Raw genomic sequence first — 69,506 nt, forward strand, 5'->3', positions numbered from 1 at the left:
TACAGCCCACCAGAACTACTGTCAGGTATCACCTCTGCGATGGAGTCCTCAGGCTCATGTGAGCTCTCAATCATATCTTCCTGATTTAGTTTTTGAAGTGGTTTTTCTCCCTTTTAAAACAGGAAAAATGGTCAGAGCACGTAGAGAAACAGTGAACTTGTCTGGGGAACTATGAGGGAACAGAGAGAGATGCACAGCAGGGTTTAGTCATTTATAACTCCTTGTTTACTAATTTGTAACTGCAGTGTCATCTCCCCAGTGTCCCTCTTTGCTGTCCAGCCTTGGAGACCCCTGAAACCTCTACACACATCACTCGTTTCTCTCCATGCCTTGTGTTCTGCAGGTCATGCTAAAGGTACCTCAGTCATGATAGACCTGAGCTGCTAGCCATCTAGTTTACTAAGCTTCCTAAGTTTACTACTAAGCTTACTTTACTAGCTTACTAAGGTTTATAACGCATCCACGAGCATGGGCCCTTCCCAGAAGACACGCGTAGCCATCAGGCCAGGAGAAAGGCTTCATCTGACTTTCTCCACCAGCGTGGGTGTCTCACAGCTGTTCCACAAGACTGTTGGATTAAGGTGTGCGCCAGTTTAACCTGATCTGTTTTGCTGTCCGACTCGTTCATGGGTGCTAGAGTTATAATCCAGCGGTTTATGGAGCCAAACCTTTCTAATAAATTAAAACAGGTGATGGCTTGCACAAAGTTGTAGAAAACTGCTCAGGGCTGGAAGAGAAATATCACCCACCCACTCCCTCCATCCAAACCTGCACTGATCCATGTGCACGAAGTGATCTAAAGCAGCAGCCCCCTCCCATTCCCGAGCACTGCAGCTCTCCTAACCTAGACACACGGACAAGAGGAAAACAAAAAGGAACATGATTTGGGAAGGCCCCCCCAGCTACTGAGTGCGAGGGGAATCTCTTCTAATGTGCTGTGAATTTTGACAGACCCAGTCTCACAGCATTTCTTGGGGAAATGCTGTGAAGAAGAAAAGCCATTGCTCTGCGGTGCTGCTGTGCAGAACAGACAGCTCTCATCTTTCTCGTGGGTAGGTGGAAAGCAAACACCGCGCACTGAAATCCTGTGGTTGGGTGCCCGGTGTACACAACATAATCTAAACCCTTCCAACAGAGACACCCCCACTCACATTGCGGTGTCCAGGCATGCAGATGACTAACACGAATGGGCTGGATTCTGGGGAAAATTATTAATTCACCTTTTGCCTGTTCATCGAAATGGACACATCACCTGTGTGAAATGGGTCATAGCCTAGCTCTGGTGTCTAAACTTGGATAGTGCTTTCAGCTGAACGGCATGTTTCACATGAATTAATCCACCCTTTAGAACATTTAACCAATCAATTAGATTACTATCTCAATCTAAGCATTTTTTAAATTATAGCTTAGTGATTATGCAAGGAGAAAAGTTTTAATCTAATTTATCACACAGCGTACAGTTAAACAAGAGGTACGGCAGGAGCAGTCGGCACGCTCGGTTATTAGATGGCATTCTTCTCTTCTTTTGTGCTGCTCTCCAGGTCCTCTGTTTTTCGCCAGCCTTTCAGAATTTGCTCATTTCCTGATAACTCTCTTAAAGTCCATTTCCTGTGTTCCTGCAGATACCAATTTTCTTCTCAAAATTAGAGGTCTGCCTCTGTAAACTGAGTCCTTTTCTTTTCCGTGTATTTTTTCAGGGAAAATGGCTCAGTGATGTTTTTTGGAGCCTCCAGCTAGCCCTGCTCAGAGTTAGTCTTGCGATTTGAAAAACCAGGTTCACGCCTCTGGATCCTCATGAACACTAGCTTTCAGAGCAACGCAGTTTGCATTTATGAAAGGGAGGCAATAAAGACTCCTGTATCATCTCCACTTTTAGAAGCACTGCTCATGCCATACTCCCTCTGTTAAAATTCTTGTAAATTATTGACTCCTATGTATTCTGTATGCATCTTGTGAAAATAACACAAGTCTTGCTTTTAACTGTCCTGTTAATCTGGGGTATAATGAGATTCTTGTGACTTCAGGACAGAAATAAGACATTGAAAGCTTTCACGTCCTGTGAGCTCTCTGGTTTACAAAACAAGTGAAGTAGCCAGGAGCCCTCCCGGAAGACATGCCCCGTCATACCAGTCTGTATCTGCATCACTAGGTACTTATTTTGTACCAGTTAATGTTAGGGAAAGTAAAAACGGCCACAGCAAGTACATTTCAATTTGTCTTCTCTAAGCTGTTATCCAGGACTAAATTTAAAACCAACTTACATTTTTAAGAGAAGCAACTTCTTTTGTTTTTCCTCAACAGAAATTTTTAAGCAAACATACAAAGTACAAGGGCTGGAGAATATTTATTTCCACTGTATCATGACATCACTCTCTTTAGCTGTTTTGTTTAAATACAAAAATAATTCACAAGCAAATTAGTCAAATAAGGTTTTGTACACCATAGGTGCTGGTGCTTTGGAATTCCAGATGTAGTAATCAGAAGAAATCAGTTCCCGGGCTAAAAACAAAAAGAAAAGCAAGAAAAATAAGCATTACAGGATGCCTTACAATCAGACATTCCTTCATCCAAGTTAAGAGACTACTAATCCATCCTTACTAGTTTACAGAAAAGGTATAATGGCCTCTTTAAACTGTAAGGCTCTTATTATTTGAAAATCGTTTCTGATAATGAGACATTTAAAGTCTCAGCTTCAATTACCTTTACTAATGTATCAGTCATGAGCTTAAAATTCAAACAGAGGTTAAGTCAAAAGCAGGTGGATGGCTTGGATTTTGTTCAATGAATATAAATTGCATACTCGATATAAAACATACAGTATGAAAACGTTGCTTTTTTGTGTTACAATTTAGGACTGAACGTGACCTGTCACAAAATTAACAGTGTAAATCACAGTTTTCAAAAGGCATTTACAGACCTCTGCTAGCATGACTGACAGAAGTTGTAACAGATAGCAACAAATAAAAATGCTTCCATTAGACAGCACTGCTCAGATTTAATGAGTGCCTACTGTGTTCCCAATTAATGTATTTTTGGTGCAGACTTGGAAATAGTCACGCATTAACTCAAAAATAAGCAGATTTGGTTTCTGCTCCACAGATTCAATGTAGAGCCACATCCACCAAGGGAAGCTGATGACACTGACAACAGCAGTCTCACCTTGCAGGCAGGAGCCAAGGTCTGTACCTGGGTGTTGCCGATCCATGTATCACGCCTCTGACAAAAGTGTCCTAAACAAGAGGCCAGACTACGGAGAGGCACTCTCTGCCCCCCCAGTAAAAGTTCTGCCGTTATGCAGATGTAAAACAGCACAGGGCAAAGGGGAGAGAGCCCAAGAGAGAGAGCCTGACTTTGTAACTGAGTAATTAGAGCTTTCATCTGAAAAGGAGGTGCCAGCCCCTCTCCAGAGACACTTTAAGCATCCCCAAAGAAAAAAAAAATACAAAGCACAGAACAAAATTTCTGGGACGTCCCAAGCAAACCAAGAAAAAGCTTTGTCCAACTTTAGCCATGTAATTTTAGTCACTGACATCCAGTTCGTAACTTCAATACACACTTTCAGTTAAATAAATGACGTTGTTAACAACTCACATGCAGTAATTTTGGGTTTTCCTGGTGCAAAGATCTGAATAGAATGCTGGTCTACATAACATCCAGTAAGGGTGAAATCTGGGATCCTAAAATACAGCTATAAAAAGTGGGAAAACACGATCAGATGCATATTGTAATGCTTGCTGCGCAAATACTGCCAATCTGTGTTACATACTCTTGGTGTGCAAGCATACTCCAAAATGACAGGATGTCAAATCCTGTAAGCAAGAGAACAGAAAACTCCGTGCTAAGAACAATTATGTCTGATTTAAAATCAACGTATTTTCATAGCAAATTTAAGATAATAAAAAAATGACTACTAAGGCCTCTCTTCACAGAGCCTGCGACTTACTTTTACATAAGCAGTGTTCCCAGTGCAAACATAATCAGTTGGGTGCTCTTTGCCTGCAGTGCCAAAAGACACGGTTCCAGTCAGAGAAACTTCCAAAGATTTAGGGAACTTCTGTCCTACAGCCAGAAACAGCATCTATAAGAAATTATACAGCTGTGCCTACACTATACAAAACTGACTGGGGGAGGAAGGAGGAGTGCGCAGGGGTATGCTGCTTACCGATGACCCAAACCAGTAGGCTCTTCTCTCGTGACAAATCCAGTTGGCCGTAACTAACTTTGTACTCTAATTGAGAGATTGGGCCCCTACAGTACGACAGAGGGAAAATAAAACCATTGGAATTAGTATCATTCAGTATTTGTAAACACCCATTTTGTTAAAGAAAGCAATAAAATGCTGACATTATTTATGTGCATACAGACAAATCATACCTATCTGAGCACACTGCTGATTTATGAAAAGAAATTACAGAGCAGGAGGAAATCACCATGGTCTCAACCTAGTAATCATAAAAGAGCTGTTGATATTTTACTGTCTTTAGTTCACTGATAGTGTTTTACTAACACTATGATCGGCAACTTTGTATCATTTCATCTTTAAATTTTCATGATAATTATGTGATGGCGTAGTCATGGCAGTTGTCAGAGAGGCTTAAATGGAAACTATCGTTTTAATTTTAAATAACTATATTTTTGATAAGCTGATCTGTAGCTAGGATTAGCAGTCTTAAGGAACAGGTAACCCTGGGTTGGAAGAGATCTCAAGACTTAATCCACCTGGAGGATTGTGACAGGGTTTCACATCAAAAAATACCACAGTGAAACAGGATGCTCAGCAGAAGAATTCAGAACGTTACCAAGTATTCTGGAAATTACAAGAATTACAAGGGGACTTCCCAACATTTGCAAGGTCGGTGTCCACTGGTGGTACTTTGATGGAGCATAATCTGTTACATTGACTCCTGACAGGTTAATTTCAGGAAGATCACAGAGAAATGGAAGAAATTTATTTAGGATTTCTTTATTATTACCTGTTGAAAAAAGGTATACGGGCTTCACAGTACTCAAAAGAATTCTTTATGCTTTCATGAAGCTTTAAATTAACTGTTATTTTTAACTGTGATCCCTCTTCAATGAGTTGATAACATCCCAAAATTGGTGGAACAGGAACCTGGAAAAAACTATATTCATTCTCAAGATAAATTAACACCATCATCATAAGATCAGTTATATACTGTTTTAATTGCTAAAGTACTTTAAAAAATAACAAACACGTTAATTGCTGACTGCTTTTGAACAGTATATGCCAAACTCTACAGGCTGCTTGTGATACACAGATTTGTGCTATATGCACTTGGATTCATTTTGTCTAATTCAGGCATCGTATAAAGTAAGAGCAGCCATGCCAGGCAGGCAAAGGTACTGGCACCTCCTTAACGTGACTCAGATGGCTCAAGTCCTGAAGTGCCTTCCAGGCGATTTATTATATAAAAAGCATTTTACCTGCCTGAATTGCACTGAAACTCATTCAGACACATTCAACAACACAGGTATTTTTATTCCCGTTGGAAGACTGGAAAATAACGAGGGTCAGGGATGTTATTACCTGGGAAGTGTAGTAACACAAGTTGAATGAATCTGAAGGAGGAACAAAAGGAAATTTGTAAGGTCCGTTATACACAGAATCATCCAGTGGCTCGACACTACTGGACATCAGCATGGCAGGGTCAACAGAAGTCACACAATGATGGACCACGATATCTTGGAGCGGAGGACCGTTAGTCGGGAGATTCAAACTGAGGGTTACGTTTGGTGCAGATCCCTCTATGTCACACTTGAAAAAACGAAGTCAACAAGTTATTCTAAAATATCTCCCTCGAGTCAGAATTAGATATTCAAAAATCAAATGCAAGCATTCAAAAAAATAATGCTAAAAATTTTCAGCTGGCTTCAAACAAATGTACTGACAAATACTTTCAGAACAAAGTCCCTTTCCCACTTCTGTGGCCTTTCCCACAGTAGGGCTAGTGATGCAGTCTTAGCTAAATGTCTCCTAAGTGACAAGTACTCTTTAGCAAGAAAACAGCAGATGAGCAAGCCAAGGACTTACCGTATAGCTACACCATTACGAATGTTACATAAACACACTTGGTGATAGTCTAATTAATTCAGTTACTTTTACAACATCCGCTTAATGGATTCAAGCATGCTATTAATGGCTACTGTGGTCCCATGTCAGCTTTCTCACGGCAACCACGTGCTGCGCATCCATTGTCTCATCCCTCCATGTGCCAGCTCAGCAGTGCACGATTACACCAGGGCTTTCTTCTTATGTAAGGCCATCCACTCCGCAAGATGACCTAGAAACTTGTCCCTCTGAGAGCAGGAAGCTGTTCACTCACATAATCCCTACCAGCATGGCTGGTGGGATATAACCTAGTCTTTGGAAGCGCAGTACTTAGGTTGGCTTCCTTCAGAGATGAGTATCCCACCTCTTGCAAATAATTAAATTACCATCATCCTCCTTATTAGGTCTTTCTCCTTTTAAAACGCTGGCAGTTACAAATATAGTGTACTGTGATAACATAGCGTACTTCCCAAGCATAATTCAGGACAAAGAATGTTAAATACATCAATTATAGAGAACACAAACGTATTTCGTAATTATTATTGATCTACTTTGTCAATATTCCACAATTTTTAGTATTAAACAATGAAAAACCATTGTCACATTAAAAAAACATTCAAAATAATTATACAACCAGATTCTGTATCAAAAGCTCTTATGTCAGCCAAACAAACAGCGTTTGTGGATTCAAAATGTTGTTGCAATAGAATAAAGTAGGATAGAAGATTAAACTTTCATTTGGTAGGAAAATTAATTAAAAACACTTACATAAAGACACTTGTAGAAGACTCATTCAGAAATTCTGTTTCTAATCATTATTTATCACATTGCTTACTAGACTGCTGGAAATAAACCACTACTACTAGATAGCTGGAAATAAATTATGTTAGGCTCTATACGCAAAAACTGTATGAAATTATTTCTCCCTATCTAATTTAAAATAAGAAAAATTTGGGAAAATACATGCAATGTGCCTACTGCTGGAAATTTAAGTGTGATAAATAGTATGCAGGGGAAAAAACAGTAAAGATCAAAATAAAAAACATTGGTAACACATCAGTCGAACATGTAATAGTTTGTTACACTTTGAAATATTACAGTATTAGAAATTCACTGATCACATACCAAAGTAAAATGACATGTGTATTTACTTTCCCAGTGTGCTTGCATGAGAAATACCTTGGTCAGACTTGCACAAAAAATGCTCTCACCTTGCAATTTACAGCTCCATAAACTTGCCACGTGTCCACAACATCTCTTTTGTCATACTGCTTACACTTGACTTTTTCAGTGATACAGACATTAACCTGAGGTTTGCCTTTATATGTGTTGGATCTCCAAGCCGGTTGATTCTCATCTGTAGGCATTTCCTGAATGTCATCAAACGAGCTGTTTAAGCTGCGTATGTTTGTGTTTAAGGGGGTGCCAAGCGGACAGGCCTGTATAAGCAAATTTCGAAGCTGGCCTATTTTCGCACTCATCTCGGCTTCATTTTTCCGACTTGGAGAGATGTAGTCCACAATGCCTAACAAAAGAGCCAGTCCTTGCGAGAGCCCACTAACGGTGAGGAGGGGTGGCCGTGGCTCCAAGGTCTCCTCAACTAGTGGAAGACACGCATATATCAGACCACTCTTCTGAAAAGCAAGCACGGGCCAGAGATCCCCTCCTTCGGTGCGAACTGAATATACTGATGAATGATTGATTCGAGTGCAAGTATCTCGATGCTCCACAAAAATATGGTCATCTACGAGTCTCAGTTCAAAAAGCAAGGCTTTCAGAAAAGCACTGTCAGATGGCACAGGCACATGTGTTGACCCATTGAAGGTCTCAGCGCGTATTTCAACGGTGGGGTAACGTCTGTGACATGGAAATAAGAGCGTCTTAGTGCTACTCATCTTTTCCCATCCAAAATATCATACCAACAGAGTTCCTAGAAGCAGATCCACATAATCTCTTTTCTGGCGGTCAGAGAATGCAAAAGCATTATAAAGATCTTTAGAATATTGATATAATCAAGGATGGGTTTCTCTTAGGTATTCAAATAAGTCCCACAGGCCCCCTGGTCCTAAAAGTAACCTTGTGTAAGCGGAAGCCAGCAGCATCTTGATAGAGACAGTGATGGGAACAGAATCTAAATCACTGTCAATAAAACTATTTCACGAGTAATTAGGATTCATTCTAGCAGGTGGATTTTTACTGAAAACTTTCAGCAAATACATTCACTCTTTTTTTTAATAAAACATGAATTTGTCTGTCTACCCTTCCTGTTGCACAAACGTATAGGATGTTTAAATGTCGCTAATGAACCCAAGCATGACTCACACCACTTAGCGAAACTTCAACAGCAAAGTATTTCTAAGAGGTGAGATCACGCTGAAAACAAATTTTCAGACATTTAAGAAAACATCATAAAATTCGACTATAACAGCTTTTTGCCTAGATATAGTATCCTACTGCTACAGCTTTGCTACTGTACTAAATACTATATTTACAAGACAGTATCATGGAAGTTACTTATATAAAGGTTTTTCATTGCTGTTCTGAGCTTTCACAATTGATATGAAGCAGTTGCTTTAATTATTTAACAAGATTACCAGAAAATCTTTACAATATTATAAATCCAAAAGATTTCATTGTACCTAAGTCCAATTTTTCCAGCAAGGGCTGCATGGTTTGGGGGGAGGGGCAAAATGGATTCCACATTGCATTTGCATATATGTGACTTAAAGCTTTTATGACTATTTCATAATTTCTTTTTTTTTCAACTATTTAAGTTGAAAAATGATTTAACTGTCATAATGTCACAAAGACACAATGTTTTGTATATTTTCAAATTGCTATGTTGCATCAACGTATATATTTCATTGCAAATTTCCTAGAGATAATATTTGAGAAAAATCATACTAGCTGTTTAACGCTATGTCTGGGATTTTTTCTTCTGAAGCAGTGTTATTTTTTAAAGGAGAGAGAGACTAATTTCTTCCCAAGCTAACCTAAATCTATCAACAGGAACTGAAGAGTCATCTTTTAATAAATAGCCAAAAAAGAAAAATTATTACTTCCACTAACACATTGATTCTCATCCTTTTTTTGGAACTGCAGACTCCCCTGAGTCTCACTTACATGAAGTTTGATAACAGGCTAGCTTTTCTACGTTCTCTTTTGTGGACTCCCTTAGTAGTTATCCACAGACCCTCAAAGTGCATATCACAGGTTGCACTCCAGGCAACTAATTAAATCACTTTATGAATCACCTTGTAGCGGATCTGTTCTCAGGCTGCATGGTTGCACTCAGAGCCATGCTTACAAACAAATATGGGAGGAAAAAAATGCACGGATACATAAATGCCTTCATTTATTCCCCTTTTTGTACCATCTTTTTAAAGACACATTGATGGTCTGTTTCTTAAATTGCCATGGAACTTGTAATCGCAGCAATGTAGCACTTTGTTTTATCTGTGACCTACCTGCACATGTACCGTTCTCCTTCTGCCCCTGAACACTTGCATGGTTCTTATCCTGCTGCCTCCAAGTCCCACCTACACCATCTTTTCTTAAGTGAGTAGCAGAGTCTCTTGCTGGAGGCAGCTACACTTCCTCAGGCTTATTTTCAGCGACTGTGCTTTTTTGTTTGATTCTTAATCAGGCATTTAGAGCTTTTTTTATTCAGTAAGGAAAAAGCAAGCATAGGCAGAGAGAAGCCAGAGCTACGAGACCCGTAAACAGGATACAGATGACAGTGAAAGGCCTCCCTGCAGTCTCACATCTATTTTTGAAGAGCAAAGAAACAGGGGTGGTTTTGCAGCTCGAAAATTTCTGAGGACTTCCAGGGCAAAGATGTTGATAAGAGGCTACACGTAACCTTGGTGAGCATCTCTTATTTTTGGCTGATGTTTCCAAAACAAAGATGTGGTATTTCAGTCTAGTTTTGTCTTACTTATGTCCCAATCTGCCTGCTCCATTTGCCGAAGCTGTCCCCATGCCACAGCAATCTTCTCCTCCTCCCACTGAATCTTCCCAGCTTTAGCTGAGTCATTAGATGATTAGTTAGCCCTTCAGATCTCAAGTTTTTCAGTATTCCTTTCTAGAAAGTGATGAAAACTTAAAAAGATGAAAGTTTCCAGGGATGAATGAGCTTTGGTGATTCAAGAGAGACCATACTTGTTGCCTGAATTAAGTTATGATCAGCTCAAAAAAAGTGGAATGCTTTGATGTCCCAGATGTCTTCTCTGAGGTTAAAGATCAGGGCTCACCTATCTCCAGCTGAGTGCGTAAGTCCCGAAACCAACAGTTTCCATGTGATCCGGCATTCTTTATATTGTCTGTGTGCTTTGTTGAATTTAAGGTCAGTTAGGAGGATAAACTTGGGGTTTCCACAGCCCTATTATTTCCTCTGGGAACTTGAAAGATCTAAGTCTGGAAATCACTTGAAGTATCAAGTATAGTTTGCCCTTTTCAAACGAGCGCTATTCCTTGTCTCTGCCGCTTACTGTGTGACAAGTTACTTCACATACCCCTGTCACTAGCCCCCCCCTTCCTCCATGGTGATTACACTCTCAGTTTTTGGGACAAGGCTTTCTCTTTCTCTGTGTTTGTAGAGGGGAGGCCTCATCTCTGGTCTTGTAGGTAATACAAGGACTATAATACTAATCCTAAAACAATCAGAGGAATGTCCAATGTAGAGATCTGTCTGCACCTGAAGATGGAAGATAGTCTTGCTTGCTCTTTTTTCCTTTTTTTCCTCCTCCTTCTAGGTTCTCTCTTCAGCTTTACTGAATTCAGACTAGGACTGTAAGTCACATCTCTTTATCCAGTCTCAGCATTCTTCCTTTCTCTAGCCCCAGTTATTTTTCCTCTCATTCTTTGGAATTGAGTCCTCTGAAATCACGGAGAGGACGCGGAAATGGCAACACCATTTGCCAGACCAACAAAAGTGGCCTGCCTAGCTCCAAGTCTTACTTCAAACTCTGTAAGACCTCTGAATAAAAAGTTCTCCTTTGGTTCACTAACTTAAAAAACCCCTGTCTTTGCATGTAAAAATTAAAATCCAATTGAAAGTTCACTTTCTGCCTGAAAATACTGTACTTTTGTACAGTTACAAAAATACAAAGAGAATATAAGCAAAATATATGCTTTCTACTTTGCCCATTTTGTCCATCTGACAGTATTTCATATTCACTACCTTGTCCTTTTCCATGTTAGGACAGAGAAGAGCTCGGTAAAATCTTTACAGCAACTAACAGATAGAGGAACAGAGAAAGGAAAGTCATGTGCAAAATGCAGAAGTTGTAAAAAAACTAGATTTAGCTAAAATCACTTTATCTGAACCCAGAAATTTTCAAAATCGGGTTCGGAAACGTACAGTGGCCAGCGGCGCTTTGAAGAGCGAAGGGATTTATGAGGCATCAGGCTATTTCGGTATTTTTCCATCTCTTTCGGGACCCCGAGGCAGCCCCGGCCGCTCAGAAAACACCGCCGCCTCCGACGCGAACCCGCGAGCTTTTCTCTCCTTCCCCCCTTACAGGGGCCCGACGAGCAGCACACAGCCCGGGGAGAGGCGGCCGCCTGCCAGCACGGCTACAAAACCCCCGCCGCGGGCCGCCCCGCCGAGCCCCGGCCCCCCTGAGGGCGCTCGGCCTGGCCTGACCCGCGGGTCTGCCCAAGCCGCCGGGCCCGCGCCCATCCCCGCCTCCCCGGTCTCCACAGACCCCTGCGCCGCCGTTACCTGGAGAAGAGCACGGTGCCGCCGGCCCCGGGGTCGTGCCTGAGGAGCCAGAGCGCCCGCAGGGCCATGTCGGCGGCGGCAGCAGCGCTGAGAGCGGCCGGGCCGCTGCGGAGGGGCGGCCGCGGCCGCGCGCAGCTCCCGGCCCCTCCCCGGCCGTGGCCGCCCGGCGCAGGCCCATTTCCGGCGGGCGGAGGCGGCGCCGCGGCGGCTGTTGCTGCTGCCGGGGCGGCGGGACACAATGGGCGGCAGCGGTGGGGCGGCGGTGGGCCGCTGAACAGTCCCGCCGCCCTCCCTGCGGCCATGGCGACCACGGCCGAGCTCTTCGAGGTGGGTGCGGGCGGCGCTGGCGTTCCTTGCGGGCTTCCCCGGGCGGAGGGGGCCGCGCTGGGTTTGGGGGTGGGAGGCGGTGGCGGGGCCGGTCGGCTGTCTGAGGCGATGCGGCGGCCTCCCCGGCGCAGCACCCCGGGCGAGCTCCTGCTCGGGCGGCGAGGCCGCGGGGAGGGAAACGGGCGCTCCCGCCTGGGGTGAAGGGTTGTGCGGGGGGCGAGCGGCGCCGTGCCGGAGCCTGAGGAAACGGGGTGTCGGTGTTGGTGTTGGGAGGCTGAGGAAATGAGGGGGGAGCGTGGGTGATGCCTCGGGAGGATGCAGTCCCTCACCTTCCCTCAGGCCAGGGCTTGCGGTGCTTCTTACGCCTGGGCCTCCTTCCCCTGGGCTCCCAGGTCTTTGCAGCAGAAGGGGTGCCGCTTTCAGGAGGGTCACTGGCCATGCCAGGCCCGACCACGCAGATAACATGACTCTTCTTCTCCCGAAGGCACATACTCAGTTGAGCTCAGCACCGTGGTATCTCAGCACAGCCTCTGCTTTTCTGAAATAAGGAAATAACTTTGCCCTCCCTTTAGCTGCTGTGGAACTGAGGCACAAGAAGCCGAATAGCTTGCCCAAGGCCGTGCACAAGCAGGGCAGGAATATAGCAGGAGCCTGACAAATTCTTCTTTCCTGGCCTGGCCCACAGGCTGTCGTGATGTGAGCTGTGATTAACACAAAGTGTTTGTCCCCGCTTGCTAGTGCATGGGGATGTGGTATCGTTACCAGGTATCCTGTGTTTGCTCTGAGTCACTCAAGAGCTGGTTGTTCATTTTGCGTCTTAACACTGGGACACGCTTTGCCCAGCCTTCAGGAAAGGTCTTCCTGTTTCTCTGAAAGGTCCTGTATCTGTGGTTTATATGAATGCATTGTGTGCACTTGTATTTATGAATCACTGTTATGACACACAAGTGTTATGACTCACATCTTTTGGCTTGCATGGTTTAAAAAAGTGGCAAGACTAATATACCATGTTCTAAGTAGCTAGATGCCAGGTTTCATACCCCCTCTGCACCTCTCTAGCTGTCCTAGGAGTTTGTTGATTACTCAATGTGATGATGCTGCGGTTCTGTTCTTTGTGGGATGTCAAATGTGAGATAATTTGAATGTGGAAAGAAAACTATGTTTTGGCTGCTTTGGATCGTGCAATAATTTGTTCCATTTTGCAATAGCAATAAAGATGAAATTACAAAGTTGGTGATACTTTTGCCTAGAGATAGAGCTTGAAATCATGTTTTCCAATATGGAAACCAGTATTTCTTTCTCTCCTGCTTTTGCTTCTCTTTCAGTCCAAAGGCAGGAGAGGTTTTATTGGCGTTCACTAAATTAATGTTGCCTACTATGTTAGTTTGAAGTCACTGCCATGAAGGTTAGAACATGAAAACATATGCTTACTATGGGAGTAACCCTTAGCTGCATACTGAGGGCAGTATTTGCCTGCCATGTTTGCATGAAAGTGTATTTGAGAGTCATTTTCAGGATAGATATGTGACACTGTGTAGAAGGACCTGTGCTGAAAATGGACATGTGGTCTCAATTCTCCTACGTATAACTCATAGCGTAACTTAACGATTATTTCTAAACTGGATTTTAATGTGGCTAGGTCCAGTTTAGTTTCACTTATACAGACCAGATCAAACCAGGTTATCATCCACTTCAGGCATATCTCTTATTAAATCAGTAGTATTGGCTGAATAGCTAGCATCACCTTAATTCATCTAGAGCTAGAGGGAAGTTCAGAGCTGAAGAAATTGACTGTTGGGGCTCATCTGATAACAGGCAAAGGACTTGCAAATGACATTTGTAATAGCTGATTTTCAGCAATTTCTGCAGAACTGGATAGGAGACTTAAAATAGGAATTAGGCTGTCAGCTATAGGTAACCCTGTTATCAAGATAGCATTAAAGAGAGCAAATGTATATGGAAGATATGATATACAAACAAAACTAAACTTTTGGATTTGCAGTGGAACCTGTGAAATCACGTCTTAAAATGACACCGTTGGACTGCATTTATTCTTTATAAATAAAGTAGATTATTTTTAGCACACCATTTGTGAAACTTTTGATGAAAAAGATTCACATAAAGGAAACTTAACATTGTGTATCAGGAAGAACTGGGTTAGAGAGATGAGCGTCTTGTAGAGAAATTGTATGCCTGTGGTATCATCCAGATATTTTTGAAGCTTAACCAGGGAGGCTGAGCAAAACAGTTACTTTAGTCAGTCTTTAAATGAGGAGTTGCTGGGTGATCTGTTAAAAGGGTGAAACTTCTGTCTAGCTGGATTCAGCATGTTGCAAAGTATATTTAAAAAACTTTTATATTTAATAGCTGGGCCTAGCCAGATAGGGCATAGTGCGATTTTTGAAGAATGGCAAATGTTGAACTGGCAATGTTTGCTTTCCAACCCTTATTTTTAGTTATTGAAATAATACTATAATGCTAGTTTTTTTCCCTCCCTATTATTTCTGACAAGGTTTTAGACCTATTGGTACAAGAACCAACTTGATACCTGTGGACATCTGTTTCTTTTTTATTATTTTTATTTTTTGAAACCAAGCTTTATCAAAAGCAGTGGTGGCATGTCCATGTTTCATTATCAGAAATGAGCCATGGCAACTGCCACTATTACCCAGAGCCACTCCTGGCTCTGTGTTGGGTTGCGTTTCATGGTTTTAGAACCATTGCTGCATGTAATTTAAAAGCTTTCCATGAAATCCTGGTGGTTGTGAGAATACTTTGCTTACTGATCTTAGATGTGCTGATGTTAGCACCTAAACAGTGCTGCTAGATTGCCAGTGAAACTGAAGTGATAAATACTAGGTTTTTTATAGGATAGGTGTTGGACGATGTTTTGGGTATTTAATATTAACTGTGTGCAGAAATGTTTGAACTGGCTTAAGTATTAGGCCAACTAAAATAGGGGCTTTTGGTTTTATAATGAGGTCTCTGGCTTCAGAAAGCATTGTTGGGTAGAAAAATAATCTTAACTGTTCACCATTGTGTGCTTTTTTTTTTATGGAAGATCCAGCAAATATTATGGAATAAACTTGAGTAACCTTGTGTTTTTAGCATCGCTCATGCCCTGGTTTTCCTTCTTGGGAAAGTCAAGTCCATCATCTGGTTTTTATGCTTGCTTTGTTTTGTGGGTTTTTTTTTTTCCTTTTTATCTGCTTTGTTTCTGCAGCTGCAGTTTGATGTTGTGTAGTGTCCAGTGGCAATCTCGTACTGTTTTTGCCATGGGATAGTGCCTTGGTCAGTTCTGCTTTTGGTGCCATTGTTGTGAACTGCATCAGAGATTTGAGCAACTGCAAAGAAAACTTACTTTGCCACGTAATTTTTTAGACAGATCAACTCTCTTACCTGATTTGCTGCACAGCTGATGGCTGGGACTTGTGATGTAATATCTCAAATCAGTGTAGCTGCTGCATGGTTCAGACACTTGTAATGACAAGCCCTATGCTCAGCTGGAAATAAGGACAGGTGATTTAGAGCCAACTCTTCACAGACCTGCAGCAAATTCTTTGCTAGCAGTCTGACAATGTCTAGACTAGATGTTCAAACCCACCATATTAAGAACAGTTTTCTCTATATTAAGTATGTAAACATAAGAAGTGATGGGGTAATTGTCAACACTGTACTTGCTCTTGATTGTAGTAAAGCTTCTAAACACTTTGAAAATGATGTGTAAGCAGCTGCTTAAGGAACAACCTGCTGTGGCACATTGTAAGGAGTTTTTATTCTGTGGCTAGGAGCCTTTTGTGGCAGATGAATACATTGAACGCCTGGCATGGAGAACACCTGGAGGAGGTTCCAGAGGTGGAGAAGCTTTTGATCCGAAAAGGTAAAATAAAATTGCATAATGGTCAAAGCGAATGTATCTCTAACTGTACTGTTTTATTACACATATAACAAAAAGCCTGTACGTAGTGTTGGTGTGTGTCCAAGGAGGTTTTCATTTGGGAGAATTGCTAGAATTTGTGACCATGAGCCAATTATTCAGAACCAATTATTCAGTAACAAGAGTAGGGAAAGTCACTTTCTCATTTAGACCTTTTGAATGAAGGAGAATTGATGTTGTTTGTCCATGTCAGACATGAATGTTCCAAAGCACTAGAGTTGCGGATTAAAGCATAATATGAGGCTTCACTGCTATGATAGTTAAGTCAATTTAATGAGTTTCTTGATAGTTTAGCTCCCTGAGTTGCCCTGTTGTAAGACTCCATGCTTTACAGTCCTGGTGCAAACAAAGGGAAAAAACAGGTAGGATGGCAAGAAAGGCAGGAACCTGGCAAAGTTGACTTAAATTGTTTTAAACTGAATTGGTGTGAGTTTGTATAGTCTGAATCAAATGAACAGCTTGTGGCTGCTGAATGGAGATGGGCTTGTGCTCCTCTTCCTTGCTTTTGGCTCCACACTGTGATGTCTCATCTTGAGCTAGCTCTAGGCACATGATGTCACGATAAACTAATCTAACTCACTAAAATGGTGGAAAACTAACCTGACATGAAAAATAGTTTGTTTGGGTTTTTTTCTAGTTGGGTTAACAATTTTGGGGACTGCAAGAGCCTGGGAGCGGGTGCAAAGGGAGGAGGTTGTGTGTCTGTGAGTGGGTGGTGGGAAGGAGTATGGGTGTGGAAAGGAGGAAGGCTAGGGGAGGGAAAGTGGGGGAGGAGGGAGTGCAGGACCTTCTCTTGTCTGCAGTGAGCTGCCATGGCTCTGTTGAGAAACCTCACCCTGCAAAGCCAGCTCTCTGGTTACTGGGCCAGCATCGGGTGGTGCATTGGTAACTCAGAGGCACAATTTTATACATCAGTGTTCCACATCTAAGCTTCTCTACTCCAAACCTCTGGATCTTCTGTTTTGAAATATGCTACTTTTTAGCTTTTGTACCCATAGTGGTATTCTTTCTGGAGATGTAATTAACTTTAGTGTTTTCATTTTTCACATGATTATAACTTGGGAGATGAGCTTGACCTTCTTCCTGTTACAGTTACTGGAATGCTGTTGAGCTAGCAGGCTCAACAAAAAGTTTAGCTGCCTGAGTGTTAATTTAGATTATGGTGATACGAATTCAAAAGTGCAATAATTGCTCCTTAGTGACTTATCGCCTACAGGATCTTATTCCAGATTGAGATTGTTTGTAGTAACCTGAGCTGGAACTCTTAAGAAGTTTAGGAATTACTAACTTCATAGACAAGGTTTTTCTGTTATCCAAAAGCAGATAGAAAAAGCTTCATTAGCATGGTCAAAGGACATTCCTTCTGGAGCAATCTGGCTCTTTGGAGGCTATGAGAAGAGGAAGGATATTGTTGGAGTTCTAGCAAGATGCTTGAACCCTTGACATTCAGTCTGGGGCCTGTATCCTATGCAGAGCTTTACCTGTGACTTAAGCAGAAAGAAGCCTGGAAATCCACAACATTGCTCTGTCCCCACAGTTGTGCCTAGCATGTATTTTAGGGTAGTTAATGATTTGTAACAACACCAACTCAGTTTAACCCATCTTCTATATTTCAGCTGGTTTGATTGTGTTAACTTCTGTGAAGTGCTTTCATATTTTTCAGGACAAGTGGGAGAATCCTGCAAGAGTAAATATTTTTTCTTGTGTGATCTTCTAGTATTGGGCAGGGAGTCAAAATTAATATCAAAAAGAAACAGACCTTTTGGTGTGTGGGTTTTTTTTCTTTTCTATTTTGAGATGATGCTTTTGTTTGGTAGAAAGAATGTTGGATTCTTTATTTTTGTTCTAAGAAACCTGACCAGCAGCTACCTTTCCTACTTGAGCATTCTTTCCTCTCTCACTATATTGAATACTTTTGCTGAATAAATGCTGAGTTGGTACAATACCTGTTTAAAAAACAAACCCCAAACTGAACTGAATCAGCTTGTTAAAATGAATAGAAACTCTCTGCACTTCTCTAGGCTTTTGTTTGAAAGCATGTTTAGTGTCACGATTGTTTAAATTTTATTTTAAAAATATTTCTGTAAGCTTAAGTTGTGACTTCTAGTTTTCTGTGGAATCTAATGCAACATACTTACTCTTGGGCTTCTGGCAAGCAGGAAGTGGAGGAAAGAAGTCATAAACATCTGTCCCAATCCAGTTTTCTTTAATAAATTGTGCCTTTAAGTCACTTACTGTTGTAAAGATGGCACTTGGAAGAGGTTTTCAGACCACTACAGTGGGCAGAAAGGCAGTTCACATGCTCCAAGCAGCAGTGTAAAAGCCAGTCATTTTAGCAGCAGAAGTTAAAACTGAAAGTGCAGTGACCCTCCCAGCTAAAGAGAATCACATTAGTATCATGTAGGTGTTGCTTGGGGAAAGCTCTAGATGTTGGCCAATAGAGGTGCTGTAGTTGTTACTGGGAAGGAGTCATGTGAGGGTGGAATAATTATGTTCTGCTTCTCCCTTCTGGTTACTGAGTCTCTGGTCTGTGTGTGGGGAGCCGGGAGAGAAACAGTGTGCTCATTCTGCCTTTCAGCACCACTGCAGCTTGGAAGGGCGTCGTCACATTCCCAGTATACCTGCCGAACAGAGTATTTGTGAAAAATGCCGATTCCTGAATAGTCTAGAAATAGCTCCCTGGAAGGGATTCCTGTTTCCTCTCCTCTCCTGCTTTGACATTAAACCTGCACAGCAGAGTTCTCAAATCTTTCATGTTTTCAGTTATTAGCATGAGTTTTATGGCTGTGGAGGATCTGGGCATAATCCACTCCTTGAGTATCAGTGACTGGGATGTTTAGAAAAGTACAAGCTGAAAAGCTGACTGGACAAAAACAGGAATGAGAAAGAAAAAGACATTGAGAATGGAATGAAAAAGAGTAGAGGATATCGAAGAATGCATTCAGTTGTACTGTGTTTGAGAAGAGTAAACTGTGAGTCTGAAAGAAAAATCTAAAGTGATTGTAAAGGGCAGGAAAACCCCCTCAAAATGGTATATGTTATAGGAAGAAAAGAAGTGAAGTCAGGAAGCAATGTGGTTATAACCAAAACATTAAAAGACTATATGATTGTATTGTTTGCCTGTTAATAAGATGCTGATTTACAAGTTTACAGTAATATGTACAGTAGAAAATATTTTCCCGTTATAGTCCTTACATTGAAGGGATGTAGTGGCCTAAACTCTTTGAGACTTACGTAGGGAAGATGGGGATATAGGGATTTTTGTACCTGTGGCAGAGTCACGTTCTTGAGTGATTGGTATTTAGGTATTCCCCTCTCCCCTGGCTTACCTTTTATGTGATCATATAGCTTTTATGTAGGGATAGACTTCTACACAACCAGGGCGATGTAATTTTAAAACAAAATAGCATTTGTAAGTTAGACTTGATTATACCACCCTTGCAGGCAAGTTCCTCTCTTTGATTTTTTTTTTTTTTAGCTCTCTGCAGAAGACAATGTCTTTCAAACTAAAGTCTGCTTTCCTGTATTTTGTTTTATTTTAAATCAGATTATTGGAAGAATTTGTAAATCATATCCAAGAATTACAGGTAATGGATGAAAGGATTCAGAGAAAGGTGGAGAAACTAGAACAGCAATGCCAGAAGGAAGCAAAGGAATTTGCCAAGAAAGTACAAGAGCTGCAAAAAAGCAACCAGGTAAAATCTAAAAAGTGTAGTCAGTGCTAAGCTGTGCAAGTTTTAAAAATGTCACATGCTCTATTAAAATTTCTTCGTACAGCATGCTACTCTTTGAGATAAGAATAAAGAGGGTTTGATGGAAAACAATTTCCCCTGTCAAAGGGGGCTTATCTGCATGTTCCATTAATGAGTGTTAGCTATTCTGAAAGTAGCGAGTCTTCACAATAGTTTAAAGGAAGACACTCAACTTTAAGCAGTTGTGTGTGCTTGCTTATTGGTGCCAAGTAGTTTTGAGATACAACACCTGGAAAGCTGATGCCTGCATTCACGATGCTTCTTACTGAAGTAAATATAGTGTTGCCTAAAGTACAGTAAATGGAAATTGTGACTTTTGTGTCTGTGTCTACGTTCTCCCAGGTTGCCTTCCAGCATTTCCAAGAACTAGATGAGCACATCAGCTATGTAGCAACTAAGGTCTGTCACCTTGGCGACCAACTGGAGGGGGTAAACACGCCACGGCAACGGGCTGTGGAGGCTCAGAAGCTGATGAAATACTTTAATGAGTTTCTGGATGGAGAGCTGAAGTCTGATGTTTTTACAAACTCTGAAAAGGTAAGAGCTGTCAGCGGGATGAAAGCAGTTCAAAGCGATAAGCAGTACTGCCCTAATTACAAGCTGCTACCATGACTTACCATGGTCAGACTTCAAACCAGTGAGTGACTGACTTGTTAAAGTTTCATTGTTCTGAAATGTAAATTAACAACACTAGGCTGCAGATTGCTGATAAAGCATTTGTATTCAGTGATGCTTAATGTGGCAATGTTGGCATTTTTCATTTTATGAAATTATCAGAGATTTGAGAAATGCTGGGAGGGCAACTTTAGAGCGTGTACAATATCTGCCTTTTTCCTTTGAACCCCTTGCCTCAGATCCACCCTGTAATGCAGAACGTTTCTGAATGCAACTTCTTTGTGAAACTTTACTCTGTTGGGTCAGTCCACTGGCCTTGGATACCTTTTTGTCACAGCATGCCTTTGGGCTTTGTATAGTCCTGTGGTTATGTCTCCACCCTCTGAATTTAGAGGAACCAGGCAGGAAAACTTCAAAGAAATGTTAAAGCATTTTGTTTTTCTTATGCTTCAAGAGTATATTCATGAAGCAAACATAATCTGAATGGTGTGGCTAATAGAAATAAGCTGAAGGAAAAGTGTCCAGCTGTCAGCAAAAGGGCACGTATTAGATTTCCATATGCAGTTTGAAAGCTAAGTAAAGTTGATGGTTTGGGTTGGTTTTTTGTTTTGTCTTGGTTTGGTTTTTTTTTGTTCTTGTTGGTGGTGGGTTTTTTTGAGGTGTGTCCTGAAGAATCTTCCTGCTCTCCTTAAATTCTGTGCAGTAGTATGATTGTAGTCAGGAAAAAATTACAGTATGTGGGAACAGCAAAAATTTGGTTTGCACATTCAGCAAAAAAAATATGTGCTTGAAACGCAGCTCATAAAGGACCCGAGAATAGGTTAATAGTCATCCCTCTACTGACCTGAAGTATCTCTCAGGGAAATGAAAAACTAATCATTTCATAGAGCTGTATTCCCAAGAAGTCAGGTGGATAGTAACTTTTGATTTATGATCTGTGGATATATGGTAATTTCCAGTTGGTAGTTTGCCCTAATCAAAGAAGGAGCACATAAAAACTTCTCTGACTTCCAAGTAAAACAGGAAGGTTTCAACATAACAAAAGTTTTTCTATGGACAGCCTTTTCCAGGCCTAAGTTTTTCTTTTTTATTTTTTCCCCTAAGTTGAAATAAAACATGCATTTTTAAAATGTTTAATGGCAACATTGTAAATAACAAAGCCTAAGTTAAAGAGAATTATGTGTTGTCTACTGAAGAATCCCATTCAACTTCCACTTATAATTTAAGGTTTTGTAATACTTTCTGTTAGAGGATATGAAAAAAATGGTAGATAAATTGGGTAAGCCTGGAAATTGGTAAACAAATTAATCTTTATACACCCTGAAGAATAACAAGACATTCAGCAAATCTGGAGGAAGACCTATGTAGTAAAGGCCAGAAGTCTTGTGCCAGTCTGCAGAAGTAGTGTGTGGGAACACAAACAAGATTTTCTAGATACAAGTTTTCTTACTGAGACTAATTTCAGTCAAGATGGGTTAGTACTGTTCTGTAGCTTTTTGCCTCCTAGTTTAAATAGTAAGTAGAAGTAGTGTTTATAAAAGAACCTGCCTAGACATGCACTGTCACATCTTAATGCATCTTAGAACTAAAAATAGTTCTAAACTATGAAACAGTAACAAATATTCTTAAATGTCAAACCTTAATGCTTTGTCACTGTCTTCTGATCTTCAAACTGATTTGGGTTTTAGATAGTGTTTTGGAGGATGTTACCATTTTCTTTTATACTAAGCCATCCCTCACAACTGTAGGTTTTTCTTTGAGACGTTTAGGGCAGGCGATACTGTGAAAGGAGAGGCAAGAAAAGAATTATAATGCAGTTATTTCTTAGGGAATTCATATTTTTCTCAGTAGTGTCAGTTATTAATCTGTTGGCTTCCTTTTTTTCCCTATGCTCAAGTTGTTGCTTCCCACATTACTTTCTCCTAGCTGTACTGAGCAGTTTCTAACTTAGCGTCTCTGTGAAGGTTTTTCTATGCTGTCTTGTTCTATATTATGTATTGTGTGTCATCATCCTTTGAATCCTTATAATTTCCCTTGAACTGCCAGCTAACCAGTCCCTCTCCTGTACTGAAGAGTCTTGAAGTGAGCAAATCACTCCAGTTAAAACAGTTAAACTACCAAAATGATACAGCAGCTCACTTGTTTACCATGCAATAGTATTGTCTTGTGTTTAATGTGTTTACTATTATTCTTAACTCCTTTTCTCCGTTTATGTTCTGTACTCAAAGTTATTCTGTTATGCCTTTTAATTTGTTCATAAAAATATTTTGTGTTAATATTCTCTTGCTATTATTTGTCCACAGTTTTTCAGATTTTTTCCCAGATGTGTTCTAGGCTTTAGGTTGTATTTTACAGAATATATATTTATTTTGATTTAATAGTTTACAGAAGCCTGATTCAATTAAAAATGAAATATGTCCAGATTTAAGCAGAAACCATGGAAAACTGATTTGTCATGGATTCTGTTGTGTATAAGAAAAGGCTCTGAATTCAATAAAATCTAAGTTAGTTAACAACTATTGTGTGAAGAGGAGACAAAGAAAATGTTGTATTTGTGGGGTACTTTGAGGTTTTTTGTTGGTTTGTGTTGGGTTTTTTTTGTTAACATCAGTGAATAACTGCTAATATATAGACTATTCCAATTACATCACTATTGATCAGTTTTTACTTAGGTATTAAGGTTGCTGTAAGCTAATAGAAATAACCGCTGTTTCATTGGATTTACTTGAGGAGCGTAGCTGCTTTTGACTTAAGAGGCTATTGTAAGCTGACAGTTCAAAACATAAGCTGCTCTTAATAAGCAGAATGGATGTACTTTATGAGAGCCCCTGGTTTTGCTGAACACCCAACCTAGCGTGATGCCTGTGCTCTGTGTTCTTACCTGTGTGTCATGTACTATTCTTGAAAAGTTTTAATTCCAACCTGCTCTAAGTGGTGGGAGAATAGGATTTCATTACTTCCTTTCCTCTCACTCCAGTTCCCTGGAACATGACTAACAGGAAGAACAAGAACGGCATCTTCTCAGTGTTCTCTGTTGTGTCAGCTTAGAAAGGTTTTGCTTCAATGTAGTAGCTAGAGCTTTCATTGCCCCCTTTGAGGTGCCTTCCAGTCATCAAGAGAGCATAATAAAGTCTGTAAAACCATCCCAGAGTTGTGTCCAGTTTGGGCCAGTCAACACTCTGCGTGTGCTTAAATCCAATAAACCAGCCTTGTTCCCCACACTTTCAAGTTGGTGTTTTCTACAGGTCTAGTCAGCCTAGTGCAACAGTCGCTAAGTGCTACTTAGGTGCACCTCCCATGCTGATTGATTGTGGAAGAATAAATGGTAAAAGGTTTTGCTGTGCAGGACAGAGGAAAATTTACATGCTGCATTAACTTTATTTGTTAGCTTTTGTATCCATGCGACTGTTTCTATTTTGTAGATGCACAATTAACTGACCTTCATCTTGATCTTTGCTTTGGACCTCAGAGTTTATAATTTCTAATACAGCTTCCATTTCTCCTTCCTTGGAAGAATGTGAGCTACTCCAACTATGCTGTACTTTGATCCCCTTTTTCCCCTTCCTCCCCTCTCCATGCTGAGCATTGGCATGGCTTTTTTGGATACAGCTATGCAGCTAATTTCATCAATTTTGAAGAACTCCGTAGTGCTTTTTGTTACATGTCTGAAAGGGTTGCTAGCCATTTCACTTCTGAGTTCAACAGAGATCTCTCCTGGTGGGGTGTGAGTCAGTAAGATTTTATCCTAATCCCTTGTAAAGTATAGTATTGCAGTTCAGCCATCTGTGTGTTACAGATAGGTATTTTATTCCCAAATGGAAGGGTGCAAAATTTCATGCAATTGCTCTGGACACGTTCTGATCTAATCAGCCCTGAGGAATCTTTGGTCTGCAAGATGTATAGCTATGTTGGCACAGTGCAGCGATGAGATATTTGTCCAGGTAGCTTAGACACCTACACAGACACACCCAGTGTGAACATGAAAGACTTTTTATCATATTTTGAGCTATATCATGTTATGTTAAAAAAAATACCTTAAGCATCATAAAAGTATGTACTGGAACTTAAAGGGGGTGATCTCTTCCACGGGTGTATCAACTCAGCCAGCTTTAGAAATAGCAACTACGTGTATGAAAATAGGACAGTGGAGGAAAGGAGTAGCCCAAAGTCAGACCTTCTTTAATATTTCTGTCATGTTTTACTCTTAACAGATTAAAGAGGCAGCTGATATTATTCAGAAACTGCATTTGATTGCACAGGAACTGCCTTTTGACAGGTAAAATTCTATCTGAAAATCTTTTAAAAATATTCACATAGCTCTAATTTTTTGATGCTTCCCCTGTCTACTTTTTTGGTGCTTTACGTAGTGATTCATGTAGCTTTTGAGATGGATTGTGTGCTTATTTCTCTCTCCTCTATTCTCAGATTTGTATTCACACACTCATGTTGTAGGATCATCTTTACATACACATCCTAAACTGCTTAACAGACTTTTAATGGGATAATTCTGCTGTGCTGACTTAATGCTAGATTTGAATTAGATGCTCATAGGTTTTTATGGATATAAAGCGTGTAACTTTTCCGTCGTCTTTGTGTTACATGTTTTCCTTTTTAAGTGGAGTGCCTGTTACTCATGATCTAGGATGTCTGTGATTTCTCATGATGTGGATTTGAATTTAATCATGGTATTTTTTTGTTGTTAACAGGTTTTCTGAAGTAAAATCAAAGATAGCAAGTAAGTTATCTATCCAGTTCAATCCATATTCCTATATTTGAATTGTTAAAGATGATTACAGAAGTATGCAATACTGTCAGTATTACAGTTTTTGTCGGTGCTTGTGTTGCATAGCCTGATGGATTTTTGTTGTTATCCCTTTTCCTCTCCAGGTAAGTACCATGATTTAGAGTGCCAGCTAATTCAAGAGTTTACCAGCGCACAGCGGAGAGGCGAAATCTCCAGAATGAGAGAAGTAGCAGCAGTTTTGCTTCATTTTAAGGTAAAACCTGAGGGGTTTAACCCACAATACAGTAAGCGCCTGTTTTAAGTGAATATATTTGAATGGGTAAAACCACCATATCAGATAACACGTGTAACTGTAAAAATACTGAGATGTTCCATCTGAAATCAAATGCAGGGGAATAAAGGAGGCAGATGATGGGGGATTGGAGGCAGTGTCAGTAGAGACCATTCTAAAATAATCTTTTCTTGTATGTGTGTGTGAACTGACTTTTGTGGTTGAGAAAGTGTTGAAACCTGTGGTGATAAGTGAAGTTATGTTAGGTTTGTAACAAAAATGGGTTTGAAAGAGTCTACACTTTTGATCAATCTATTTTTTTTGCAATAACTTTTTCACAGGGGTTGTATTTCCTTGACTTCATTCTATACTGAAAGCATGGAGAACTTACTTTAACACTGAGTTGTTTTGCTCCTTCCATAGGGCTATTCCCATTGCGTTGATGTGTATATAAAACAGTGTCAAGAGGTAATGCATTTTGTTTTACATGTATCTCTTTAAGTGTTGATTTATTTAGTTGTATAGATTGTTGTAAATATATTATGAAATGTGCTTCTAAAACCCTAGGGTGCATTCCTGAGGAATGACGTCTTTGAAGATGCCGCCATTCTCTGCCAGCGAGTGAATAAGCAAGTTGGAGAAGTCTTTAGCAATCCAGAGACTGTGCTAGCCAAACTCATTCAAAATATCTTTGAAGTTAAACTTCAGGTATTTCAAATTTTAACATGCTGAAGTTCATTGAGGAGACTTTTCATCCAAAAATATTGTAATAACATTTAATGAGAATTTACAGTATTTGTAGTCTTGTATAAGGATGTAGAATCACAGCTGATTGATCTGTAACAATTCAGATAATAAAGTTTATATCAAATAAAGCTGCTTGTACTCTGAATACAGTGCAACTGAAAATACTCAAATTCAGTATGTAAAGTTATAAGGGAATCAGTATGTTCACTGGGTAATTCGTAAAGATGTCATACGCATATTTGATTTCTTCTGTATGTCCCCTGCCAAGAATATGTCAGGAAAAGAAGTTTCACATTTAATAAGTATCTTTAGTGTGTTCGTTCTTGGAATTGGGTTTCATGCGTGAGGTTAGCACTGAATAAGTGGAAATAACTTATGTTGTGAATACTGTCTCGCAGTTAATGCAATATTTATATGGAAGCCTGGAATAGTTGAAAATACTAAGTTTTCCATCCTGCAAATACACTCAAGTGTGTAAAGTCGACAACGTGACTATTTGTTGCAAAAGCAGTTTCCCTGTAGATGATGTTGTCCTTATCATGTAGAGATTGAGGTTGTGTCAACCCCAAATTTGTGTGTCAGTTTTGACTTAGTATTTTATGGTAAATAATGTATTTATCCAAATATTCAATGGCAAGAAGGCACTAAGCTTGTATCTGCTTTGTGTATGTAGTACGATAAGCAAGTATGTAAGCATCTCCTTTGCTTACTGTCAACTGCAGAAATGCCTCTAGGCCTCCGGTGCTTTTGATTCTTAAAAAGAGAGGATTTTGTGTTTGTTGGTCAAGTGCATTTTCAAAGTAATCTGTCTTTTGTCTTTGCTTCACACACTACTGCCTTGTATTAGTAAATAATTTTCTTCTAAAAGATGCACTTAACTCAATCTGTAGATAATGCAAGATCTGTAAATTAGAGATTTAAAAACAAAGACTATATGAATTACCTTAAGTAAGATATACACTTCGCAGTAAACTATGTATAATCTAGCAAGTAGTGAACAGGACGTGTGGCATTTATTCTTCTAACAGATGTATCCAAATTTTACAGAGTTATGTAAAGGACCAGCTAGAAGAACACAGGAAATCAGATGCAGAACAGTATCTTAAGAATCTCTATGATCTATATACAAGGTATTTATATATTGATGATAAAATTATTGTTGTAGATATTCTCTTGTAATGGATTGATTTATTATTAAGATGTAGGAAGAGATGCCAAAAATGTAAACTTCTCATAAAATTGAAATTTTTGAATGGCCATTAACCTTTACAATGATTGCTATCCTAAAAAAAATTTTAAATTGCTGTTATTATTTTTAATGAGAAGTATTTAGTATAGTGATCTGTGAGAGTACTTTTAAAACTCAGCAAAAGCCAATCCTCCACATCTCACTGGTGACTTTATTGCAATTGTACTGGTATATAATTAAACATGAATTATGCAAAATTTTTTACTTAGATGTAAAGCTGCTAGATGTCTTAATCACAATCAGGATTCTGTTGTGCTATGTACTTTACAAACATGTAATGCTGTAATTCATAGAAATTCAACCTTTTCCTCCTCTCCCCTTCTTTGGTGTTTTTTTTGGTTTGTTTGGTTTTTTTTTTTTCTTTTTGCATAAAGGACTACTAACCTGTCAAGCAAATTGATGGAATTTAACTTGGGTACTGATAAGCAGACTTTCTTGTCTAAGCTTATCAAATCCATTTTCATTTCCTACTTGGAGAATTACATTGAGGTGGAAATTGGTTATTTGAAAAGTAGGAGTGCTATGATTCTGCAACGCTATTATGATTCCAAAAACCACCAGAAGAGGTCCATTGGCACTGGAGGGTAAGTTTCTTCCGTGAAGTTTTGTAGTTTTAAAATGGAAGGGAGGCGGTAAGGGGAGAAACACAGTATTTGCCATGTCGAATGTATGGTGATGAACTGCAAAAGAGTAGGCTTCTAAAATGACGTACAGCTTTTTACAATTTGCTGTCACTTTATGTTAACTTCTGCTAAAAAGTGTATTGCTCTCGGTACATGTGAAAGGTGATGCATGGTATTTATACGCTCATGGGAAATGAAAAATACCAGTTAAACCTATGTTTCAACTTAGGATCCAGATCCACAAAAGGACTGAAGCAAAATTAAGGTACCTAAAAGCATGTATATGTGTGTATCTAAAAGCATACATTTTTTTTCACCTGCCCAGGTCTTGTGGTCCCCTCCCAAGACCTAGGAAGGGGAAAAGACCATAGCAATGTCAGTGAGAAAGCTCTTAATGAGCCCAGAAGATGCAATGGACTTAGAGAAAGGTAAAACAAGACTTCATTATCCTCAGGGTAGAGAAACTCTAATAAAGGAATAGCAAAAAGTGGGAAAGGAAGAAATAAAACTTGTGTGAAGCAGAGGTGATAAGACTACTGCACCTTTCAAAGAGCTACTGGGTTCAGTGGGTAAGGAATGAAAAGTGATTTGGGGAGAACAGCAGCAGCAAAGTAATTAGATGAATTAACAGATGAAAATTTAATTTTCTTGGGGAAAATTAAATTGATTGTAGTGACTGACTTTATGGGTTGTTTTATGCATGGAAATGTGTTGGAGCATGCTTGACTAAATCAGGACTGCTGAGATAGTAGATGAGGGTGAGAGGATTTGTGGGCATGGATGAGATAGAAAGCTCTCATTAGTGTTTTGAAAGTGCAGTGGGACAGAAAGTATGGAGGCTAAACTTTGTCCACAGAGCGTAAGTGCCATAGGATTCAATTGAAACTGCTCTCATTCCACAGTGGGGAATAGCTGATGCCGAGGTGTGAACATGCTATGGTAGAACACAGTTGACCGTGGCATCAGAGGTGGTAGTTTTGCATTTACTGGCAACTTTTTTAAGCTTGCAAGACTGTCTTAATGCTTGCATATACTAAACTGTGTCTTGGATTCTGTTTCTTAAGTTAACAACTAAAACACCCTAAATCATTGTTGAATTTGAGCATCAAAATTTCCATCCAGTGAAATCTTCTTTTGGTATATTTTTGTTCTAGTATTCAAGACCTGAAAGAGAGAATAAGGCAGCGTACAAACTTGCCATTGGGGCCAAGTATTGACACACATGGAGAAACTTTTCTGTCGCAAGAAGTGGTGGTTAACCTTTTGCAAGAAACTAAACAAGCTTTTGAAAGATGTCACAGGGTGAGTTTGCTTCCTGTGATCTCCATTAATGATATAATTTTGTGCATGAAATTAAATCTTGAGGTTCAATTTTCAGTTGAAGTGTCGTAGGAAGAAAGGAAGGACATTATTAAACAACTTCTCTTTTGTATTTTTCACTGAATCAGGATCATGGTGGAGGCTAAAGGTTTGATTTTTAAATGTGGATCTAGTTCTATTTTCTGGTTTTTAATACTATCTATTTTTGGAAGAATTGGGGAGGGTTAAACCTATTGTCTACATTGCTTTTCTTACTAAATTAGACCCAAGACCTGTTCTTTAAACATTTTTAGTCTAACAAAAAGAAATGTTTTCCTTCTGATTAAATAGCTGATTTTACTGCCTGTCAATTACTGTTTCTCTGATATTTAGTGTAAACAAAAACCCTTGAAATTTAATTGCGAACTTAAATGCTAACGTTTTTATTAGCTAACTGAACTGATTTCTAACAAATTTTAATGCCTCTAACATTCTAAATTAGCTTAGAGTGGAAAAACTTGACATTTTAGATATTCAGAAGTTTTTTATATACTTAGAGGGGCCTTTACTCTTGGGATCAGAATTTTTCATACCTCATCTGAAAACCAATTGTATTGGGGTAGAAACCAGTGCTAAGATCTTGGCATGTAAGGAGATTTTTAGAATTACAGGTGTATAACTTCTCTATCATACGTGCTGCTAGCGTTTTGTTTGTGGTCAGGGCAATAAACTATGCGAAAAAGAAGTTAAATATGTCCCTGGCTAACTAGTTGTAATATTTATATCACATGACAGATGCATGCAGATACACTATGTGTCCCAAATGTGACTGCTTTAGGAAAAATAAGTTGGTAATTCTGTGAATATAATTGTATATTGCAACATTTTGGTATTTGGAAATCTCTGTAATGGTGTTTTGTTGTTGGGGTTTTGGTTTTTTGGGAATACAGCAGAAATCTTTGGAGTGTTGTTACATAAATTAACTTGAATTGCAATGGTAATCTTTCTTACTCCTCGCTTCATAAAGTCTTCATATAATTCCTTAAAAACCAAAGCCGTATTTCTTATGTGCAAAAGCCCTGTCGCATTTTTCTTTAGAAAAGGGATTTACTGACAGGTTGCTGTCCAAAATCCCATGTTGCTTACAGCTCATGAAGGTACAGATGCTCTGTGTGTACGTGGGCATTACTTCACTTAATAAAAATGTTCATGCTCCGTTGACTCCAGCTGAACTGTGATAAATGTAGCTGAAGTTCAGTCTGTATTTTTTTTTTTTCTGCAGTACTGTGGCAGTACTAAAAGAACAGCTGTACCAGGTGAAACTAAGGTCCATCTCACCCAGTGTCCTGTCTCGGACTCTGGCCAGTGGCAGAAGCTTAATAAAAAAGGCAGGGCATGGAGAGAGTAATCTTTTCTTTGTATGTTTTCCCAGCATCCAGCAGTATGCAGTTTAGATAATTCCTGAGATTACAGCTGGACAATTGTGTTTTAAGGACTATTAATTAATATCTTCCTTTATTATTATGTTTATTACTATTATTATTAGAAACTGTTTATACTCTTGCTTTTCGTAGCATCCCATGGCATGCTATCTTCAGTTTACTTGTTAATGCTGAAGGGTTTATTGGTACTACAGGCTGTTCCTGAATAGTTCTCTGTATGGATACTTTTAATTTAGAGTAAAATTCCAGTTATTCTGGAATACTTACTACATTTTAAGCTTATCCCCTATGCAATCTCAGATAAACTTTCAAATGTTTGTAGAACTGACCTTTAGGATATTTTTTTTTTTTTTAAAGCTCTCTGATCCATCTGACTTACCGAAGAATGCTTTCAGAATTTTTTCTATGCTTGTAGATTTCTTATGTACTGAACACATCGATTATGCATTAGAAACAGGCCTCGCTGGTGAGTATATTTTCTGAGCATTTCATCTCATTGGCCTTTTTGTGCAGATGATCTTTGCAGGTCCTTGCTGTGTGTTATTGATTGGCCTTGTTCAGAGTGTGTTGGTTAAATGAAATTTGGTTTGTGTGTTTAGGAGTCAGCATTTAATGTATTCTGAAGTGTAACTTCCATTCGGGGAATTGATGCACAGATGGAAACACACTACTGTCTTCAAAAACATTTGTGTCACAGAGATTGGGATGTAGCACTCCCTACCTCTTTCAGTTGTTCTTTGTGCCATAGCAGGAGAATATTTTTATATTAAGGCTTAGTGTCTTATATTTTATAAGAATTCCATACTTGTTTGTATACCTGTGCATTTTAAAGAGTGACAGTAAATAAGAAAACTGCTGGTATTAAAGAAGTTAAAGTCTTGACAGTGAGAACCTGTCTTTCCCACGTGAAAGCATAAAACTCGTGTTCTGAAGAAATATTTAAATTGGCTGTTCCATTTTGCTTTTAGAAGTTTTAAAAGCAAGATATTTCTGTGCTTGTGGTTATTTCCTGATATAGCTATGAGAAGTATTCTATATATGGCACCATGGTGAATTTTTGAAACTCTAAGCCTGTGATTTAAGCATTCATGGAAAAATTCCGCATATTTAAAAAAATCATCATGCTAATTGTAAGAACTGCATATCTTTACAGTCCTAATTGAAACCTTCTTTGCTTAAGGCATTCCCTCATCTGATTCAAAGAACGCAAATCTTTATTTCTTGGATGTTGTCCACCAAGCCAATACTATTTTCCATTTATTTGACAAGCAGTTTAATGATCATCTGATGCCATTAATCAGGTACCTTATTTTGATTATCATTTCCTTTGTGAACAGTCATTTTTGGTGAAGAAAGCAATTTTTTTTTCATTCCTCATCTCTATTAAGAGGGGTTTATTCTTGGAGTTGTTCAGCTTGATGTTGTGGGAAGACAAAATACTGTAATGAGAGGGAGAAGAAGGGAAGTTAAACAAATCAGTATCTTGGAGAACTAGTGGGAGAGAGGGAGCTCCAAGAGTGTTGGTAGGAAGGAGAGGCAAGTTGCTCTTTAGACTTCACTGCTGCATTACAGGCCAGGACTAGAGGGGGTCCTTGGGGTGAGCTGGCAATATTGGGGCTGGTGAGATTCCTAGGGGACCCTCGCAGGCTCTGCAGAGGGAGCAGATGGCCATGCCATGGGAGCCACATGTGAACTACACGAAAGCTGCGTGTTGTTGGGGGCTAGGGGATGGATACAGTCGAGGCAGAGCACACTGATGTACTGTGAATTAGTGTCTGTGAAAAGCCGGATTTGCTGAGAGGCACTGCTCAGTAGGCACAGTGCTGCCTGAAATGCCTTGCAGTACTGCCCATTGCCACTCAGCAAATCCTGCTCAGGGTCAGATGGCTGTTGGTTGTTCTGAAGCCAGCTAACTTCATGTAAACTAGCCTTTTCTGATGGGATGGGAAATCTTTACAAGGTCCTGTTGTAAGAGGCAGACCCAGCAGACAAATTTGTTTTGATATTTTAACACCCTGTCACACGCTCAACCCTTTATGCTGTTGCAGTTCTTCTCCTAAATTGTCTGAATGCCTTCAGAAGAAAAAGGATATCATAGAACAAATGGAAGTGAAGCTGGATATGGGCATTGATAGGCAAGTACAGATTTCAACTTTCTGTTAATCGTTGGTTCTTGTAAAACTCCTTTGTGATGTGTTAGCTTTCCTTTTAATGAGGAATTATTTATGAACACAAAATTGATTTTTTTTTTAAGTCCAGAAGTATGCATTATTGTGCATAGGAAATTTAGATTCTGTTTGTTTAGAGGGTCATATTTTTCATGGCACATTTCTGACCCATAAATACTTCTGGAAGGACGTTAAAGGATTTTGGTTGTGTTGAAAGAATGCAATAATTCAGTTTTACCCTACTGTCTCAAACTACTTTAAAGGAATGATGATTGAAATAGGTTAAAGACTTGCAGGATTTCCATTAAGAGCAAAGTTTGACAAAAATAGGTTAGATGATTTGCTTGAATCTGTGCAGTGCTATGGATTAGACCTAGTCATAGAAGTCTGTAGACCTGGAATAATTTTGATTCTGACATTGACTTGCTTTGAGGTTGAGAGTGACTCATTTAATCTCTCTTTTTTTTTTCCTATTTCTCCAAATAAAAATGAGAGAATAGTTATAAAAATTGTAAATTAAAATCATAGCTGTTTTGCAGCAGAGGAAAATAACAAACTAACAAGCTTAATATTAGGACATGGAGCTGTTGTGCGATGCACTACTTTGGTCTGGGAAGCATGTAGTGTTCCCATATCTTAAGGTGGCATTAGTCAACATAGAAGATGTTACCTAAGCTTTCTGTGCCTGTTTTCTCTCTGTGGTAACGGAAATAAGCCGTCCTGTGGGTAATGAGGTCTACTCTAAAAATGATTATTGAGATTTTTGTAAGGATCGTGCCATACTGGTGAGGGATGAGAGCAGCACTGTATAGGAAAAACAGGCATTGCGTTTGTGTCCTGCTGGGTCCTTTCTGCAGAGAGATGGGGAAGAGATTCGATATGTTGTTTGCACTTGCATTTTCTGTAGGTGCAAAAAGAAAGGTGGAGATAGAGGATGTGTAAGTGGAATTTGAGATTTATAGCTGCTCCTGCTGGAAGTTACCTTAGAGGTTTAAACACAAGGTTTGAAATACTTAGAATCATAGAATCTTTAAGGTTGGAAAAGACCTCTAACATCAAGTCTAAACGTCAACCCAACACCACTATGTCTACTAAACCATGTCCCAAAGTGCCATGTTTGCATGTTTTTTTGAACACCTCCAGGGATGGTGACTCCACCACCTCTCTGGGCAGCCTGTTCCAATGCTTGACCACTCTTTTGGTGATGAAATTTTTCCTAATATCCAATCTAAACCTCCCCTGACACAACTTGAGATCATTTCCTCTTGTCCTTTCACTAGTTCCTTGGGAGAAGAGACCAACACCCACCTCACTACAACCTCCTTTCAGGTAGTTGTAGAGAGCAATCAGGTCTCCCCTCAGCCTCCTCTTCTCCAGGCTAAACAACCCCAGTTCCCTCAGCCGCTCCTCATAAGACTTGTGCTCCAGTCCCTGTACCAGCTTTGTTGCCCTTCTCTGGACATGCTCCAGCAACTCCAGCAGCTTGAACCATTGAGGCCATAAGCTTAGATCTAGGCAGGTGTAGATCAGTCATCAGTGTTACAATAGTTTGTAACTGTTTGTGTAAAATAATTAATCTCTTAAAAGTGATAGTAAGATGTAGGAGAACAAGTCCCCGTTGGAAAAATGGTATGTTCAAGGGTTTGTGGATGGAGACTTCAAAAACATTTGTGCTTTGGCACATATAAAAAAGAGATTAGTTTTGAGATGAATGTTACATGTAAAATGAGTTTGTGTGCCTGCTTACATGCTGCTTTGTGGTGCTGCTGATGCTGTTGAGAATTGATTGTCTTGCTTAAAGGAATGATCTAGTTTAAAAAATAAAAGCAAATTTCTAAATGTTGATGGTTTAAACATTATCCAATCTGAAAGAGTCTAATAGCGGCTTCTTGAATGGCATTCGTAGCAGTTGTCTACCTCTGTGAAAGTCATTTATTAGCCAAACAAAATCAGTTCAACTGGTTTTCTTTCAGTGTGTATTCTGTGTATCTGGGAGTATTTGTTGAAAATGGAAATTGAGGAGAATGCCAAATATAATTTCTTTAAATTTCTGTTGGTATGTGGATTGTTGAATGAAGTACGCCTGAAATGCAAGTGTGAGGTCTATGCATAGAAAATAAGTTTATTCCTTCTTTGGATACCTATATTCTTCTGCCCTTCACCCCAACTTGAATCCTTTAAGGCATGCAATGGTCTTGATTGTGTTTTCTTCGGGGAGGTTGGAGGGGTGAGGGGGGTGAAGAAAAGGGGGGGGGGGGAGAGATGGAGGTTCCTGGCAAAGCTGGCACTGAGAGGTGTGTGCAGCCTTTCTCAGCTGCTTTGCTGTTTGGCCTTTGGTTTGGACTTAAAGTAAACCAGGGCCTTGACCTTAGATAATGTTCTGAAAAGATAAATCCCGAGAGGGAGAAATGAATGACACAGTAAAACTCTATTAGATTTCTGAGAACAAAAGAAATACCAAGCTCTGGCAAAGGAAGAGGTTGGTTGTTTGGGTTTGGGGGTGGTTTTTTGTTTGTTTGGGGTTGGTTTTTTCCCCCCCTTCATTTTTCAAGTGTTTTCTGATGCTTGCTTCTGAGTAATATGCAACATGATCCAATTCTACTAAACTCTTTGGAATGCTTCCTTCAGCTTTCTGATTCCCTCTGCATTGAAGAATGCTATCCAGTTTCTCTGAAGAGCTGGATTTGAATGGATTACTGTACAATTAATGTGTCCCCTTTAAAACCAGCTGGCCAGCATGCTGTGTGCTGTGCTCCAAGACACTGAACTTGGAGGAAGGAGTATTTTGAGGGTTGGTGGGGTTGGGTTTTTTTGCAAATTCTCCTTTTTTTAACTACTTAAAATAAAGCTTATCTTCTCTAGAGTATTGCATTGCAGCTTCAGAAGAGTGTATGTTTAAATGAAGTATTTCCTTTGATCTGTCCTAGCACCCTATTGCTTACAATAAATCTTTGCTTTTAGTGTATCTTCTGTAGATTACTCAAATGTTAGGTAGAGGGGTGTTTTCCTCATTGCTTTATGCTGCTTGCTTTTGTACAGAATGATGTTAATATATGTAAATATAAAGGAAATTAAAATGTTCCCTTCAAAACCCAATCTGTATTTGTAACTTTAAAGGACACTGAATTGTATGATTGGACAGATGAAGCACATCTTGGCTGCAGAGCAAAAGAAGACAGATTTTAAACCAGAAGACGAAAACAATGTTTTGATTCAATATACTAATGTAAGTAAACAAAGTCCCAGCTCATCAATATAGCCTCAAATGCTCACAAGTGTTACCAAGTAAAAGATGTTCCTTACCAAACATGCATTATGCAACATATGCATTTGATTAATTAGCTATTCCATTTTACACTAAGCACCTCCAAACTCTGTTGTAGACTATTTTCTCAAGCTGAAAAGGGACATTAGCAGTTTTGTATCTAGTGTCAGACAGGAATAAGTAGGTGCTAGATAAAATGTCACATTGTTTCCCTGCCCAAGAGGCTCAGATTTGGAACAAGATTTTTAGCTGATAAAGTAGCTTTAAGCTATCAGTTTCAGAAAATCAAGCATCAGGTACTGTCTAGTTCCTGGACACTTTTTCCCCTTTAGAATGACAGGAGCATGACAAAGCATCATGGGTACGGTATGAACATTCTTTGCTGCAGAAAGTTGTCTCTGCCACCAGATCTGTCTGAATCCCAGCCTGGGAGCTGCTGAGAAGCTGTAATGCCAGGCTACATTAGGCTCTTGTTAGGGAATAATGCAGAGAGGAGTAGAGAACAAACTACAGTCAATGGGAAGAAGTGAGAGCGTCACCTGAATGCCTGCAGTCAAGTGGGAACGGGAGAAGTGGTGAGGCCCTGGCACAGGTTGCCCAGAGAGGTTGTGGATGCCCCATCCCTGGCAGTGTTCAAGGCCAGGTTGGATGGGGCTTTGGGCAACCTGGGCTAGTGGAGGGTGTCCCTGCCCATGGCAGGGGGGTGGAAGTGGATGGGCTTTGAGGTCCCTTCCAACCCAAACTATTCTATGGTTCTATGAAGTGGAGCAGTAGGACATAGAGTCTTGTACTACGTGGGAAGGGTGAAGATGCCTGCATGGCTGTTAATTAGGGTTTATAATTGCAGCTGATGAGAGTTTTAATCACATCCCCCCCACACACAGAGCTTGGTTGATCATTGTTTGAATTAAAAGCCCAAATTAAACTGTTCTATTCTGACCTGATATGAACTATAACTTAATTGAATATTGTCTTGCATCCATCTTCTCGCATTTTTTATCTTCATGTAGCAAATAAAAACTGTTAGAAAATTACTAATTTGGAAAAGACTAGTGTCAGTGATGTGTTGTGGGAAGTTTAAAGACTTAGTGACTGATGTTCAGCTTAGGATATGGAAGCCACTTTGAGAAGAACACATTTCTAGAAAGCAAGTTACCGAATTTTTTTTTTTTTTGTTAGGCTTGTGTTAAAGTCTGTGGCTATGTTAGAAAGCAGGTGGAAAAGATTAGAAATTCTATGGATGGTAAGAATGTGGACACAGTTTTGATGGAGCTTGGAGTTCGTTTTCATCGACTTATCTATGAACACCTTCAGCAATATTCCTACAGTTGCATGGGAGGCATGTTAGCTATTTGTGACGTGGCTGAATATAGAAAGTGTGCCAAAGACTTCAAGGTAAGCATGTACAGGTTGGTGATGTACAGCCATGTTGAAATTAGTATCAGGACTCTCTATTTTTAATCAGATGTTTTTACTTCATAAAAATAGTTAGTTTCTGTTTGAACATCACCATTTTATATACTGATGTTATATATTCTGTTACTATACCAGCAGTTCTTTATACCAGCATGTCCTAAGACCAGTTTCCTGATACCATTTTATTGCTTGTAGGCTGTGTGTGTATATTGAAGAAGCATTGAGTTTGCATTATTCTGTGTTCTGTGTATAACTTTGCATGCATATCTCCCCACAGATGTGTAAGTGCATGTGTCTATACATATTTATGCACACGAGGAGAGAATGATGCATGTAAATCTTCCGTAGGGGGAAAGTAATTTGAGAATCGAGGTGGACATTGTGTCATAAGAGTTCAAGCAACTCTAACTCTTAATATCTGTCTTTCTCTGTTTTTCTCTTAACCACAGATTGCGCTGGTGTTACAACTCTTTGATACTTTGCATGCACTTTGCAATCTTCTGGTTGTAGCCCCGGATAATTTAAAGCAAGTTTGCTCAGGAGAACAACTTGCTAACCTGGACAAGAACATCCTTCACTCCTTTGTTCAGCTGCGTGTTGATTATAGGTCTGCTCGTCTTGCTCGTCACTTCAGCTGAGAGCATGGAAAGAAATGTTGTACCTTTGGGCAGGCCTCAGTTGTTAGAAAGCACAGGGAATGATTTCTTACCAAACCATGGTTGTAACTTTTGTGGGTAATGACTGTTCAGAATAAAGCAGCAGCCATATTTAAACATGACTATGTAGAAGGCGAGCAGGTAAAAATCAGAATGGTATTTCATGTAAGCTAAAGTTCTCCCAGTGAATAATTTTGCAAATCTACTTGCTACTCATTTTTTTTTTTTTATTGGAAACATGTCAGTGTAGGAAAGCAAGTGGTACATTGAAAGCATTTTAGTCTTCAGTATTGAATTATCAGATACCATTTGTTAGACTTGAACTACAGAGCGTAGCGTAGGTAATGGATTACATAGAATAGACCAGTGTAAAAACATTCTTCATCGATTTTAATGACTTTGACTTCAGCACAGCTAATCATAATCAAATTATCTTTGATTGGTGTTTCTAAGTCATTTCTTTCATTTAAAATATCCTGTTCAATATAATTTCTTGCTCTAATTAATTAGCTTGGAATTTCTTTGAGATGTAGGAGTAAGAGCAACGCTGTCCCAGAAGGATGTAATTTATTAATTGCGTAGCATTCTAAACACAACTAAAGTGGTGCAAAGTTTTGGGGGTGTTTTTGGTGCTTTGGCTTTGGGGTTTTTGCACCTAATAGTCGAGGTCCCACCAGAATGTATTGGCGTTGTATGATCTGACATTCTTGTCTCTGATGCTGGCACACTGAATTTTATATATGCTCCTAAAATAAATGCAGCTGCCTTGTCTAAGGCGTCCTTATTACAAGGTGAAGGTGCCCATTATTGGGTTAATATAAGAGAACTTTCTCCTGTCTCTCGTTTTGTATGTAAATAAATTCAGATTATAACAAAGTGAAAGGATAAAATGTAGCCCAATTGTTCATATGTGGGAGGAATGGAGAGCGAATCTAGCAAAAACCTAGAGCTGAAAATTCCCGTGCTGAAGATAATTGATCCTCAGTGCCTGAGCAGTATAAAATGTTGAAGTGTGCGGAAGCTTCTCTTCCACTGATCATAATTTTAGTATTGGAGACAGGTACTCATGTCCATTATGCTCCAGCATTTATTCAACGTGTTTCTGAAATGGACCCATAGTGCATAGAGTGAATCAAAGCAATGGGGATGTTTGAAACATCTGGGGTAGCTTTTCCACGAGCAGTTGAAAACTGTTGTAAATAGACCTTTGTTCGGAGTGAGCTCTTGTGGAAAACTGGTTGGAACTGCTGTGGTTTGTGTCTTCAATCTGACTTGCATCATCCCTGAAAAATCATCTGTAACACTTTATTTCTACTGTGGGCTCAACGTATGTTATGGAAACTTCTTTCTCTCCCATCTTCAGAGCAGCATTTCTATAAATTTACTTTATGGGTTGGTCAAATAAAGTTGTTTTCTGCTTTTCTTAATGACTTCCCAAGTGCAGTCAATATTGACAGACTGATTTGGAACCTCTCTTGGTTAGTTGAGGTTCTTCTGCTTCATTTTATGTTTAGCAGAGCATTATATCAATAAACAAGAGAAGGGATGCCAGACTGTCTCAAAGTATTTGGGGAGACTGGCTGCTTTGAGCTGCGTAGCTCTATTCCTTGGCCATGGCAAAGCCACAAAAAGTTTTGGACACTGGAGGAGGAACATGCTTGTACTGCTGCCATTTATTTTTTTCAAAAGCTCTGATGTGAATTCAGATAATACCTCTCTGTTACCTCTCTAACTGAAAGCCAACAATTTTAAGGCTGTAGTTTTATTAACCAGTACAAAATGTTTCTACAAAAAAGCGTCAATTTGTAAACACTTCAGAACAGTGAACATCATCTTAAGATTGCCGATCACAGAAGTGCTTCAGAATTTGTTGTATGATTGTTTGAATTATTTTAAGGTTGTACGAAATGTATTTACCATATTTCTTGCTTTAATAGCTGTGTTTTTCCATGCATATGCTCAGTGCAATATTTTCATTATGCCTGTTAACAGGAGGCAGCAAAAAGTAGGTGAATACTTAAACTTAGATATGTAAACTCTTCCTCAATAAAAAGAATTCCCTCCAGATACTTTTTCATTTCATTTCCAGGTTCTTCAAATATCTTTATACTCAATTGTATAAGCCCTTCTATTTAAAAAAAAAAAAAAAAAAGAATAAAAGTAATTTTACTGACCAAATTTATCACTGGTGTGAGCTTTCGCTTTCCCTTTCCTTTTAAAAAAACCCTCCCCATCCACACACTGAAAGAGTCTCTATTTCTAGAGAAGACTACATTGTCAATAAGTTTACTTTACAAGTTGGATTGGGATGGGGCGGGGAACTATAATTTTCACACATTTTTAAGTTTAGAGCTCTTATAGCATGTAATTTGGGAAAATATTTCCAGCAGCTTCTGAATACAATAAAGTATGATCCAAAATACAAATATGCCTTTTAATGCTCATGTAATGAGTTAAAGTATTGCCTTTCTAATGTTCGCTCCTAGAACGTAGGCATTTAACAGGCTGGCAGCCAAATGAATGCCTGAGAGGAGGTGTGTATATGTGTGTGTAATTATGTTGTCTACAATTGGGGAAAATGGCTTTGCAGTAAACTGTTGTAGGCTGGGAAGTAAGCTGTGTTTTTACAAGTCCTATAATTTATTAACATGATTTAGTATTGTATTCTGTTTGCGTATGCACAGAGGGCAGGAAGGAGTAGTTGTTCAGTAAGAGTACTTCTCAACACAAAAAAAAAAATTGGGAAATGGAAGTGCTTGGAAAAATAAGATCTAGATATTTAGAAATTGAGGGTAAGAAATGAAGACGACATGAACTAAAAAGATATGGAGAAGAAGCAATTTTAAATGAAGTAGCATAGCACATGGAAGGAGGAAGTTAAAATGTGATTAATAGAAACCTGACATGCACATCAACCTAGGAGAATAAGCAGGATCAGAATTAAAATCCCTGAAATGAAACGAGCCTCTAGAGGAGGGGGACTGGTGAAAATACTTTGCTGTGGAGCTATTCATTCACCTGGAAACCATTGGATTCAACAGGAAGAGGCTATCCATACATGAGCGTAAATGTGCTGTGAAGGACAGGTAGTGATGCTGTGAATGTGAGCTCTGCTAATTGCCACTGTCAGGAGAAGTGCATCAGCAATATGCAGTCTGATTAAAGGGAAGGAGAATTTGCCAGAGCTGAGCAAGTTGGGTTTTTTTTGGTTTGTGGTTTTTTGTTTGTTTTTTTCTTTGAAGGCTACAGTGAGCTGGATAATGGTGAGTGCGTGCTTGATTTGAGAATGGCAAGGTATTTGACCGGTGGCAGGTCAGTTTATCTTGCAATCAAGAAGAGAACTTGGGCTGGGTTGGGTTTTTTTTTTCATCTTAGCTTTCACAAAGTCATTTTAAGTCACTGGTTGCTCCAGTGTTTAACTACCTCAGATAACTCACAATTTCGGTGCCTAAGGAGTGTTCTTCCACCATCTACGTGGTGCTGGGATGTTGTGATTGAGTGTTTTCTGAATTGATTGCTCCGTTTCAGTAGGAAATGTGGCAAAAATGCTGCATCTTACAAAGTGCCCTGAAGAGGGAAAGGCTCGTTGGGTTCCTTCACAGGTTCAGTGCGTGTTGGCCTGTTCTTCAGAAGCCTGTACTTCCAGGTTTCTCAAGCCAATACGTGCACGTCAGTAACTCTAACGTACTCAGTTTTAGTCTTGACAAATTTCAAAACAGAGGGATGTTCTTTGGGTTAATTTTTCATGGCAATAACTATCTTAATTTGGATTAGCACTTGAGTTGAACGTGTCATGGATAGGGAAACCAGGCTGAGGTGATGGGTTTTCCTATATGAAGGAAGCAGATACCTAAACAATTACTTGTCTAATTTTAGATGCAGGTAGCAACTCTTCTCCTTTGCACTTCTTGTCCCAGGAGCAGCAGGGATGATAAGCCAGCCATCAGCATCAAAAGCTACTCTTCTAGAGGACAACTGAAAGGTAAGAGCACCTTTTCTGTCCTCGTGTTCTGCTGGATCTTGGCTTTGAGGCATTATCCACCAGCACCACCGCCTCTGTGCTAGTTCTAAGTGGAGATGGGAAAACAAATCTACCTACCTCAGAGTATTTTCTCTCTGTACATCAAGGCTGGCACATTGTTCGTTTGTTCTTTCCCAGTGTTTCTACACCTGTGTTATGGAGGGGAGGGAGCCAGATCTCTTGCCCACTCGTGTTCACTGCTTTGCTTGTCTGTTTTTTTCCTCCATCCTAATTTCTTTGGTGGTAGGAGATTTCTATACCATGTCTTCTGCTTATCTTAGAGTGGGGAAGCAGCTGTGTTTGCCTATCGTCTTTTCTCTTGTATGGGGCACTGCTTGCTCTGTCAATACAGCCCTTAGTGTATGTGGCAGCCTTGGTTTTTACTTTTTATTCCATTAGCTTTACGTCCCTGTGCCCTGTTTTCCTTTCCAGACCTCAGGATTGCACTATCCTTTCCCCTCTGTTACCACACTACCAGAGAGAGAAATCTTTAACTTTGCAGCATGGCTTCTAGGAGACCTTGTTCAGTTGATCTTTTAACATACAATATTATCTTAAAGGTGATACTTTCAAATTTTTCTTCTCGAAGTGTTAAAGCTTCTCTCTCTTCTTTCACTGAAACCCAAAATTGTCCATAAAGCTGTTGGAGCGTGAAGAAATGCTGTTTTGGGAGACAGGCGTCACGGCAGCAGCGGCTGTTGCTGAAAGCTTCCTCACGCTGTGTTTTGTTGTTCTTGAACCTGGATTTAGCAAGGATAGAGGAGAGAATGCACTAAGAGATGTCGGTCCTTTTCATTCCTCCCCATCCTGTGCACAATGGAGCTCTATAACGTTTTGGGGCTGTTTCTGCTCCCTACCTCTTTGTCAACTGGCTGTTAGCACCACAGTCTTCCTTTGCAATTTATTCACTTCAACCTCATCTCTGTTCTCGGGGCTACCTTTGTCCTTCTCAGCCCTGTCCCAACTTCACTTCTACCCAAGGGTCTATCCTGGCACAAGCGAGCCCTTGAAGTGTCTTGGTTGCACATCTGCTTTTCCCATTTTGACCATCAGTCCACTGGAGACAGGAGCTGTTGTACTAAAGTGTCCGGCCCCACCAAGGCCACCTCTTTGCTTGAAAAGAAAGGTGAGACTGTGGAGAGAAGATGTCCCCAGAATCAATTCATAGGTAGATAAACTGCACAGTATCAGGGTAAATACCTCCTGCTGAAAGACGTGGTTAAGGTTCACCTCGGTTGATGCTGCCAGTTGAAGATGGTCATTTTGAACTCTACACTGTTTTGACGTGTGATATTTGAATGTTGTAGAGAAGCCAGCTAACATGAGCTTCTGTTTAAAACATTTTTATAACATTCATTTTACTGTAAACAATTCATTAAAAAGACTTGCTAAGTCTTAGACAAGTGGATTTTTGAAGGTTGCTCATTTTACTTATCCACCCAAAGTCAATTTGAGTATGAATATATAACATTTTACTCATAATAGCAAACAACTTCAGAGAAGAGACATTTATTCTGGAGGCAGAGATTCAAACTAGACAGCAATGATGCATTACAAATATATAATTATTTGCACTAATATTTGAGCAGGTGGAATGGATTAGTACCTGGTCAACATTGCACTGCTGATAACATGTATTTTTCTATATTAATATGTACTGTGCAACATGTATTAAAATTGTCAATAATTCATTTTAACAGAGATAGCAATATTTATATTGCTGTGTTCTACAGACAGCAGAGTGAATTGTTAAAATGTGCAAAGCTGGGCTAGATTTAACTTAACTTTGTTTCCCAGTGTGTGTGATTTCAATTTCTCATTAAAAAAAAATAAATTCCCCCACATCAAAAAAACAACCCAATACTCTTCAGCCTAGAAAGATGTTTGCTTTTCTGTGGAATTTTTGATCCAAATCGTTTTTACTCCTGCTCTCCCTAGCCTGTTAGGAAACATTTTGAAATGAAACCTCCAAGACCCAGCCCAGCCCCTTGCATTAACACTGGGATACAGCCTCGGTTTAGGTGCTTAACAGGTGGATTCTCTCTGAAGATCACTGTTAACTTTTTTTATTTTTAAGACATCTTTTGTTTTCTGTGATGTTGGTTGCTGATTCTTCCCTCTTCATGCATTTTTCTGGCAGCCTCTGAGGGTAAAGTTAGGGGTTTTTATCTAGTGAATGTATCTCCTTTTATAAAGGGGGAGCGAGAGGAGAGACTCCTCTCCGGTCCTTGTTGTCACTGGAAAATCCCATGTTCAGCAGAAAGTGCAACATGTGGTGAGCCATTAAGTTTTAGAGGGACATCTTGAATCATGTTGTCTGCAAGTGTATCTTGATGGTTGTTTTGTTCTGAGATGCAGGTATGGGGTTGTATTCAGGCAAAAATGGATTTTGTCGCTTTTCCCTCCCAGGGATGTCTGTCTGCAGGCAGGCAACTGAGTTGCACGCAGCAGCCGAGTTCAAAGCAGGTAGAATCCATGCATCCATCTGAAGACTTTAAAATGAATTCCCTTTTCAGCCAGACACAACTTCTGGTGACTCTCTCTGTGTCTTTTTTTAGTACATGCTGGTATATATTAATCTCAGAAGTGGCTATGGGGATAGATTGCTCCTTCCTCTTGTCTAGGTAACTTGTTTATTCTGAAATAGCGTATAATATTTGAAAAGCTTCTTTAAAAGTGTAATGGCATCCTTTAAAAGTGTAATGCCATCCATATGGCGTCTGAGCATCTGCCATAAATGCCTACATGAACTGAGCCCCCAGTTGAGACTAAAGTCAAGAAAGTCTTGCTTAGCTGTTGAGAATCAATTTGCTGGGTTTTAATTTACTTTTTTCTTCTTGAACAGTGAGAGCCTTAAATAGTAATTTTGAGGCAGGGCTTGAAGTCCAGGTCTTCTGAAAGAGACCAGAAATAGCCGGCTTATGTTCACTCAACATATAGGGCACTGTGCCAAATTCACTGCTGGTGTGAGCAGCTGTAACTTTGCCAGCTTCAACTAAAATATGAATTTTTAAAAGTCCATAAGCACGTTAGACACATACCTTTGTCTTTCCACAATTAATTTTGTTGCTTACATAGCATGAGGCTTTCTGTAGTACATAATCCAATGCCTAAATATAGTAATTCCAATGCACTTGAGATCAATTAGATTTGTACTTTTAAACTCAGTTTTGTCTATAAAGATAATGTTATATTGCTGAAGGGATTTGGTATTTAAAGTGTCTGAACAAGTCTAAGTGGCTCTTGGGCATTATAATTTTTATTTAGCTGCTTTTAGCCCAATCACTAATCAAATTAAAACCTACCATGACTGGTGTATAACTCAGAGCAGACGGTGGAGCGTGTTTAGCTGATAGCACTTAATTTGTTGGCAAGTTAGGTGCTAAGGTGGTGCTTTTGTTAGAAACAAAGAGTGTCTTTTTTCTGAAAATTGAAAGGTAGGTTAAAGGGGCTTTTGGGGTACAAAAAGACATGTCCCAGGTGCAGTAGGCGGTGGTAGCCCCTACAAAGATGAGCAAAGATCACTCTGAAGTCTTTACACTATGAAGGCACTTTGCTTTAAAGGAAATTACTTTATTTGGTCTTGATATATAATGATCCTGTAAGAAGAATACTGCTGTTTGTGTGTAGGGAGGAGGGGAAGGGTGTGAAAGAGCTGTCAGTTTCCCTCTAGGAAATTATTCCGGAACGTACCCTCAGATCAGACCACCAGAGGGAGAATGCCTCGTGCGGCAGCAATACGATCCAAAACGTAGTTTGTTTCCCATTTAAGACACCACGCACGTTGAGAAAACCCAAGCTGTTCTTTGTGCAACGCGTAATTCTCTCCATGTTGGTGTTTTCAATTCAGACCCACCGTATGAGGTAACGAACAGGAAGGTGGGCAGTTTTCTGTTTTGTTTCATGTAAAAAATGGTACATTTAGAAACGTTAGGGGCCTAGCTTAAAAAGAGAAGGCAGAAAATAATGATTCAACGGGAGTGCTTAGTGCTCAACTGTTCAGTCATGTTGTGAGGGCAGAAATCAGCAGCAATATCAGCTAAGGGAGAGAGTTCATCTTGGTTCTTTATTTCCAGGACTGAATAAAGCCCTAATCAGGCTCAGAAAACGTCTGCCCTTTACTCTTAGAAACTCGTAAGAATCTGTCAACTTGGTGTAAAAAATTGTGAGAGTTATATGGTGTGCTGTCAGATACACTCTTACACTTGTCTAGATCTTTGAATGGAAGTGTACTTTCCTTTAAGTGCCAGCAAATTGCTTCAGGCCATAAAAGACGAGAAATGGCTCTCATTCTTGAGCAGAACTTACCCTGTATAAAATAGACATAAAAAGAACTAGATGTGCTGAGGAAGCTAGGGGAAAGTGACATAACATTTTTAATTTTTTGTTTTAATTTAGTGGGATGGGGTTTTTTTGGATGTCAAACTATGTGGCTTCCAAGGGGAAAATGGAACGGAATCAATTCTGTGATGAAACAAGATTGTAGAAGAGGACACAGCTACTTTGCGCTGCCATGCAAGACATAACTGGAGGCAAAAGAGGCAAAAAAGGAACAGTTCTCAAGGCATGGTAACATCGTGCAGGACTTGCTATCACCAAATTCCCACTCTGTGAATTTAAATATTTAAATATGTAGTGTGCTAGTTGTGTAGGCTCCCTATATCATGGACTAAGAGAGAGGAGAGCTATTCCAAAGTCTGATTAATCCTGGCATATAACTAAAGTAGGACAGATGATTGGCTTCCTAGAAGAGTCTCAGCTGCTTCATCAGTTATAAAGGGATGCAAGCAACTTGTTTCAACCAGCTAAAATGAGATGCCTGAAGGGTAAGATTGCCTCACCTACTTGTAGAGGCCAAGGAAGCCCACTGATACTTGTTATTTTGACCCCTGAAGACTGTCTGTAATGCATTCAGCCCTTTCAGCTTGCTTGGCCCATTGGATTTCATTTTCCCGGGCAAATGGAAGAATCTAGAGCTGATTTTTTTTTCATTTGGAAGTCTGATGGTAGACTAGAGAACAGAGAATCTGATAGCAGGCAAATACTGCCTTTTGGTGTTTAGTAGTTGTCTTTACGAAGGCTGCAGAGTAGCTCTGGCTGCTATGGCACAGCGTTGCTTGTGGATTTATCTCCAGTGACAGTGCTGTGTGAAGAAGCATGTTAGTGTACACGGTGATGCAGGCATGAAAACTGTGCTTCCTAAATTGCTTTGATCTTGGTCTCTTTGGTGATCTCAAAGCCAAGGGATGAGTCTCTTCTGGAGGAGCCATTCTGTCGTGACTGATGAAGAAAACGAGCAAATGGAAGAACAAGAGAAAAGAGGTTAAACTGGACAAAAGGCTTGGACTGAAATCTGAAAAATGCTTCCTTTATTTCTCTTTGCTTTACTCTAAACAAGTCTTTGATTTCTTTAATCTGACACTGGCTAACTTCAAACAAAATGAGTTTTCTTCTAGCTTGGTTCCCTTCTGCTTGGCATCTCTCTCCTTCCACACCTGCTGGTCCTTGGCAGAGAAGAACAGGCCCTCTCATTTTGCTCCCCCTTGGATCCCAGCTCTGCCTGCATGAGTGACAGCTGCTGTCTGACCGTTAGGTCGACTGATGATTGTGCATTTGTCTAAGACTGCACAATGAGGTACGATACAAGTTAGACAATCTACAGATGCCATCCGTCTGTTCCATCACTGGCTTCTCTTAGAAATGGACTTTCTTCCCTTGTCCTTGAAAGTTTATTTTCTGGATCTCTTCTTCCACACTGAACACAGTTAACTTTCCTTCATAGGTGGAGTTCTGCAGTGCTGGTCCTGCTCTGAGTGACTTCTCAGGCTTTTTGACATTTCAGAACTACTCTGGCAGTCTGTTGGGGTGCACCTCATGTCTGTCTGCTTCCTGCAGGGCTCTGTTTATGAGCTGCCCTCATATGTTCTCACTAGGTTCGCCCTCATGTTTTCCTGGATCCATCTTCTAGCCAGTGCTTGTCAGGCCATTACAGAAATATTGTCTGCTGTCCTTCCCAGGGGAGCTGAAGAATTAGAGAATTTTTTCCATATGCAACAATGAATGGTATTTCTAGCCATTCTATTTGTCCTTTTCTGTTATGAACTGTAAACCACAAAACATCTTTTTGTCCCAATAAAGGACCACTTGGGATTCCTAATATTTTTTTTTTAAAACGAATTCCCTCAGATTAGGACTTTGAGAGTCCCTAAAGCTGAAGGCTACCACTAACATCAAGGAGAAATTATTTATGTCCTCCTGAAGAAAATCCTGGGTTTGGCTGGACATCCTCTCAGATGCCCAGTCTCTCCTAGGGTGCTTCCATCTGACCTGCCATTCTCTTTCGACACTGCCATGGGCCTACCTTACCTGGAGGCAGTTTTGATCCTCAGCACTCCTTCCCCTCTCTTCACCCCTCCTCCCAAGCCACCACACACTCTTCAGCCAAGACGTATTTGGCAGGATAGACAGGAACTATTCCAAGAACAGAATCTTCATCAGTCAAGCAGTTGCTTGTCATCTTGTCCCCTCCTGATTCACAGGTGGCTTTGAGCTTCCCCGTCTGGCAACACAGGAGGCAACTGCTAACAGAGCCTAGTTGATTCAACTCAGTAAAACACAACAATTTGGAGTGACAGGATGAAAGATCACCTTTTTGCACTGTGGTACCCTGAAGGCAGGCTTCTTATTCTGCAAAATTGTGGAAATTGTGGTTGACATCAGCCTTGATGGAATGAAATATGGGTCCTCTCCAGCCCAAGGTTGCCTTGTTGTGATTAATGTTTGATAGTTGGTTCATGGAATTGCTAGCTGTTTCCTGTACCTGAGCATGCCATAGCATCACTGTGCCAGTGTATCGTACGGGAGCTTAATCTTTATTGACTTGGATTTTCCTATGGTCTAACCTTTGCAACTGGCCAATTCAACTATGGCTAAGCTGTATGGCAGGTATAGTTCTTAGTGCTTGTATTCCTAGGTATTACAGGATAATTCAGATTAATAAGGACCTCAGAAAGTCATGTGGTCCCACCCTCTACTTTTGAAGCAGGGTCAAGATTGAATTCAGGCTGTAGAGAACAATGGGTTTCACAGCACTGGAAAGAAGGTGCAGAAGGCTAATTTGCTGATTATGGAATTAATATCTATTTTGTCAGGGTTTTTTTAATTGCTTCTTTGTGTCAGAGTTGCTTTTTGAACAGTGGAGTAAATGCAAGTCTGGTTTCCTGGGAAATTATGTCCAACAGGTTCCTCTCCCTGGAGACTCCTAAGACTCCCTTAAATTGCTCTGGAGTACCTTCTGTGTTATGCTGTGTCTCCCAACTTTGGGTGGATGAGTGGCAGTCTGTGCTGTGGATCCCTGTGAGACATACATTAACGTCTCACATCTCTCATATACGTTAATATATACGCTAACTGGACACTAGTTCACACACATTGACTGGTCAACAGATGGGATAAACAACAAACTACTGCTGAGGTCGCTCTGTAGCCTTTGCTTTAGTGAGGCACTAATTTGTGTTTCTGAACTTTGCATTGAATGTTTTGCACAAAAAAATTTATTGGAGCATAATTTTTTTTTAATCTGCCATGCCTCTGCCACATTTGGTTAAAATGGACTAATGGTCCAAAAAAGCCCACCCCTAGAAATTCAGAGAGAAGAATCAGTTTGGATGTATCCATGGCAAGACCCTGAGCTTACGTGCTCAGTCGTTTCAGTTTACAGAAAAGTTTTAGGTATAGTCCCTAACATAGGAAACTGTGAAGACTGTAATGGAGGTGACATGGTAGGCATTGCAAGATCTGTACTTTAAAGGAACAACTAGTCCCTTAGCAGGTAACCGCTGAAAAGTGCCTTAACTATTGCCATTAACTGGTCTTCTAGAAACAGCACAGTCTATAGGGCTGTTGGATTATGAACTGGAATAAATCACAAATCCTCAGGTAACAACCCATCTCCAGTTCTCACCGGGTTTTCCACCTCAGTCACAGCTGGTGTAAAGCATAGCTGGTCAACTCTGCTTGCAAGTAACGCTCAGTCAAACATTGGCCAAAACAATCAGGCTTTGCTTGGCCAGGTGAAACAGAGACACCGAACTCGCCATGGAAGGCGATATGGGTTATTTCTGTGCGGCAGTCCAAAGGCGTGTATCCCAAGTAACTGGTTCCCAGTCTTGAGGGCTTAATCTTTATTACAGTGTCCTGCAGCAGCGTGGACATCAGGGTGGGTTTCTTATGCAGATGTTTACCTAAAATTCTTCATGGGTAGCATGAAAATCTACCCATGGGAAGAGGCTATGGGTACCCTCCCAAAAAGACAAAGAATTATTCCCCAAAAATCAGTGGATGCTGGGCTGGATACTGTGAATGAGGGGTTTGTTTGGTGAACAGGCTCATGTGACAGTGGAAGATGTGTTTTAGGGCCACATCACGCAGAAGGGGAAGTGTTGTTAAGCTGCAGAATAAGACTTGTGCCCTCTAGAAAGGTTCCTACGGAAGTGGAGCCCTGACGGGAACATCGCTTCCCTCCTTCTCCTTGCCCAAGTGCTATCCTGTGCTGTGCTTCTCCGGCTTTCTGTCCAGGTGGTGAGCGAGTGAGTGAGACTTTTAGTCTGTGTTTCTGGTATTCAGGCTAGCTCAGGTACTGCTTGCATGAAGGGCAGTCCTCTTTTATATAGGAACAGAAAAATAGCTTTAAAACCTATTTAGAATAATAAGTTCTTGGTCCAAGATGGACAGTAGCCATTTTTGAAGTTCATAGGCAAGGAAGGAAAATATGAAACACTCCCCCAAGCATTTTAGCCACTTAAGTTCCTGATTTTTCAAGGAAAACTCTGCCCCCACCCCCGCCTTGGAAATTTGGAGGGGTTTTTGCAACGTGGCTATTCTCTGAAGTTGGAGGAGCATGGCTACTTGATCTCTCTTTCCAATACACAAAGGCTCCTTGCTTATAACCCAAGCAGAGAAACAGTTAAGCATCTTAAGCTGTGTAAGCAAAAAAGAGGAAAAAAAGTTGCCAACATATTTTTGACAAAAGACAGGAAAATGACAGACTGTTTGGGGTATGCAAAAAATTTTTCCTTTCATACATATTGACAGCCAGAGGGGGGTTATTATTGAGAATATGGGTAAAGTTACTGCCAGTTTCTGCTGGTACTCATGTTTAAAAAGAAACTATGGAAACCAGGAGTAGGAATATTAATTAAGTTCAAATTTGGAATGCCTCTGCCAGGAGTGGCTGCATGAATTCAATGAAGCAGCCTGTTGGGTTGCAATTCACTATGTTGTTTGCAATTTAATAGAATGCTGAACTTTTCATAAATTAACATGTTGTTTCAATAATCTGATTAAAAGGTTATATGTTGATAAGATTAGCCTTAGTTGAGTTTTCTCCCTTTCTTGCTTAAAGAACCAGTGTATATGTTCTTTAATCAGTATGCAGCCATAAACTGTACCTTAGGGGCAAGATCATTGACTTATTTAGATTGTGGAAGTGCAGATGAAGTCAGTGCAGCTGTGACAGTTTACACCAGCTCAGGATATGACCCTTGTCCCCAGATTCTGGTGAGCATCTTAATTATAAAGATATTCCAAAAATAATGATTTTGAAAAAGATTTTTATTAGCTGTGGAAGTTGATTTAATCCTATTTTATAGAATAGGATAGCAATGATACTTTATTCTCTTCTAGTTTGTTTTTTTCTCCCTTGTAACTATATTACATACTATATGATTATAAATGTGTACTTGTGTGTATAAATATATATATATATATATATATACAGAGAGAGAGAGAAGGGGAGATACACACACTCATAAACAGATGCAGGAAGAAACCTTTGCTTATGAAGGATCACCTCCTAGGATATTTGAGGTATCTGCAATGGAAAGCTGAGTAGACTCAACACCACAGCATCCAGTTTAGAAACTCAGATCCACAAAAGTATTGGGGTGTCTAAATTCCATAGTTTTGAAGAGGAATAACTTTAATGGGTCCATGCCATGATGTAGCATACCTTAGTGCTCTGCAAGCATTAGCCGAGTCCACGAGGATGGATGTGAACAATGGGATGTATATTGTTGTCTCTGGTAGTAGTCAAAGAAATGGAGCACAGAATCATAGGTGGAAACGCCTTGAAATAGAGCAGACAGGTCCTTGTTCACGAAGACAGCCACCCTCTCTGCCTGATTCCTTCTGTACTTTCTCTTCTGCATGGATTTAGCCACACTTGAGTCCCACAACTGTTCATCGGTGTCCAGCTCACCATATAACGTGCATGTGCTGGTACATCAGTTAGCATGACAGTTGTTGAACAGAAATAACCAAATGCCCCCAAAATGGCCTGAATTTTACATGAAATAAGGAAAAACCTGTACCTGTTTGCCTGGAAAATCAGATACTATATGATGAGTGAAGGGCCAAACAGAGCAGCCAGTTCTACTAACTATTCCCGCAAACCATTCCCAGTTTGTGACCCAATCCTGAGCTCAGTTCACTGAACTGTCGCACACGTTCAGCATTAACATTTGTTGACTAATGTCCCTCTCCCATGGCCTTTTCTGACAGCGAAGGAGAGACTTTTGAAGCGGCAGCTCTAGTTTGCAGAAGCGTCTTGTCGCTCAACCAAGAGAACGTAGGAGAAGTGGTGGGGGACGGAGTAAGAAGGCTGAGCGTCGACTGTCTTGCGTGCAGGAGGACAGGCTGAGTTATCCATGGGATGCTGCTCCGTTTTCAGGAGTACAGTGAAATACATTCCAAGTAATTCTCTCAAAACCCTCCTTGCGAAAGGCAGTGCCTCAGGAAGGCTGCCAGCTCTGGAGAGGAACAGAGTAGCTGCTCTGGTTTTTAACTGCCTTACATCTTTGTGGTAAGAATGGTGACTGTGTTCAGAAAGCACTTATTAAGCCAAAAATAACCCCCCATTTTTCTGTGAAAAGCGAGTTATAAATATAATCACAGTCAGAAGTAGATCTCAAATCTAAATTGTATGCTTTGCTGACGCTTTTTTTTTTTTCTTCCCCCCCCCCCCCCCCCCCCCCCCGAGGTTACCCGATGGTAAAGATGCACTTCCCCGAGCCGGTAGAAGGGAGGCAGCCTTGTTTCAAGTAACGCTGTTTATGGGCGGTAATCCAAAATGCACAGTAGGCAGAAGTTAAAAGGAAGTGCTTGCTTTTAGGTTTTTAAACTATATCCCTTAATCCTGGGCGATGATTGACAATCATGATTTAGAGTACGAGGTGCCCCTTTCTAATCCGGCAAGTTTGATGTTATTTGCGTATCTAGTATGGCTTTATTCAACTAAAACTAAATGGGAGCCTGTGCAATTGATGCCACATTTCAGAGATGAGTCCTGGACTGGGAGTCTATTTACAGATTAGTGGATACACAGTATCCATAGTGCTGGCCTTTTTTAATGTGCCTCTGTGTGTAATTTAAAGACTCCAAAAGGCAAATTTACAATTAAAATGTTTCTTGCTGGGGAAGAATACTAGTGGGAGACTTTTTACATAATTTAATTCACCGTGAAGGGAAGCAATATACAAGATTATATTAATCCTAGTCTGATAATTATAGTAAAATAAGAATACATGTTTGTATTTAATAATGATAAAAAGCTATCATTTATTGGCTTTGTGGTTTTTATTATAACATATGTGCTCGATCTTGGTTTCAACAGAAATGCTTCTCTTCTTGAAGTTTGCAGTAAGTGAATGTAAAATGAAGAGTACAAAACAGTTAATGAGTATTTGCCCACAGTACGTTATTTGTAAAGGTGAGGTGACACTTCTTATCTTCTGTGATCAGCGGCTTTTAAATCAATTTTGCTTAAAGAAAAGAAGTAATAGATCATGATACACTAGAAATGGCAAATAGAGAAAGCATTTGAAAAAAGCTAGATATAACACAAGCATGTAAAGCTTTGCAGCATCTTCCACATTTTGTAGGGTTTACTGTTGATTTACCCAATAGGGACTAGCTAAGATGCACCCTCGTGCTGATTGAAGCTTGGCATGTATATTTAGCAATAATCACAAGCAGCTGTGGTAGAGGGAAACCTTCTTTCCAGCCAGCCAGATTATATTAGATTAAAATGATCCATATGTAAGGTGTTGCAATACCTACTACTGGGGCAGGAGGGAAATCACATTATACTTGCAACTAGATTAACACAGGGATTGAGCTGACAAATAATTCTCTCCTGCTTTTTATTTTGTCGGGTGGGAGAAATAAAATGTTGCTACACCAGTGAACTGCCTCGACAAGGCATGCTTCTGTAATTGCTTTGGACGCACGCGCCGGCTCCTCGAGTCGACAGAGGATCCCGGCAGAGCCCAATGCCGTAGGATAAACGTGTTTAAACCCCAGTTACACAACCCCGTCCACAGGGAGTGTGGCTGCTGGTGAGCTGCAATGGGCCAGTTAGTGGATGATGTTGAGTGCATCGTTTTGCGCCTCAGATGCTGGAGCAGGTGAGCGTCAGCTGGCTGAGGGGGGAGCCCGCTGTTGGGACAGTCCCTGGGGTAACATCAGCTGGGGAAATAGGCTGCACACGATTATATTCTGGTGTACCGAACATTGTGAGAGTGTGCTACCGTGCACGGGGCGTAAGCACGTGCTGTGTGCTTGCAAAACTCATCCCAGAGGGCAGGAATATTTTCCTTTGTGGCTTGAGACTGTCAGTGGAGGACAATACGTGATGTTTTCTGTACTGTCCTAGAGAAACAATAGCTCAATAAAATATTGCATGGGGCTAAGGAGTGGGGGGCAGGGGGGCTGAGCTGGATTTGCATAACTCCAGTGTTGGAATTTGGCTGCCAGCGGGGCAGGGGGAAGCAGGGGGCTATAGAATTCACTCTCTTGATCATGAATAGCACCAGGGGCTCCACGCTGAACTACTGGGATGGAGCCGTGGTGGGCCTGGGCATGCTTCCAGCATGTTCTGTCGCAGAGGAAATTCCTCTCTTCAGTAGTTTTGTCTGAGCAAAGAGGACAGGGCCAGGATCCTGATCATCTGGGACTCTTGAGGAACACATCTATATTGTCATCTTGTTACAGGTTTTGCTGATTTTTTAATTTTTTTTTAATTATTTTATTTTCCATAACCTCTAGCGGCATCAGATTTTAGGACCCCATTGGACCCTCTCTGAACCAGGGCTAAGGCTGTATTCTGGTATCTGTTCATTCCTATGCTAAGAGCACCTCCTTACTACTTTCCAGGTTTCATGCATTGAACGTGAAGCTCAGAGCTGGCTCCTACTCCCTGAAATTGAAAGCCGGTGTCCCATACGCTTGCAGTGCAGCACTGCTGCCCTGTGCGGCTCTCTTACTTTGCGAGCTAGCTGTAGCTGTCTTGAGAGGAGGGTCTTGGACTCTGAGAAGGACCACAGCGCCGTACTGCATCTTGGGTCTTGTGTCTCCACAGCATCTTGTGCTCTCCCTGAGAGAAGCAGCATATTGCAGCATATTGCAGGTGAGCACTCAGCCTTTCCTGGTCCCTTAACTCACACAATGGGATGTCACATGTTGGGAAAGAAAAGTCCTGAGATGTCTGGTCTGTTGCTAGGAAATAAAGTCCAAGTGGTGAGTGTTTGCCATCCACACTGAGGTGCTGGGGTAACAACAGGGTGGCCAAAGGAGCAAGGCTCAGAGCACACCCAGCAGCAGTTTTGATATGTTTCTTATTAGACCTTGATCTCTGCATGCAGGACAGAACAACTAGGATGTAGGATTACATACATCAGAGGGCTGGAGCACGTCTCCTATGAGGACAGGCTGAGAGGGCTGGGGTTGTTCAGCCTGGAGAAGAGAAGGCTCTGGGGAGACTTTTGAGTCCCTTCCAGCTTGAACAACTTTGGGGTAGCATCGTTATTTAGGTCTAAAATCAGAAAGGTCTTTCAAATGGTGCTTGTGAAACCTCTGTCCCCACAATCACTGTATCTTCAGTTTAAGATGTGTATTTCTCCGACAGAATTGGTGGGAATGAACTTTCATACTCCTCTTTTTATTTGGGCTGGTTTTAGGTATGTGTCTACCTGTACAGCCATATGTCCTTGTACCATAGGTGCAATGCAAGTGCATCTTCAAGAGGATGGAAGTGATAACTACAAGTGCTCAGAGCAACTTTTACAGGTTATAATCTTACATATTCAGGAATCTAATCTCTCATAGCCTGGGACCTGGCCTCTGCTTATAAGCTTTGGAAATGTGTTGAGAAAGGCAAACTGTGTGATGATGAATGGTTGTTTTCCCCTTATGTAGGTCATAACTTGAACAGGGTTTGTCACTGCTCTAAGATTAAATGTTGTTGCCGGTCTTCTAGGGAAACTCTCTTTTCCACCCATGTGAAAACCATCTGTTTCTTGTACATTTGTAGATTTAAACAGCAGTTGTTTGGACAATTGATGTCTTTAAAAGATGTTCTGTACATCTCAGTGAGAGTTAAAAATCAATCAAAGTCTGAAAACTATATACTCTCCACAAACCTAATGAATGCATGTCTCTGAGAAATTGCAGCTTGCATTATATTTTGAATTAATTGGCAACAGTTACATAAAGAGATCATATTAAGGTCTCTGAAGAAGGAAGCTGGGTTAAGAACGAGCTTTCATCTTTAAATCTGCTTTTTCTGACTTTCTAAAAGCTTGATTTGTCAAGATGTAGTTGACTTCTGTTTTGTGTATAGATTTTCTATCTTTGTTTTTCTTTTAAACAAAGCATGTGGGGGGGAAGCCAATATAACATCAAAGCATTAAAATAAAGAGCTTTAAGGGAAGGAAAAGAGATGTTAAGATTAGGTGAAGGAGGGAAGGCAAAGGTGTGGAGGAGATATAATCAAGTAAATAAAGACATGGCAGTGAACTGCACTAACGAGACACAAGGCTAATTAAAGAAAAGGAACAGATTTAATTATTCTCACGTATTTTACAAGGCATGAGAATGAGGCTGGCTGAAATCTCAGTCCTGCTGCAACTCCAAATTATTAGTTATTTCTTTTTTTAATCTTCTACTATGAAGACACTGAAAACCTCCCTGAGATCTGGCCTTATGAATCATGTGCTCTTTTCCTTCTGGTGACTCTGTTTCAGGAGACAGGGTGCGTATTGTTTTCCTGGTCCTGCCTTCCACTTGATGTTTAGGGAACCAGATTGGAAACCTGGGTTTCAAACAATTTGTAGCTTCTGCTCCATCAGATGAGTCCTGGGTCTCTCATTCCCTATTTTAGGACTCAATTTGTGGGCCATAACATAATTTCCTATTAATCTGAGCCTACCTAGAAATGAAGGGCATGTCCCTGACTGATCCCTGCTGTCTTGGGTGAAGGTAGCAGCTTGGACCTAGTCTGCATCTCTCAGGCTATAGACTGGCCTATGTGGATATTGTTCCTTGACTAATCTCAGCGAAGAACAGAGAAAAATGGAAGTGTGAGTTGTTTGGACCATGCTGAATAAAGGTGATAGAGTTACTGTTTTAAGCATGAGCTGCAAAAGACTCCAGCCAAATTCAGAGGCCTCCAGCTCTCCCCGTCCATTGACAAAGGAACCTAGGCCTGCACCACAAAGCTGTAGAGTCTCTTGAGACCAAGTGCCTGGATAGTAGGCTTTGCAACCCCTAATTCATCTGTACCTAAATGCTTCGTTGGGTCAAATGTGTGAGTCTAAAAACCTATGAGTGCTTGACCTGCCTCACCTGAAAAAATTAAGAAAAATTAAATATTATATTCTGAAAATCAGGCACATTCACACTCAAGTCTGGGGGGAGGGTGTGTGCGTGCTTGCCACACAGAGGCACAGGGCCTGAAGCTGCTTCTGCAGAAGTTAATGGCAAACCTTCTGTTGCCTTCCGTGGTGCAGATCATTGTGGATGTGTTCTGTTATCATCAATAATGTATCATGATGTAGTGACAGGACAAGGGGGAATGGCCTGAAGCTGAAGGAGGGGAGATTGAGATGAGATATTGGGCTGAAATTCTTCCCTGTGAGGGTGGTGAGGCCCTGGCACAGGTTGCCCAGAGAAGCTGTGGCTGCCCCTGGCTCCCTGGCAGTGTTCAAGGCCAGGTTGGATGGGGCTTTGGGCAACGTGGGCTAGTGGAGGGTGTCCCTGCCCATGACAGGGGGTTGGGACTGGATGGGCTTTGAGGTCCCTTCCAATCCCAGGCCATTCTATGATTCTATGAAAAAAGAAGGAACTCTGACAGGTTCAGCTTTCAGACAAGATGCCTTTCCCCGCCACAACCACTCCTCGCCCCCTCCTCCTTCCTTTCCCCTCGTCCTCCAAAGAAAACTTGTGTGCGCTCGCCTCTTTCGCTGCCTTGGCACTGTATTAGAATACTTGCAGCAAAAGGAAAGAAAGGAAAAAATCCTGAAAGCCATGCTTTTCCCTGTAGGTTGGCACCATCGCTTCAGCTTTCATCAGCGGGAGCAGCGTGCCAATCTCACGCCAGCACAAACAGATGTGACTCTAGAGCTTTGAGTGTCCAATGAAAGAGGCATTACTCGCTGAACTACGCTCTGAAAGCAGCCAAATGTACCAGCCTTAGGATTTTCCATTGAGACAGACGGTTTCTCAGAGCTTTGCTTCAAGGTGCCTGGATTTTGGTTTTCTTTATTTATTTATTTTCCCTTCCTTTGTGCGCTGACATTATTCCAACGTTCAGCATATGATTTCTGTTTCATAAGAATGTTATCAGACCAGGGTAAGTGCATGGGAAGGCTGTTCGCTGCTCTCTGAAAACCACTATATACATAATGCAAGACTGTATATATAGATGGGATGAAATGTATTCCACATGCATTGGGAGCTCACGTGTATTGAAAATTTGTGCAACAGATAAACTGTATTTTAATTTCCACAAAACCAGCCAGTTTTCATGCTATTTGAAATATATAAAGTAGTAAAATACGTACGATTCAGTACGCTCCACTGAATCAGAAAAAGGAGGTGCTTAGTTGGCAAAACCACTTAATCCAGACATCTACAAGGGAAATCATGTAAGTCCAACGATGCTTAGTGGCAATGAGTGCCACTTAATAGGGATTGTAGTTCTGCTTAACTGGGACAACTCCAGATGATTTAGTAGGCTTAGTGGAACGGGGTGAACAATTTGCAGGCTGTATTCTTCCGAACACATCCCTTTTTCTGATATGAAAAAAAAAAAAATCACCAAATGGCCTGCAATATTTGGGATGATATTTGCTCCTCAGAATTTTGCAGAGGCTTCCCTATGACAACTCCTTGCATGGCCTACATGTCGACACAGTAAGAAATCACTGCTTGCTCATGAGCCTGAGATGACAGTTGGCCACAGTGCATTAGCCAATTTTTTGTAAGACTAGCAGGATCTACTATGATCATCTGTCCTGACATCTGGCCTATATTAGCCAGAGAATTTCATCCTGAAGTCTCTTCATCAGGCCCATCAATTTTAGGTTGAAATACAATTTAGCTTTTGTCAGGGTAGGAGTCACAAAACTGACTTCCTTCTTCAGTGATGGGTTTCTGGTATTTGTACAATAAACATTAATTTAGAGATGAAACTCTTTCAGACCCAGGGTGAGAAAAGAAACCATTCTTAAATGGTGAACCATATTGAGAAGCAATGATGTAGCTAAACCATGGTCTTCAAGACAGGAACAATTTTGTTTAAAACATTCTGGAGATATTTTTTTTTCCTAACCTAGCTTTAAAAGGTGTGTACACCATGGCATCCCTTGGCATTATTTCACTAGCTTTCACTAATATTGCTACATTGCTTAAAGTCTCCAGAGGCATTTGATGTCCTGCTCCACAAAGCAAAATGTAAATATATAGTAAGAAACTATTTCATTAATAACTTAGGATCTGGAGAGACTGAACAGACCACCAAAAGCAAGTGGTATTATCCCCATTCTACAGATGGAAAACTGCATCTTGGAGGGATTAAACGAGTTCTTCAAAACTCAGAAGCAGGACTGGGACTTGAACTCTTGTGACTTTGCAGCCTAGTTCTGTCTTAACTGCAAGACTAGCTTCCTCCTGAGATAAGGAACGCTCAAGGTAAGATTAGATTCAGAGACTGGAAAGCAAGTTGAATGCTGAGCTGCATGACAAGATGTTCTTGTGAATTTTTAATCGTTGGCTGTGTGGACAAGTGTGTAAGGCAATAACCTGAGGAAGTCTGTCCTACATTTTATAAACTGTTGTAGTTTTGCAGCTCTTGGAATGAGGCTCAAATGAAAAATCTGTTCTGTAGCACATTCCCTATCATGTTCCCTCTAGATAAAGCTTTAAATCTGTCAACTTAGTGGTGGTTATTCCGGGAATTTGTTCTTGGAACCAACTGACAATATCCCTAATATTTGGCTAGAAAGAAATCTCTTCTGGGAAAGACTAAGATGGTGCAAGCTGATTGCAAATTGATAGTTGTCCATTTCCTTGTTATACAAATTCAATGATCTATGATTTTATTTTCTCCTTTACTTGGTTCATACTTACTGGTTTCTTCTTACAACTGCCAGTGTGAGTTTAATTCCAGGAAACTAAACCTATGTTGACTTGTTTTTAAAAATACTTAAAAACAGAGTTGTACTGCTGTGGTTCCCTGGAGGGTAGGCTGGGATGTTGATTCTTTGGAAAGAAGGACTTTTATGGAGATTCTAGAGATGGATTCAGCAGAACAGATGAACATACCTTAATTTTAAGTATATAAGTGGCCTCAGCTCTAGTGGCAATATTCACATAGTCTTAGTTAACAGTGCTTCCAATGCAATGGTGCTCATTCATTTCTAAGTTTCTGTTTTGCTGTCACCAACCACATGAACACTTGCAGTCCTCTCAGTGCAAAGTCAAACAGTGGAGTTAACATCACCAGTGAAGTAGCTGAGGACCATCTCAAGAAGCTGTTTCTTCAGCCTGAGGTCCCACTGCACCACCTATGGAAGGAGTTCACGTCCTCTTTCCTCACAGCTCCCCAAAACGGCTGGTTCTTCTCTAACCTTACGCTTCCTGAAGATCTTCAAGTATCAAACTATAGGTGCATTGAGGGTTAACTGCAGATGATTACTGAGTTAAAGATCAGGCTCAGACACAAGCTTAACTAACTGTGTAGACACACTGTGAGTCACTGGCAAGCTTTTGAAAATCTCACGTTAAAGGTCCAACACAACTGCCATTGAACCCCCAAGTACTGACTTCAGTGGAAACTGGGCTTGGCCCTTAGCAAGGAATTCTATGCATGTCCAATAGATTTTACAGCGTTTGTTTTGAAAATTACTTTTAAACAGGCATAATGTGCTGAAACGCCATGTCTGTGTGTTTGGAATAATTAAGGGGGAGCAAACGGAGAGCCTGCCTTTCTCCTAAGGAAAGGTGGGACAGGGGAGAAAAGCTACAGTTAAAACTAATTCATGCTTTTCCTATGAATTTGGTCTAGACCCACATTGTATAATATTTCTTCCTGTTCTTTTGTTCATCTCAGGTTAGAAATGTTTCTTAAAGTCTTCCCAGTGTGAGGCAAAGTCCGTATTTCTAGCGAAGGATTTTTACTTTGATTGCTGCGTCTTAAGGGCTCTGCTGCTAAAATAGAAGGAAAAGTAAATTTTGTGCATTGCAGTCTGCATTCTTTCTCCATAATCAACTGTCTTCATACCTGGCACATAGAAAATGGATGTCTGATGGTTTCTGAGATTTCACTTTGCCCCTTGGGACAAGTCAGGAGCTGGACCTGGTTAAAACATCCTTTAAAACTGTGTCCAGTTGTGGAATTTGGAGGAGAAATAACTTTAAAAATCTATGATCTGATGTGTCAGAAGTCAGCTACAAACTAATTGTAATTTTTTTGACAGCGGTATGGGTCTTAAGATGGGTTATGGGTATCCTATAAAGTGTAATTCATTGTCTGTATTTGGCCCTTACCTACCTTTAACATCAGAGGACCCACATCTAGCAGTAACTTCCTGCATGGTTATTTGTCCATTCCTTTTCAAGTTTGTAATTTGCCCATTCTGAGCTGGTAAGTGTTTGCTTGTATATATCTGCATGTATCAGGTGTAGATTCACTCAGAGCTTAGAAATGATTAAACAACCATTATCGGTAAGTGGGCCAGTGCATGTTCCTACGCTGTATGACAGCTGTGCATTCCTCTATGTCCCACTTTCGTATTTAGAACAGGGCTGCACCTACGCATCCATGTAACACCCAAATGCAGAAGCACTGCTGGTAAGGAACTGCAAAAGACCCTGTCTGCTGATGAATTTAAGTTAAAAAAGGAACACAATTTTCCATGGAATGCACTAAGCTATTAACTACTTTGATATAACCCACTCTTTTGGAATGATATGACTGATTTTATCTACCACATATTGATTAAGATCTAAGAGAGACAGCAACTATCCAGGGTTGGACCAGAATAATAAATCAATAATGGTTAATAGCACAGAATGATTTTCATGTGCAAATCGTTCGTTTGGCAGGGAGGAAACCTGAATCGGAAGTCGATTCACCAGCAGCATGTGGAGAGCCTTTATGTGACTGTTGCCACTGCCTGATCAGACAGAGGGAAGGAATCTGAGCCTTACACTTTCCTCTGCTTCCATCCTTTTCATGACTGGACCAGTCCAAGCAAAGTTAGTCAACACCTATGATGGCAACAGTCCAGCTGAAGGCAATAGCAAAATTCCTATGGACTTCAAAGAGCAGAAATATTCTGCATCCAATGGACCGCTGATATGATCCTGATGGTAAATGTAATGCAAGGGAGGGAGATGTGCATGGGTGGCTTGATTCTCATCTGAAAACTGCATTTTCTTACCCTTCAATGGAATTAGACCTGATTTCCACAATTAAGTGAGAGACAGATGCATATGCATGTGTAAGACTACATACATATGTTTCAGTCCATATGCAACATCAGTGAAAACGTGTCTTTGTATAACTTCTAGTCCACTTCATATAACGTAATGTGCAATTGGCATTTGGTTTCATAATGAAAACAGTGTTTTATGCTGTGATGATCCCAATTCCATACTTGACTGCACGGTCATTAATGAGTCTTTCACAAGCAGGAGATCTTTTTAATAAAACTGTTCCTTTTCTCTCCCTTTTGCTGCTGCTTTAATATGCTGATGAGACAAACTGAGCAGTTACTTAAAAGTCGGTGTGTTTGAAAGTCAACTGCTTTATAAGCCATGCCGACGAAAGGTCTCTCAGTTAGTCCAGGGAAGTTAGGGTTTTTTGCTGTCATTTCTGTCCTGTTAATTTGAGCAGAAACTGTAATTAGATGTAAGTGGTCTTGTTCCCACAGAAATGAATGGCAGCATCTGGAGAGAGACAACCGTTCCAAATGCTTTTGGCTACCAGCTCTCTACAAGTTAGCAGTATGGAGCAAGGGCCTGAATCCAGACTTCTGTCGGCCTAATTTTATATCTGTGGAAGCACAGCACTAAATCCAATATTCAAATGCCGTGCCGTGATGGGTGTAGGACAGAGTACATTCCAGACTTTTAAGTTGCCTGCTCCTCTTGGGAGGCCAATCCTCACTGCATCTCTGGGTGGGATTGGATGCGTTTCTCCGAATGACCAGCGCTAGGAAAAGGAGAGGTGCTGGGGCAAAGGCTTTCTTTTTTTTTTCCTTTTCTTTTCTTTTTTTTTTTTTTTATTTCTTCCCTTTTCCTTTCCCATTTTATTATCCAGTTTGACAGTATCTGGGCTCTGCTTCCCCAGACAGGAGCACGGCTGTGTTTGTAAACAGTAATTGAGTTAAAAGATGTTTTGTGTCAGAGCTGAGCTCATTTCTTTATTTGCTTTCTCTGCGGAAGGGCTGCTCCTGTACGGAGGTGCGGCCGTTGCTGCCGCAAGTGTCTGCCTTGGAGCACTGGGTCTCCACGAGGTCACGCAGCTCCTTATCACCACTAAAATATGTCTTCAACGAGCATTTATCGCAATCAGCACCAGGGTGTTGCATTTTTATCAAACTTTCTGTCCCCTAAAGGAGAATCAGACTTGAAGCTGATAGTGCTTATTTGGGAGTAAAGTTTTCCATTCAGCCTTCCCGGTTAATTGAAATGGGATGAATTTCTTTCCTTTCTTCAGCTTTTTAAACTTATCTATCTTGTTATGTTTGGTAGTAACTTGCAGTCTTTCAGAAGCATTTTCATCTCTGGCCAGCCACTAAATGCAGCTAACTTTACCTTGTGTTACGTGGCATTGCAACATTATTCTCCTGGTACCATGCGCGACAGCTACGTGTGCAGGACAAACGTGATGGCACTTCTAAGAATCTTTTATTAAGCTTTGCTACCATGCAAAGCCAATTCTCTTGTTTTACCTTGCTAACGCTGATGCCAGTGTAGTCTTTTCTCTGCTTGCTGCTGTTCTCCAGGGCTGTGTCTGGTTTCTTCAAAATATGCAAAGGGAGGGGTAAGGAATTTAGACTGAAATTTTTTAGAGCTGCCCAAAAGATTGACAAGAACGGTTCCCATGAGTCTAATGGGACTTGTGTATCTAAACCCTTTCAAAGCTATCAAATCTCTGACTTGTGCTGCTGTGGAGGCATCAGTGATGGCCCAATAAATGAGGGGAATTGAGATTTCCAGTTGAAGGGTTGTCTCAAACTTACTGTTGTGTATAAAAGAAAATACAGTCTTTCTTCCCCAAAGCCAGGGTGCTTACCCTGAGTGCAGAATGAAAGTCAGAGCATTTACAAGTAAATCTGTTATTCGGTGCGGGAATTAATTTAAATTATTCATCCTTTAAGAAATTTAGGGATGTCAGACTCTTCTTTCCTTGATAATTTCAGCAATACGGTGGAAAAGTAACTTCAAAATTGTTATAAGGCTAAGGTTCAGTGACATTTTTTTTGTCTGTATATTTGACTGTCCTGGTTTTGGCTGGGATAGAGTTAATTTTGTTCCTAGCAGCAGGTATAGTGCTGTGGTTTGGATTTAGGATGAGAATAATGTTGGTAACACGCTGATATTTTAGTTGTTGCCAAGCAGTCAAGGACTTTTCAGCTTCTCACACTGGTCTGTCAACAAGAAGGTGGGGGGCATCCAAGAATCTGGGAGGGGACACGGCCAGGACAGCTGACCCAAACCAGCCAAAGGGGTATTCCACACCATATGACGTCATCTTCTGCACCTAACTGGGGGGTTGGCTGGGAGGTCATGTGGCTCAGGAACAAGCTGAGCATCGGCTTTGGGTGGTGAGCAACTGTGCTGTGCTTCACTTGTTTTGTATATTCTTCTACTATTATTATTATTATTATTGTTCTCTTCCTTTTCTGTCCTATTAAACTGTCTTTATCTCAATCCACGAGTTTTACCTTTTTTATTTTCACTGGGTGGGGGGAGTGAGCACACGGCTGTGTGGTTGTTTTAGCTGCCTGCTGGGTAAAACCATGACATTGACACTGTTGACTGTGTACATGAAATTATTATGTACTCACAAGTAGGTATATTCTGTGGACAGTAATTCATACTGTTGGATTTAAAGAATAATCTTTCTATCACAAAATATTTTTACTCCTGTCTTTGTAGACCCTAGAAATCTTTGTCTGCTGTTAGAAGTTGCCCTCTTTTCCTTCTGTCAAGGACATGTTGGTAGTTCTCTGACCTCTTTCATGGACCTCTGAATTTTTTGTAAATGCTCAATTTTATTTCTTTGTCTTCTGGTTGTTCACTAGGATGAATGCCTGTAGCATGGCCTTCCCAGAGACGCCTAGCTGGCGTTTCTTCAATCACACTCAGTATTTACATTCTATTGCTACAATTTGGATTTTATTATGCTCACTATATTTGGCTGTTTCTATAGTTTCTATACTTTCCTATAAGATCTTCTACAGGTACACAGTTTGAACTCAGGATTCCTATCAATGCTGTATTTTGAAAGGAAGTGGTTTTTTCCTTTGTATACATCCACATACAACCTTCCATGTAAGAACAAGAAGTGCTGCTGTGTTCTGGTTTGGTCTTTTTCTAACGCTAGTCTGAAGATGCCAGATCTTGACTGGCATATGCAAGACCTGCTTAATGATCCATGAGAATCCATGATCACAAACAGGAGGAAGAGTAATTAATTATTTTTTTCTTGTTTGTTTGTTTGTTTTTAGGAGACTAACAATGCTCTTTTTAAATTATTCCCTTTCACAAGTGCTATTGACATGGGGCTGTAAGCTACATGAATTATTATCTTTGATTAGTGAGAGTTAGACAGACTTACCCAAACTCTGACCTGTCTCTTGCCATTTCTTCAGACATCACCATATTCTGGCGGAGGCTGATTGTGAAGGGCAGGAGAAGACTTTCGGTGATGATAATGTAAACTACAAGGACAGAGAGATGATCTAGGTAACTAGACTCTTAATTATTGTTTTAATGAGCTAGTGTGAATCCCTTTGTGGAGGGGTTTCTCTTCATTGCTAGGGTAGCAATTTAGATGACTATCTTTCCAATGGCATGCCTGGGAAGTGGAGAACGGGGGTAAGACACAGAGGGGATCCCTCATGCAAGCATTGTGGAGGACAGCAGCTGTAAGAGCCCTGGCCATTTGTGCTGTCAGAGCAGATGCATGGCAGCACCACTGAGAGGTCAGAGATTTGGGAATCCAAATGTTTCTGCTGCAGGGGAGCTTCTGCAGTCTCCAGTGCAGCCTTGCACAAGCAAAGCAGGAGGTGGCCTGAAGCCCTCTGAAGGGCCTGTGTGCTCGGGCTTAATTGTATCATGGCATCCCACCTGCTAGGCAGATGGGGGAGAGGAGGAGTGTGGAGAGCACCTAAACCATCATCTCCAAGAGCCTCTGAGGCTTCGCAAGGGAAGTGATCTGAAATTACTTCTGCAAACAAACTTGCCTCTATTAAAGAATTTCCTGGGATACACAGGTAACATCTCTAGCAGCTATTAGCGTTGTATGATGCATCTCTTCACTTTCAGTCCTATGTCTGGACCAAATATTAATTACTTGAGATAAATACAGCTCCTGGTGATTTTGTCTATGGTGCTGTAAAACCTTCCCAGTTCATGACATCTCTTAGTCCTGTTTGAGTGTCTACTCGTGTTGTGAATGTGAAAGAGCAAGCGTAGGGGAGGCAGGAGAATGCCAGGAGGCAGAAATAACTCCAGTCATTCTCAGCTGTGGACTGTACCCCATACAAAACCCTTTGCCTTAGTATGTAGCAGAGGTGGGTAGTACCTAAGGTGCTGCTGACCTCATGAGTCATGGAGTTAGGTCACCTCCTGACCCATAGAGTGATGAAGTGCCCATTCATAAACAGATCAAGGTCCATTTTAATCCTTACTGGGGTTTGTTTTCTTGGGTGGAGAGGGAGAACTGTCCTGTTAGTCCACTTAGCCAGGCAACTCCATACCCTCTTACACTCTGAAACCTTCCTCTACTTTCCAGGCTAAATAAGATCAAGATTCTCTTATGCTCATGTACATTACTGTCCTTTAGCTTCAATAGTTTCTCCCTCCAGGCAATAAGTCTACAGATTTATTTACAGCAAATCTATCCCCTCCCAGCTTTGTTTTGCTAAGGCTGAAGAATTATTCTTTATGTGCTGTCTTGCCCCATCAATCCCTGTGAAAAAGCACAATCCCACTTCTCAAAGAGTTATTGGATATCTGAAGCTGCTTTAATAAGAAGTCACTTAGCTTTTCTCTCTACTAGCTCTTGCATTATTCCCTGAACAAAGCCACTTTGGTCTGTGGAAAGTCTAGAATTCGGCTCAATGTCAGAGTGACATCCAGTGGAAGAGCATCAGAGCATCTCTATAGCACACCCACCTGGCAAAATCTCGGTTGTCATTGCTTTAAATTTATTTTATTCTTGCTCCATTGAGCAGGGCAAAAACTTGCCAAAGTCAACATGCGATGAATGAAATGGCTTTCGTTGTGAGACCTGTCAATACACTTCAGCTTCCTTACAATAAAAGGGTGACTCCTTTGACGTCTGGGACTTGCACCTGTCTTCCTTCTGAAAGCAATACATTCTCGATATGCTGAAATGCCACTCTTAGGAAATCAACAGCGTTAATCTATTGGGAACACTAAGGTCTCAGGGCCAGCTGTTCAGCTTTTCTTAGTATCATAGCTCCATTGATCTAAAGCAGCTCTGATGATCCACACTGACTGCTCATACCAGATAAAATCCCTTTTTTAGTTATTTTGTGCAAGGAGAATAATGATTAAGGCTGATCTGGGAACAGAACAAAATGGATTATCATAATAAGTAATAACTGTGAAAGGGAAGGTCCCTATAGTTTGGCCATTTAATGTTTAACTTTAAGTGGGAAGGGGTGGGGGGAAGCAAGAGATGCTCTGGGTTTTTTTTCTGCCCATACTAAGTAGATGGTGGGCAAAATGAATCTTTATTTCCCACTTCCTTGTGGTTCCTACATGGTCTTTTCTTCCCATGAGCCACAAGCATCAGTGTCCAGGACTCAGTCCCCTTCCCCTTCTCGCAGGGTTTGGTCACCAGGATATTTCATTCAATGGGTTGTAATGACTCCTGATGGTGGGCAGACAGCAGTTGCTGCTTCAACCCCACGGCAAGCAGATGGAGAAATGTCAGTTATTGACCCATGTATTGTGATGAGTTTTTATCATTGTTTTTTTAATTCTCCATAGAAGATGTTTAGTTTGTGGATCCTGGAGAACTTGTGAGATTCTGGGAGAATCTTTGACCAAGAAGATTTCCCCATCTCTTCCAAATGTCTTACAGGCAAGCAAGAGAAGAGCTTAATTCGCTTAAAGAAGCACCAAGTGTTTAAGGTAATTTGAAATCCTTTATCTGTCAGTATTCTTGACAGCAATCAAGCACAATAGAAAATAAATAAATAAATTAAAATTCTGTAGCCATGGAAGCACACTTTAGATCAGATTTCTATTTGCATGCTTCATACATAAACATAAAACATATTTCATGTACCATGTTAAATAATGCACAATACTTAAACTATTCTTACTTTTTATCCTTTGGTTATTGTAATTACAAGTAATTTTGTGAAGGATTTTCTATTTTTAAGAAATCACACTTTTGTACTTGATCCAGCTAACAGGATTTTCTTACATTACTTCATAAAGAGACCATCTTTAAACTTCTAATGTTATTTCTTATTCATTAGTACATATGCCTGTAGGGTATGTTCATAAATGGGTTAAAGTTACAAAGTTATGCTTATAAAAGCTCATGGTAATTTGGAGTATCAGGAGGA

At 40.4% G+C, this 69,506-nt stretch overlaps 2 protein-coding genes across 3 annotated transcripts; one reads left to right on the forward strand and one right to left on the reverse strand.

The window, feature by feature from the left end:
* Nucleotides 1-2,325: 2,325 nt before the first annotated feature.
* On the reverse strand, nucleotides 2,326-11,929 carry AP5M1 (adaptor related protein complex 5 subunit mu 1). Its single transcript, XM_054826372.1, has 8 exons — nucleotides 11,796-11,929; nucleotides 7,282-8,000; nucleotides 5,549-5,776; nucleotides 4,974-5,113; nucleotides 4,163-4,248; nucleotides 3,944-4,059; nucleotides 3,592-3,688; nucleotides 2,326-2,499 (listed from the first exon to the last, which is right to left on the reverse strand). The coding sequence occupies exons 2-8, from the start codon at nucleotides 7,963-7,965 to the stop codon at nucleotides 2,417-2,419; spliced, it is 1,434 nt and encodes a 477-aa protein (XP_054682347.1). The 5' UTR covers nucleotides 7,966-8,000; nucleotides 11,796-11,929; the 3' UTR covers nucleotides 2,326-2,416.
* EXOC5 (exocyst complex component 5) lies at nucleotides 11,801-40,486 on the forward strand. Of its 2 annotated transcripts, XM_054826369.1 has the most exons (19): nucleotides 11,801-12,122; nucleotides 15,911-16,002; nucleotides 19,607-19,754; nucleotides 20,154-20,348; nucleotides 24,638-24,702; nucleotides 25,133-25,161; nucleotides 25,314-25,423; nucleotides 25,865-25,909; nucleotides 26,009-26,149; nucleotides 27,236-27,318; nucleotides 27,812-28,021; nucleotides 28,290-28,325; nucleotides 29,215-29,362; nucleotides 31,159-31,267; nucleotides 31,982-32,102; nucleotides 32,850-32,936; nucleotides 36,087-36,195; nucleotides 37,414-37,629; nucleotides 38,100-40,486. In XM_054826369.1, exons 1-19 carry the CDS (start codon nucleotides 11,862-11,864, stop codon nucleotides 38,286-38,288), a joined length of 2,394 nt encoding a protein of 797 aa, XP_054682344.1. In that variant the 5' UTR covers nucleotides 11,801-11,861; the 3' UTR covers nucleotides 38,289-40,486. The 2 variants fall into 2 exon arrangements, with proteins under 2 accessions (XP_054682344.1, XP_054682345.1); XM_054826370.1 differs by lacking the exon at nucleotides 28,290-28,325 and having other exon boundaries at nucleotides 11,802-12,122.
* Nucleotides 40,487-69,506: the final 29,020 nt, after the last annotated feature.

This window comes from Grus americana, chromosome 5, assembly GCF_028858705.1.
Source record: "Grus americana isolate bGruAme1 chromosome 5, bGruAme1.mat, whole genome shotgun sequence".
In the NCBI taxonomy this organism is placed as follows: Eukaryota; Metazoa; Chordata; class Aves; order Gruiformes; family Gruidae; genus Grus; species Grus americana.

Bases quoted from the DNA above. Each gene is read 5' to 3' on its own strand.
- AP5M1 (XM_054826372.1), bottom strand. From the start codon at position 7,965: ATGAGTAGCACTAAGACGCTCTTATTTCCATGTCACAGACGTTACCCC. The intron at 5,114-5,548 runs GTAATAACATCC...AGTTTTTTCCAG, and splicing joins TGTGTTACTACACTTCCCAG to GTTCCTGTTCCACCAATTTT. The intron at 4,249-4,973 runs GTAATAATAAAG...GTCGTACTGTAG, and splicing joins CGTATACCTTTTTTCAACAG to GGGCCCAATCTCTCAATTAG.
- EXOC5 (XM_054826369.1), top strand. From the start codon at position 11,862: ATGTCGGCGGCGGCAGCAGCGCTGAGAGCGGCCGGGCCGCTGCGGAGG. The intron at 25,424-25,864 runs GTAAAACCTGAG...CTCCTTCCATAG, and splicing joins CAGTTTTGCTTCATTTTAAG to GGCTATTCCCATTGCGTTGA. The intron at 27,319-27,811 runs GTATTTATATAT...TTTTGCATAAAG, and splicing joins CTCTATGATCTATATACAAG to GACTACTAACCTGTCAAGCA.